Genomic DNA, 72,089 nt, shown 5'->3' with positions numbered 1-72,089 from the left:
CAAAGGGGAGGTAATCAAAACAAGAGGCCCACAGGCCTTATCGGTCACCTGAATACTAGTGAAAAAGTATCACTACTTCCATTGGCTATGAAATCTAGAAAAAAATTCCTGTTCTGAATATCTAAGCTAAATTCTAATATTCACCAACACTATAAAACAAGATGAGTTCTTAAAACTTCACTGCCCTCAAAAGTGCATACACTGATGAAAGGCTTTAAATAATAGGTGTATTAACATTAAAACATCAAAACATATGACTAATTTAGATTCATCCTAAGTCATAACCCTGGGTTTTGATTGAAATTCACCATTTTTTGTACATCCTTTTCTGCTATTCCTAAGTATGTATTTAGATTTTTATACAGTATCAGCAAACTTACACATACATACTATATACTAAGTTTGGCCTTACTCTGGGGATCATCAACTCTAGAATATTTGTAAAAGACTACCTGCTCTATCCATTTAGTTTCAAGTTAGTATCAACAACACTAAAGATGTTATTGAAGTGTTTACACATAAACACTATATAACAAGTTTGGCCCCGCCCTGGGGTCAGAACCTCTACCCCGGGGATCATGAAATTTACAATTTTGGTAGAGCCCTTCCTGCTCTCCATCACCATGCATTTAGTTTTTCTTACACGTGTGCGGTTCTGGAGAAGAAGATTTTTGAAAATTGGTCAATTTTAGACAGTTTTTGCCCCACCCTAAGGCCCCAGGAGTGCTGGAGACCTGAAATTAACAATTTATGCCCCCCGTGTCCCAAAGATACTTCATACCAAATTTGAAAAGAATTAGACCGGTAGTTATCAAGAAGTTAAAAATGTTCAATTGTTAACGCACGACGACGGACGACAACCGATTGCAATAGGTCACCTGAGTTTACTTAAAGGCAAAGATAGAAAGGGGTTAAACCACTGTGCCAGAAGAGTTTGAATTTACTTAAAAGCTTTATAACATAAAGGTTAAAGTTTTTTCTTGTCATGGCACTTGTGGGTAGGATGTCAGTTTTACAACCGCATAAATAGGAACACACTTCTCAAGAACAACAGGGTCGTGATTAGTCACTTCGAATGTTCTATTAAAGAGTACTCGAACCTAAAGCGATATAATTGCCTGTGGTCATATGAACTTGCAATCATCCCCAAATTAATTAAAATAATTTTTTTTGATTTTGAAGAGTAGCAATGCTACACAAATCATATCGAAATACAATTATTCCCAAGTTGTGCGGATGCAATTTTCTGTCCCTGCGACTATAGTTCGGGGAAATTGTTTCTGTCTGTCCCAAACTTTAACACTGCTCGTAACTTTTGAATGGTGAGTGATAGTGATTCTTGTGACAAGACCTTTAGACGGCGCCAAAAACTTGTTTACCACTGTAACTTTGACCTTAGAGTTTGACCAACTTTTATGAAAACTCAACCTATTCAAATTGTAATGGTAGCCATTTCCTCATGAATGTGAACAGTGCGCGTAAGAATCCTGACAATTAGTGTATGTCTATTTTAACTGCTGGGAATTCCAACAGAAAAGAAAACAATGTAAATATAAGAAATGCGGGGGGGGGGGGGGGGGGGGGGGGGTATGAAATGCGACTGAACTCCGGTCTACTTTTCACGAAGCGCCGCAGTTCATACACTGAAGTATTTTCAAAAATGAACATAAACGAGTGAAAGAAATTAAGAAAACAAAGCATAATATTGCTATTATTTCATAATTTTTAATACCTTTAAAACGTTTATATCAGCAACTAGAGGTACTGCACAGAAAGGCATAAATTCTTCCATACATGCTAGTCTTGGTGATCAGAGAATTGAAAACTCGTGCTGGTCGATGATAAAGAATTTGGACATACAACGTGGGACGACCAATGATTACAATACAAACTGACAAAGATTTGATAGCCAAAAGGCTAGAATTAGAATATATAATTTAGGTACCCACTACCCAGTAAGGTAGGACCGCAGAGAGGGGTGTTTGTGATTGCACATCTACAGGCATTCATATATTAAAGAGTGCAAATTCGAACCCAAGCTATATATAATCGTCCGTGTGCTTCACCACTCTTTACACTACTAGTATCAAGCGGCATTGCCTTTTCTCAAATACAGCTATTTTTGTAAATATATGAAGATTTAATATTTTGACAAGAGTAAGACAGGATATAATTTTCAAAAGAATGAAATATTTTGATAACTGATAAATAATGCAAATCAGTATTGCACAATACATGCATACTAAAGTTCTATCTCATTTTTATAAAGTGCAAAGATCAAAGAATTTAATACTCATCTCTCCATGAAATTTCATTTTTGAAAAGAAAACTGCTGAAAATGCAGGATATAGATACTTTCTGTGTTCCCGATCTAAGGAGAATTTTTTTTAACATTTTAACAAAATAAACGATCAGCACCACATGCACTTCTATTTTTTTTTTTCAGTTATGAAAGATGTAGTCATAAAGCACTTTTACATTTCTTGTTACACGTACCATTCGATGCTAAATTAGGGTCTGGGGAAACTCGAATTATATAGGACTACATTTTCGATTAAATCAACGCATTATTACAAAACATTGCTTTATTCCATCGACTGAAAAAATTATAAGTATGGACTTGTCATCAGTAGATCAAATCAAAGCAAAAAAAAATCAAAAAATGTGGAGTGTGTGTATTGCAATTTATGAATAAAATTGTAATATATCACTAGAAGATATGTTACGAATGCCTGCTCTGATTGAATTTCAAAGTCCTCTAGACTGATTCTCTGAATTTCTCAATCTGTATTCCTTACCGACAAGGGAATCGTAAACATGTTTGTAATTGCTGACTTCAATGAGAAAGGTTAACTAAAAACTGAAATTTCCATTTAAACTCCATTTGAAATGAAATGATGAATACTCTTGAGTACAATTAATACTTCATGCATCGTAGAAACACTTGTTTGAAATAATAATGATTTTATACAGAGTGCATATCATGTAGTTACTATAATTCTTTCTGTGAAAACGTCACTAGAAATAATACGCATCTCTTCTTGCAAAGTACTGCAAATGACTTAAACTACGTATAGGTCTTTCTTTACCTCCTCTAGACGTAAGATACGTTCTGAAGTGTTGAAAAATATTATACTGGTACATGTATATGTCCTATAAGAAATTATTTATTTGGATTGTGATGTATGAAAAGATGTTCAAGTTTCATCCAGCGTCTACATTACAAATACAGCTGCTTTGGTGACATAAACCATGTTTTGTAAAGATTCTGCAATATTTCATTGTCCATCTATAGCTAGAAGAGGAATTGGTCGTTATAATGATCTAGTTTGTGAATACAACCTATCATTGGGTCAAATAATGCTATCTGACGTATTTAATACCGATTGTTACGCCGTTCTTGGCACAATAATTTTGACTACGGATTACTCCGTTGACCTGATCAAGACATAGGGCTCACGGCGGGTGTGACCGGTTGACAGGGAATGCTTACTCCTCCTAGGCACCTGATATCACGTCTGGTATCTCCAGGGGTCTGTGGTTGCCCAACTCTTTATTTTGTATTCCTTATAGGATTTATGAGATTGATCACTGTTCGTTATCTTCGCCTTTTATTTAGCCCATCTTCTGGTATGATATGTTATAACTTTCAATATCCGACCTGTATTTTAGATTCTTTGAACAGATTTTCATTTTGATGATTTCCAACAATAAAATCCTTTTGTTTTCCTTTACCGATCGGTGATTTAGATCAAAATTTTTGCATGCATTTACATCAACATTTTAGAAAGGATCTCCAAATTGATACCAACCGCAGACTTACATAGCCTCATTAGAATACTTTTACTGTAACATGAACACGAAACACCCCTCTGTTGCAAACAAATAATGCTCAATTCGGTACTTTCATTGAACCCAAGCCGTTTGATAAGGTTACACTTTTATTTACGTTAACGAAGATAAACCGGAAATGACTATGTCTAAAAACATTGACGCAATAGTGACTGAATTACAGATTGATTGAATATTGTTTAACATCCCTCTCCATAATTTTTCACTCATATGGAGACGTCACCATTGCCAGTGAATAGACTGCAAAATTTAGGCCTATATGCTCGGTGCATACGGCCTTTGAGCAAGGAGGAATCTTTATCGTGCTACACCTGCTGTGACACTGGGCCTCGGTTTTTTATGTGTCATCCAAAGGGCAACCCCATTTAGTAGCCTCTTACGACAAGCAAGGGGTACTGAGAACCTATTTAAATCTGGATCACCACGGAGAAATAAACATGGAAATCCACTATTGCAATTTATTATATAGCTAATAGATAGTCTATTATAAAATCTGCGTAAAATCTAGAGAATGTTAGCGTTCAATATCCTGAGAATTTATTGAACGCTAACTTTGCATTGCGTAAATTGTATGCGCCCGAAACATTCCGAGTATGAGCGTTCAATATTGACGTTACCGTAACGACGTAAACAAGTCAAAAATGGCAGACGACGGTCCTCCGAATCTGACAGAGCCGGTATTTGATATTTACTCAAGCCAAATGTTTTACTGTACATAAATTATGATGTCCCCATTTACAAAATCAGTTTGTTTCATGCATTAATGACGGGTTAAATATTGAACAGTTAAGAAATGCATGCTGTTATTGCACACCTTCACCTTAGATGCCAATATTGATGAATTCTCGTCTGTTTTGGAGTAGTTTGAGTGAAAAGGGATATAATTTAACAACTAAATACTTTAGCTATATAATAAAAGGGTTATTGAATTTATATAGATGAATATTGGCACTCGTTGGCTGTCAAAATGAACTCGCAAGCTCGTGCATTTTTACAGCCAACGAGTGCCAATATTCACCAATATAAGTTCAATAACCCTATAATATTGACCTTACCGTAACGACGTAAACAAGCCAAAATGGCAGACGAATATTGAACAGTTAAGAAATGCATGCTGACATTGCACACTTTCACCTTAGATGCCAATATTGATGAATTCTCGTCTATTTTGAAGTATTTTGAGTGAAAAGGGCTATAATTTAACAACTAAATACTTTAGCTATATAATACAAGAGGCCCATGGGTCTAGAATCGCTCTTCTGATACATTGTAGAACAGGCAAAAATTCTCACTAACCAAGATTCATCAATTAACAAAGTTTGATGATGTTAAGTCAAATAGTACCTGAAAATTTAAATGTAACTGTCCAAAAGTAGGTCACGGTGACCTACTTTTGGTCGACACACTGAAGACTCAAGATGCATCAACTGACAAGTCAAATAGTATTCAAATATTGCCGTCAAATTCCAAAAGAAGGCCACAGTGACCTACTTTTTGGTCGACACACTCCAAAGACTCAAGATGCATCAACTGACAAAGTTTGATGATTGTAAGTCAAATAGTATCTGAAATATTCAAATGTAGCCGTCAAATTCCTAAAGTAGGTCACGGTGACCTACTTTTGGTCAACAAACTATGAAGACTCAAGATGCATCAACTGACAAAGTTTGATGATCCTAGCTTTCATAGTGTCCAAAATATGCATCTAAATTTGAAAATGTGAAATTTGAATGTCTGCAAAATTCAAAAAGTAGGTCACTGTGACTTATTTTTTAATTAATAAATATGTTTCGAGGCCTCTAGACGCATTAACTTACAAGGTTTGATGATTCTAAACCTCTCGGTATCTGAAATAACAACCTAAAATGTATTCATAAATGATTAGCCATAAAATTCACAAAGTAGGTTATGGTGACATACTTTTCACATGACGCACTTCAAGGTCCCATGATCCATCAACTGACAACTTTTGATGATCATAGGCTCAAAAGTGTCCAAGATATGCATCAAAATCCATTTAATAATAATTACCTGCAAAATTCAAAAAGTAGGTCACCATGACCTACTTTTGAGATAACATGATATTAGGTCCTAAGATGCATCAACTGACAAAATTTGATGATCCTAATCCTTATACTAAGCAAAATATCACAGTTTTAACAACAACAAAATTTAAGGTCAACTTTGAAGTGACCTTGAGAGCACACCTTTTGCCCCAGGATGATGCCTTGAACAAGTTTTTATCTACAACCTATCTTCATCTTTATGCATAAGTTTGGTGATAATTTGTCCAGTGGTTCTTGAGCAGAAGATTTTTAGCAACCACTACTTTTGTTTGCATTTTCCTAATTATCTCCCCTTGTTAAAGGGTCACAACCCTAGTTTTAGTACAAATAAAAGCCTTTGGGCCAAGGATACCCTGTGACAAATTTGACAAAAATTGGCCAAGGGTTTCTTGAGATATAGCCCTTTTTCCAAAAGGTTGACGCACACCGCACGACAGACATGGCCATATGATTAGCTCTTTGAGCCTTCGGCTCAGAAGAGCTAAGAAAGGGTTATTGAACTTATATTGGGTGAATATTGGCACTCGCAAGCTCGTGCATTTTGACAGCCAACTTGTGCCAATAAGCCCTTTGGGGTAATGATTTTTTTCTTCTGTTGAATTTTGAAGTAAACTTTTGTGAATAATGAAAAAAATAAATGTGGTTTCATAGGGGAAAAGTTTGTGGTAATATAGTTTTTAGCATTATTATAACATTAAACTTAACATTATTGGGATTTATCCTATGACCTTAAGGTCATATTTGAAAGACCCGTGGCTGTCACTTCTAAATGTCGAGCGTTTGATGAAGGAAAAATCACTACGTAACTGTTTACGTCTTCTGTTAGACGCGACAATGACGCTAGCGGAGCTGAAACTCATGACCTTCCGGTCATGAATCGGACCTATACCACTAAACTACCGCGTCCGGTACTTATTCTCATCCAGCCGAAATTTATTTGGAGTATGAAATTAACTACCTGATCTACATGTATACTTATATCACGGTAGAGAAATAGATAATCAGAATTATAATACGATCAATAATCAGAATTATTTAAGAAATAAGGTATCATGTTAAAATCTTTATGGGGATATAAATACGGTTTGGTCACGTGATCAAATTTGATCATGTACCAACCCGTATTTATATCCCGATAAATATTTCAAAAATGATACCTTATTACTTGTATTTACATTTTTGAACGGTAACATTGCTGAATTGTGTTAACAACACGTTTCCATACGTTTCAAATTGTTGACGTCCACAACGAAGCGTCATGGTCTCATAGATGTTCAAAATGACGACAACACAAAACAAAGTTCCATCAAATGAAGAACTGTTTTAATTATTAAGACGCTAGAAAGCAAGTATATCAACATATACTTATACATTAACTCGGGAGTATATAATGGAAAACTCTTCTATATGTCTGATTTTAGGGGGTGAGGGGAATTATGATTTAAACGGGGATGCGCAAGGTTACACTTGCAGTTGTGATGCGCTTTCACTTTTGAAAAGTGAAGACGTTGAAGACCGACTTTGAAAGATATTCAGTGGATATTACGGAGTTAACAGAAGACTGAGGTGTAGGAACATGAAGAACAGGGCGTCAGGTGTAGGCAAATCATTTATAGACAGGACAGAGGACGCAGCTAAGATGAATCTCCGGAATGAACTGAACATCGCAGAGAATATGGAACTGCACGAAGGTAAGGGACGGTTTGGATTTGGATATGTAATTGTTGACAAACATGAGCTCACTGAACGCTTCTTTTGACTCGATAAATTTCTGTAATATGTTTTTAACGACGCCTCTTTTCGATGTCCCGAAACAAACTTGGAAACCGACATCAATCACCTATGGATGCTGTGGCACGGAGGCAGTGGTGGTGTAGGTCTTCATGCACTTTGACGACTTATCGGCCATACATCCTGTGAATGACCATTTTGCTAAAGCCTAATGTCATCGTCTAGCAGTAGGTACAATTCCGCATCACCGATGACCAGGCTGAAGTTGTGGCAGACAAAATTCAGAAATGCTTTTATCAAATATGGATGAAAGTCCACTGTTTGGAATACAAATAAAACCATAAATACATTTTGTGATGTTGATTTCATCTATTGATAGACTTCTGTAGTAAGTGAGAACGATTGCTAGATGTGTATTGCCTTAGTAAAAGTACCTGTTACCTACTTTTAACAAATGTTCATACGCACAGCCCCGTAGTGGATTTATGCAGTGATAAATACGTATTGCTCGTAATAGTGTTATGTAGGAGAATACCGTTGAAAATGTAAATATAATTAGATGAATAATGATATAAGTTGACATGTATGTTTAGTTTCTTATTTGTGAAATAAATGTCGACACAAAAGTTCTACCTCTCTCTCTTTTTCATTTTCTCATCGATAGATTAATTGTATCTTGTTTAATCATGTCTCTCTCGAGAATTTTTCACTCATGTGGAGACGTCACCAAGACCGGTGAAGGGCTTCAAATTTAGGCCTATATGCTCGGCGCTTACGGCCATTGAGCAGTGAGGGTTCTTTAGCGTGCCACACCTACTGTGACATGGGACATCTGTATTTATGGTCATCTCAGAGGACCCGCGTGACATTCACACCTGATGCCGAGCGTTTGGCGATGGAACTGTCACTACCTGATTTAACGACCTAGGTTTGTCGCGGCCGGGATTCGAACCCGGCCTTCCGTATGCGGGGCAAATGCTCTAACCTCTTGACCACTGCGGCGGTTCGTCGTTAGATAAACCAATCCTTTCATTTAGGAGTTCCAAACTTCTCATTCAGGAGTTCCAAATGACTCTGAAAAAGCAAAGACTGGACGAAAGCTCACAGTTAGCAAGCATTTTTCACTTTCTGAACGGTGAACACTTGTAAGCAGTTAGTGAACGGTGAGCGAACGGAAAATTTGGGAGAGTAGAACGTTTCAGAGACTGTAACACATGCAGCTTGTTTTGTATTATAACGACAGAGACTACATGTGGTACATGTATAAAGATCGAGTGTACTGCATGGGATCATTGGAACATTACGACTACATGTAGATACGTGCATTATGCGAATTTGTATAAACGTGTTTCATAAACACAGACGCAATACATAAATTTTTATCATCACACTGGTGTCGTGCCATTGCATTTTTAACTGTCAAGTTGACTTTAACTTAATGTTGATCCACTTGAAGTGGGTACAATATATAACCAATATTAGTATATTATATCGGACTCCTGTGGACTACGGAAAATGAACGGAAACAACAAAGTTATTTCATTATTCAGTATTAATGTTGATGGTGACCAAAATTATCAAAAGTATGCATCTCGTCGTAAGTCGTCTGTTGTGCGGGAAATATTTGATAGAATACACTCTGTACTAAATCGAGGAGAGGAGGAAATTGACGAGTCAATAGATGGACAGTTTCGTCTCAGGGAACAAATTAACATCGGAGATATTGTCGCCAGCAACGGTCAGCAGCTGTCCGTGGAAGCAAATCATTATCAAAGAAGAGGGAGTTCTTTGACAAACAGGTAAGATAAACACACACACCCACACAAATATATATATATATATAAATCATTTTATATTATATGGATACCCACTCCCGCCCCTCTACCTGGGGTTGAACTCACGACCCGCGGAACTAAATCTCCTAGCAGCATGTAACTACACCGCGCTAGACCACTCCACACCGATCGGTCTGAAACGTGCAGTTCAAACTCTTATATATTTCGAAAATGAAATTCTTTTGTTGTATGTCTTTGATGCAATTGGAATGCAGAGATCTCATTCTTACATACATGTACCGGTATATTTGACCATTTTTCATCCACTGTGCAGTTGACATACATGCACACCTGTAGATATACATGCATGCAGGTTTGTAAATTACCTTTACATGCACCTTATCAAGAGAACCACATCTTTCAAAACCACTAAGAATTAAGATTTAATTCTGTATCAATTATCATTATAAGTATTATCACTGTATCATCTAAGCACAATGTTATTTTCGTTTTTTTTAATTATTATTAAAGCGTCAAATTACCGGAGGAAAGCAGGAAACCTCCGGTAGAAATCAGGAAATGGTTTGTGTTGGTCAGCAGTTTCGTTAACATGGTCATTATTGGCGGGTTTCCGTTCAATATGTCCGTCCTGTTTGTGGAGTTTTTACGAGCTTTTGGGAGAAGCAAAGCAGAAACGTCATTGGTACAGTCTGTATGTACAGGATGCATTTTAATTGGAGGTAAAAACGCTAGCAAAATAACAGAAATTGTAAGTTGGATAATATTATATATATTATTTGTTTATTTTACGTCCGGTCGAGAAATTTTCACTCCTATTGAGATGTGAACAGCTATTTGTGATGTACCACAAAGGATGAGATGAAATAGCTATTAGAGTCGGCCCTTTTTTCCGTGGTCAATAAAAGCAATTCTATTATACTAAAGTTAGAATTTTAAACATAGACGTCACCGGCGATGGTTTCTGATTAGTTTTAATAGCTCCCTTTGTTTTTTGTCATGAGGAATGTCGAAATATCAATTGATTTTAAAACCCTATAACAAGCAGCTTTCGTCATGGTTTGTAATCTTTCACTCCTTCATGAATAATGATAAACAAGGTGGGTGGGTCTAGACACAAAGGACAACATTCAGTTAAGGAATACGAATATACCTTGTGTTTTTCCCGTTTACAAATCGCTTGACATTATTAACTCGGTCATTGTAAACTGTATTAGAGTCATTATGTGGGTTTTTTTTATGAAATGGAAGCTATACATGGTTTTCACGTAATAGAAATGCTGCATATTTGACTGATTTTTTTAATGCATGTTATTTATTTATTCATCATGATACTGCTAATACCAGAACACGTTAAAAACTTTAAAGCATGAAAAACACATTCGATCATAGATACCGGTGCTGAAAAAAAAAAATGAAATTAGAAATCAGAGTATGTAAGTGTTATCTTTTATTGAAAAGTTATTTTCAACTTTTAGTTTAGATGGAAAAATTGTTAACCGTCAACATAAGTTTCCTTCAAACCCTAATTTGTTCTGATGTACTAAATATATGACATAAGTGCTAACAAAAAATAAAGACCCCCCTCTTCTTTTCTCGAGCTTGGGATTGACACTTCGGGCAGGAATTTGCCTTGAAGAAAATTATTTAAAATATTTGGGCTCGATATATTGAAAATTATTGATGAAAAGACATTATTGATATTTTTTTCATTTTTGAAAAGCACGTGCGATGTTGTGAAAATACACGGATAGCTTAGGATACGCGTACATGCAAGTCTTTCTTATATTACAGATAGAATGATGAAATGTAAAGTAGAATGTTATTAAGATTTTATATACTGCTCATTTCCACGATACATATTACGATGTACCGGTTTAAAACAATCACCCTTATACATACAACACAAAACATACGAAATAAAGTTAATGTACATGTAGTACATGTGATAATAAAAAATTCTTTGAATGTACTCTCCCTTATATTCCTCTTTTAGGATTTTCCTTGGGGGTAAATAAAATTTCATGTTGCATACGCAGGGTACATACATGTAGGCATAAAGATAAAACAAAATCTGAGTATCTGCACAAAGTGAAACTGCATGAACTTTACAAAGATTCTGTACAGCTACTATCACTGGATAAACATTTATCATTGGTATCGCTTGACATGTTGTAATCAAATTCATTTTCTGGCATTAACTGAGGGTTAAGTGGCGTGCTGCTGTGTCGCCGAATACCTATTTACCGAAGTAGGATGGCTACATGTGCACACCCTCCTACTAGGCGAGCCCCCGACTTACACTAGCAATACCAGTACTTCACAGGATCAGCTTCGTCCTCAGCATCAAACTGCAACCAGTGAAAATACGACTTTGATGACACATGTCTAGACTGTATTTTACCCTGAATTATGTTTGGCATAATTTTTCCTAAAACAATAGTCAATACATCCGAATCAAGTGATATCGTCTTTTGTACAGAGCGAGCTACTCCGGGTAGGTTATCGATTTCAAACAGGTTTCCATCTAGTAAAACTTTTGTTAATCTTTTTTTTTTAAATATCGACGATATGGGCTACGTTTATCGACATACGAAATTAAAAAAGTTTTTAATAATATGCAACCATAGCATTCGGCAAACTCCGGCAGATTCCGGTACCCTACATCTAGATGGAATCAATCGAGGTGATCCGAGTGACAACCATAGTCTAATGATTTAACTGTGCCAAATATCGTCCATATAAAAGTATGGGCGGGGCAAAATCCCTATGGGAATTTCAGCTAATGAGGAATCCCCAAGCTTAAACTCAGAGATATATACCGTTTGTGGCGAATTTATGCGCCGTGTAACATTTAAATCATAAAAGTATAATGTTAATAAGGTGAATCATGTAAATTTTAACATGAAACAAAAAATTTATTTTTATAAATATATAGAGGGGCATTTCATATAGTCATTTCACTTCATCCTTTAGACCTACAATGTATGCTTACTGCTCAGGACCGTAACAGTGAGGGTTCTTTAGCGTGCAACACGGGACCTCCGTTTTTAAGGTCATATCCGAAAGACCCGATTCTCACTTCTAAATGTTAAACGTTTGGCGAAGGAGCAATTACTGACTATATGTATGTTAACTTCTTAGGTTTGACGCGGTCAGGGAACGAGCGGGGCTCGAACTTACGACCTCCCGGTGGGATTTATGAAATTGATCACTGTTCGTCATCTTCACATTTTTCATTGAATATATTTCATCTTGGACTTTGGTTAACACGTCTAATACGTCATAAGTGTAAATATCATAAGATTCACTCATTTGCTTTAAGGCAGGTAACAGCAAGAGTGTGTTCCCGAGGGCATTTCAAGATGGCGAACGATTTTCCATTTTGGTGTGGCATTATTGAAAACTTATGAATTGTGAAGAAGAATACGAAGTGGAGCAGTTTAAAACTAGGAGGAATTGTTTTAGCACATTAAAACTGATGTCTCTTCTTCCAATTTTCGTTTAGGGATCATCTTTAAAGTGGAAAATTAAGAGTTACGGTACATAACAGTCACCTAAAGGTATATGTGCTTCAACCAAGGAACAGTGTTATGAACAAATCAGATGTCAAAGGCTTAAGTCAAAAGACGAAAAAGTTATGGTCCGGACAATAAATGCCCCACAAATTCTCTCATTTGACCTTCTTATAAAAGAACAGTGTCAAAGGTCATCAAAAATTGCACGCGACATATGTGTGTTATCATGATATACCAACATACCAAATGTCTATGCCAAACGACAAAAAAGTTATGGTTCAAACAAAAAAAATATCATTTGAGCTTTACATACATAGTCAAGGTAAAAGGTAATCAAAAATGGCACTCGACGCACTGTATTATCATGGTTTACCCACATACCAAATATCAAAGGCCTATGTCAAAAGACAAAAAAAAAAGGTATGACCCGGAAAAACTTTGTATGAGAAGCGGAAGAAGAATTCACACAAAAACAATGTCCCCTCCCCCTTCCGAAAAGGGGAGACATAATCCCCTATGATGGAAGTCATATTTCGTCATAAATCAAATCTGGTGTCACCCCGCAGTTTTTCGTTCCTATTTCCGGATCATCACGGAGATGTTTGAAGAGCTATTGACCATTTTCCAGGGACATACTAGACATCTCTGACATTCAATCACAGCTGGGGCAGTGCTCTCCACAACTCTCCAATTTTGTTATATGGCCAATAAGGAAACGATGAGAGAAATACGGCATTACTTTGGAATTGGCACATCAACTGTACATGTAGTGCATATATATATATATATATATATATATATATATATATATATTGGATCAGCTCTTTGGACGAACAAGGCATGCCCTAATTCGCTCCGCTTTTAACATTGATTGGCAAGCCTAAAAACCAAAAACATGTAGTTGTAAATACGTTTGTAAATTAGTGTAGTTGTAGTGCTAGCTGTATTTATATGTAGTTTTGGTATTATTTTCGGTTAATATTCGCCACATTATGTAACTCTTTTCGTTTGTCCCGAAAATTTGACAATCTGGTTCGTGTCGTTGGTCATTTTAGTGCTTTGTATGATATATATATATATATATATATATATATATATATATATATATATATATATATATATAACTGCAAAGTAGTCTTCCAGATGTCCCATTGTCTTCCTGTATTGGAGGAAACCCTGATTATGTGAACAGGAACCATTTCTCCCAATTCTAATACATGTAAAATAGCAAACTTATCTTCAAGATTTATATGTATATAAATACATAATGATAATGAAAGGTGAAGATAGCGAACAGTGATCAATCTCTCAACTCCTATAAGCAATACAAAATAGAATTTAGCAAACACGGACCCCTGGATCAGGTGCTCGGGAGATGTAAGCATCCCCTGTCGACCGATCACACCCGCTGTGAGCCTTATATCTTGATCAGGTATATGGAGTAGTCCGTAGTCAAAATCAGTGAGCGACGAATAATCAGTTTAAAACACGTCAGACAGAAGTTGACCCAATGATAGGTTGTATTGGCAAAGTAAATCATTATAACGACCATAGAATTTGCAAATTGCCGACTTTAAACGAGACTGTTGAAACCCCTGTAACATCAACTTCTTTGTTAATAGCCTGCCTCGATTTAAAAACTGTCCATACGCATAACAAGCTCTTGCGTATCGAATTAGTAGAGATCTAAACATCGTATGCAGGCGATAATGGGATATTGCTACATAAATATGGGAAGCTGACGATGGATAAGCCGAAATCATCCCGTTTGTCATAAAGTTGTTAGTTTGCCCTTAATATTTATTTTCGATAAAATGTGGAGGGTTCTGGTGTCTTTTATTTGGAGTTGCATACCTCTTGAACGATGGTTGCTATCACCATTCAAAGACAATCGTCATTTCACTAAACAACAGAGAAGATTTAACCTAGTGCACTCTTTAGCACGCCATAGGTCACCTTATACAACATCTTCATCGTTTACAAGAAACAACAATTCATAATTAACCCAAACCAAATTGTTAAAACAATTGTTTGCATTCATATTCTTCACAACCTCAGTAAACCGCATGATAATTGTTTCGGAGATTTTCCATTTATTTATGAAAACTCAACCTACCTGCATATCACATTTAAAAAACCTTTCAATAAATGTACATGTAAATATATCTATTAAAGATATATGTGTCGTATTAAATTGTTTGTTTGATGTTAAAAAGCAGACTGTGTATTTTGTCAGTATGATCAACTAAACAAAAATTGATTTGACAATGAAAATCATGATAGTGGAGACATAGTGACAAAAACAATCTGGGACAATAAACAAGTGTAAACATAGGCATGTTTCATGAGAAGAAAAAGTTAATAATGATAATCAAGACCCATATAAGCGATCAGGTTTCAATCTGTTTGAATAGTATCAATGATTCAAGTCTTCTGGTGAGTCTTTTTCTTCAGTTTTATCTTTGCCTATTGCTATTGCGCATACAGAAATGTTAATTCCCCTGACCACTCCATCTTGTCGATGAGGGTCAGGATTCCAGCAAAAATTTACCATCATACAAACAATCCAACCCTAAGTACCCCTTTTCGTAGACAATGAAAAGATCGCGGACTCTGGGCACTGCATTTCCATATGGGTACAATGATAGTGTATATGATGTAGGAAATTCGACAAGTCCACAAAGAAATAACGTGAATGTGATGGGACTCTTTCCAAATACCCAGTCATCAACATCGGTCATATAAAATACCAAGTATATATGATGTCACGTTTAATTCAGTTTTACCTTACATCAACAGAAACTTAGATCCACATCATATTCGAATAAAACTGTACTCTGTTCCATCGAGAGTTTTACTTAAAGAAGCAAAAGCTATTTATGTTCCTTAGTTAATATGACTTGCAAAGTAGCCTTTGCTTGTTACTTGATAAAGGCAGTGAAAACAGGACAGTGATGCGAATTAAAAAAATCAATATATGCACCCAGGGGTGCATGAGCCGAGTTGCATGGAATACATTGTAAAGTCAGGAATGATGTGGCGTATTTATAATTGTGAAGAACTAATTTCAGTTTTAAACTTTTCGAGTTACTGTCCAGAAACCATATTTGTCTGAAGTTTTCAATCTATTTTCGGTCACTGTGACCTTGACCTTTGACTTTTTTTCTCCAAAATCAATAGGGGCCTTGCTTTGCTGGTATCCAACAATATATCCAAGTTTCTTTTGATTCAAATTAAAAATCTTCAAGTTATCCTCCGGAAACCAAAATGTTTTGGAATTTTAAATCTATTTTCGGTCACTGTGACCTTGACCTTTGACCATTTTTCTCCAAAATCAATAGGGGTCTTCCTTACCTGGTACCCAACAATTCATTTGATTAGGTTGTAAACTTTTCGAGTTATCATTCGGAAACCAATTGTTGACGCCCAACCGCCCGCATCAGCAAACCAATAGCCGAGTTCAACTTCTTTGCAACTCGGCTAAAAATGTCATTTATTTTGAAAATGACGAAGTTATATAACAGAATAGCTAGTGGGGGGTCAGAATAAGTCGAAATCGAGAGTTTTACTTGAAGAAGCAAAAGCTATTCTATAGTTGGATTTTTCCACACCAGAATATACAACTCCATGATTATGGATGTTTCCAATCACAAGCTATTTAAACCACCGCGAGTCATGGATGATATTCCTTCCGAATACCGCCAGTTCCTTCAATTCAAAAGGAATAGATGCCGTCAACATAAACAACAGTCTTCGTCATAAAATAATTCAATCTTGTATTCCAACACATTTCAAGTTCAAGTCTACACCCTGTATTGCCTACAAATATACTTCAACTATTGCATTATATACAAACATTGCAGTGTCTAGATATAGAGCATCTTATACTTAATCCACCTACGTGTTTTTGTTCTTCGTCTTCTTCCAACTATAGTCTAGTTGAACATGTTATTACCGGTGATGTTGATATAGTTCAAAATGAGAACCTCAGATCACTTATTAGTCCCCTACCGACGAAGTCTGTCAGTCTTTCTGTCAGCCCAGTTTTCCGTACTTTCTCTCTCTGTTTTTGCAGATAATTATTTTATATTTGGTACGTTGCTTTGCCATAACAAGTTACAAATCAAGTTAAAATTTCATCCCGGTCCGTTGATTTTTCACGTAGTCATGGCCCTTAGACTTAGATAAGAGTACTGTACTCATCAAAACTTCTAGCATAGTAATACAACAATATAGATAAATTATTCATGATCAACTATCTGTCACAATTTAATGACTTGGTTAAAGACCTAAACTTGATTATAAATTTGTCTTTGTTCCTGGTCTAGTCTCTACTCGAATAGTAGTTGATTTCCAATCCTATCCTGGTTCCCCAATTTTTCCTTTTACCACAACCTACATAATAACTTTGAATATTGTTGTGGTACAGTAATTTTTGCAACCGGTAGGGGACTATGTATTGCCATGCAATACTCTCAAAATGCTTGTTGTAAAAGGTCCTACATACAGAGAACCTCGGTCTTTCAATTGGCGATAGAACTTTATATCATGAATTCTGTCGATGGGCTAAATATCAAAAAGAAGAACTTGATACATTGTCAGAATGGATTACAAGTATAAGAGGAATATTAAAATCCCACATTAGACACATCAAAACGAAAGTATATACCATCTATCCTTCTGTGTTTAGTAATCCAGAAGTGATAAAAGAATTAGATAGGTTAAACGAAGAATATGTCTTGGTTTCAGCTGACAAAGCGTGCAACAACTTTGTCTTTGTAAGATTCATTATTACAACTGTATTTTAAACAAACTTGGCTTTAATTTCACATTTGGTAATCGTAAATACACTCAAACTGCCCTTTCAAAAGATGAAATTCTTCAAAACCATGCTTCAGTTTTAGACACATTTAATATCCCAATTATTTGGTCGGATGAACATGAGTTATCGTACCTATACTGGATTCCTAAACTTGATTAAAACCTTTCTTAAAAAAGATTCATTGCTGGATTTGTAAATGTTCTACCAAGCCCCTATCTTTGCTCTTCACGAATATATTAACAGTATGGGGGATTGATTGATTGATTGAATATTATTTAACGTCCCTCTCGAGAATATTTCACTCATATGGAGACGTCCCCACTGCCGGTGAAGGTCTGCAAAATTTCGGCCTATGCTCGGCGCTTATGGCTTTTGAAGATGGAGGGATCTTTATCGTGCCACACCTGCTGTGAAACTGGACCTCGGTTTCTGCGGTTTCATCCGAAGAGCCGCCCCTTTTAGTCGCCTCTTCCGACAAGCAAGGGGGTACTGAGGGCCTATTCTAACCCGGATCCCCACAGGAGAGAGAAACTAACGTACCGTGCCACTACATATGCAAGAAGTGATGTGATCAAATGTAGATTTTGAAAAATTCTAAAGAATTTTTAGTAAACTTGAAATCGTAAAACTTCTCAAATCAACAACATCAAAACGCATGACTTTCAACACTTTACACGACCATTCTTCACGATAAATTAAAGACTAGACTTTTTGACATCATAGATATTTGCTTATTCAACGGAAATATTCATATCTTCTGATCAGTCATACAAAAAAAAATTCTTTGTTCAACACCAATCTGATTCCACGCACAAGTACACTGCAGTTGAAATAAAAATATACTGGAGTACCTCGAAAATATCTTCGTAGTCTATGGTGATCAGGTCTTCCAACAGTCTGTTGGAATTCCAATGTGCACGAATTGTGCTCCTTTGTTACCTGACCTGTTTTTATATTGTTATAAAGCAGAATTCATTCAAAACTTCTACGTAAGAACAAATCTCCTGTTATGGCCTTCAATACGATATTGAGATATATCGATGACGTTTCATCTATTAACAAGAGGTACTGTGAGCAATGCTCACTAAGAATACCCCCCGCTTACCCCAATCTCCCAAAGGGTGTTGGTAATAGGTACAATCTAATTAAAATTAGATCTTTGATCCGCTCATGCAATCGCTACACAAAGTTTAGCGATTGCATGAGCGGATCAAAGATCTAATTTTAATTAGATTGGTAATAGGTATAAACTACCTCTTTTCTGAGTGTAAAAAAGAAATGGCATGACAAACCGAACCATATTGCTATTTCGATGTCCAGTGCCCGTGACCTTTGGACCCCAAAATTGATAGGGAACATCTTCATCCCATGGGTAGTCCATATGTATGATATGGTGACTGTAGGTGTAAAGGATAATGCTTTAGAGCCCGGAAACCATATTGCTACTTCAATGTCCAGTGCACTTGACCTTTGACCTTTTGACCCCAAAATCGATAGGGAACATCTTCATCCCATGGGTAGTCCATATGCATGATATGGTGACTGTAGGTGTAAAGGATAACACTTTAGAGCCCGGAAACCATATTGCTACTTCGATGTCCAGTGCGCTTGACCTTTTGACCCCAAAATTGATAGGGAACATCTTCATCCCATGGGTAGTCCATATATATGATATGGTGACTGTAGGTGGAAAGGATAACGCTTTAGAGCCCGGAAACCATATTGCTACTTCGATGTCCAGTGTGCTTTACCTGTGACCTTTTGACACCAAAATCGATAGGGAACATCTTCATCCCATGGGTAGTCCATATGTATGATATGGTGACTGTAGGTGGAAAGGATAACGCTTTAGAGCCCGGAAACCATATTGCTACTTCGATGTCCAGTGCGGTTGACCTTTGACCTTTTGACACCAAAATCGATAGGGAACATCTTCATCCCATGGGTAGTCCATATGTATGATATGGTGACTGTAGGTGGAAAGGATAACGCTTTAGAGCCCGGAAACCATATTGCTACTTCGATGTCCAGTGCGGTTGACCTTTGACCTTTTGACCCCAAAATCGATAGGGAACATCTTCATCCCATGGGTAGTCCATATGTATGATATGGAGACTGTAGGTGGAAAGGATAACGCTTTAGAGCCCGAAAACCATATTGCTACTTCGATGTCCAGTGCGCTTGACCTTTGAACCCCCAAATCGATAGGGAACATCTTCATCCCATGGGTAGTACATATATATGATATGGTGACGGTAGGTGGAAAGGATAATGCTTTAGAGTCCGGAAACCATTGCGTCTACAGACGGACGGACAACCCGATTCCAGTATACCCCCCACAACTTGTTGCGGGGGGGGGGGGGTATAACAATGATAATTTTCATTCATATGTTCATTCGATATACCCCGGTGAACTTGAAATAAAAGACACCACAAAGTCGTCCACTTCTGTTTTATACTTAAATATTTCATTGAAAATAGATATTAACGGCAAACTAATAACTCGGCTTTACTTTATGATTGGATGAGGTTTAACGCCGTTTTGAAAATATTTCAGCCATTTTACGGCGGTAGTTTAATGATAATCGGAATGATTTTCGCTTCTCCATCGTCAACTGCCAATATTTATGTAGCAATATACCATTATCAACTGAAATGGTGTTTATATCTCTCATCCGATTCGAAACGCAAGAGCTTGTTCCACGTATTACCATTTTCTAAATCAAGGCAGGCTACTGACAAACAAGTTGATGGTGCAGGGGTTTCAACAGTCTCGCTTAAAGTTAGCATTTGGCAAATTCTATATGGTCCTTATAACGATCTAGTTTGCCAATACAACCTATCATTAGGTCAAATGATGTCTGGCGTGTTTCATACCAAGTGTTAGGTCGTTCTTGGCACACTGATTTTGACTACAGATAACTCCGATAATCTGATCAAAATATAGGGCTCACTGCGGGTTTGACCAGTTGAAAGGGGATTCTTACTCCTCCTAGGCACCTGATCCCATCTCTGGTGTATTCCGGGATTCCGTGTTTGCCCAATTCTTTTTTTTTATATTGCTTTTAAGAATTATGAGATCGATCACTGTTCGTTATCTTCATCTTTCATTTAGGAGTCGATCAAACTTCCTCATTTTTTTTTTTATCTTCCTTGTCTCTCCATTTGGTTCCGTATTTATTTGTTCATTGATTCTAATTTCCAAAACAAAGATGACAGACTTTTAGATGATCTCTTTTTGAGTAGGACAAACAATCGATATCAAAAATGTCAAACAGCATTTCACCCAATGATAGGTTTTATTGGCAAACTTTATATCATTATAACGACCATAGAATTTGCGAATTAGTTACTTTAAACGAGACTGCTAAATCCCTGTAACATCCTCTCGTTTATCGATTCAAAAATTGATCATACGGAGAATAAGCTCTAACATATCGAATCAATTGAGATATATAAACACCATATGCAGGTGATAATGGTATATTGCAATAGAAATATGGACAGCTGACTATGGCGAAGCTGCAATCATCCCATTTGTAATAAAGTTGAGTTGTTAGTTTGCCATTATTATTCATTTTCAATAAAATATCTATGTACGAAGCAGATGTGGAGGACTCTGTGGAGTCGATATATCTAATCACCACAAGAGATTTTTTCTTCTCATGTACACGTTGAAGTTTTTCAATAAACTCATAAGAATTTAAAACATGTCAACTAACAAAGGAGCACAATTCGTGCGCATGGGAATTCCAACAGACTGTTGGAAAACCTGATCATCAAAGACTACGAAAATATTGTCAATAAGGAACTCCAGCATAATTTTTATTTCAACTTCAGAGTACACGTACTGTACTTATGTGTAGAATCAGAGTGGTGTTTAACAAAGTAATTTTCGAATGACTGATTACTAGATACGAATATTTCCGTTTTCCATTTTGGTTTAAGAAGCAACTGTCTATGATGTCATCACGAGGAATAGCCGTATAAAATGTTGAAAAGTTATTCATTTTGAAGTTGTTGATTTGAGAAAAGTTTTCCGATTTCAAATTTTAAAAAACGTTCTTAAGAATTTACATTTGATTTACACCACTCTTATTCTGTCCCGTGGGGATCTGAGTTAGAATAGGTCCTCAATACCCCTTTGCTTGTTGTAAGAGGCGACTAAATGGGGCGGTCCTTCGGATGAAACCGCAAAAACCGAGGCCCCGTGTCAAAGCAGGTGTGGCACGATCCCATCCTGCTCAATGGCCATAAGCGCCGAGCATAGGCCGAAATTTTGCAGCCCTTCACCGGCAGTGGTGACGTCACCACATGAGTGAAATATTCTCGAGAGGGACGTTAAACAATATACAATCAATAAATTTTCTGGCATATGTTGTGGCATAGTACGTCTGAAGTTTCTTCTTCACAACTGTTCATATTATCGTGAGGAGTAAAGAATCTCTTATGAATCTTATGAATGTCAAACAACTAAGAATCTCTTAGGAATGTTAAACAAGTTCTCATCTTCGTATAACTTTTTTACAGGCATTGTGACTGGTACCTTTGTTTTAAAATTTGGAACAAGGATATGCGGGTGCTGTGGTGCTCTCCTATCGGCTATTGGAATTGGTGTTTGTTTCCTAGCGACAGGTCTAGAGTTCCTGATTATTTTCATAGGGGTCATGGCAGGTTAGAAATACTGATTTTCACTAACTTTGTGGAGGACTTTTCCTATAAAGTGAATTACAATTAAACCATTCAATTCAATATGATATAGAATGGATAATTTCTTACCCCCTTTTTCTGCAAGCCAGAACTGGGTTTGAATAAATTTATTGCTGTTATACCGTATTATTTATTTTCATCCATAGGCGTTGGATTCTCTCTTAATATCATTTGTGCATCGACGAGTATATCCCAAAACTTCTCCGGAAAGGACAAATTCATCATTTTATCAATTGTTTCCACTGGCTCGGGTATCGGGGGACTTATTTCTCCATTGATGCTTCAGTATTTCACGGACATGTACGGTTGGAGAGGTTGTATTCTGATCATTTCTGGAGTAGTGTTTAACCAATTTGCTGGTGGACTAATGTCTGGACCAAGCCGCAATATTCCCACTTCAAAGAGCTCAATTCCCAAAAAGGATCACGAAGACATTGATGAAAACAACGAACCCAAACATGGTTGCTTTTCTAGGTTTCAAACTTTATTAAAAAACAAAGTGTTTTTACTTTACTGTTTTGCTTTAGCGTTTGCGTTGGCGCCATTCAATACCTTTTTAGTTTTCTTCATTGACTACTTTGAAGAGAAAGGTTTCGATAGATCTTCTGTAGTGTGGTTATATTCTGGAATGAATATTCTAACCACACTATTTCGACTTATTCCTGGTTTTATGGCACAGAGTCCAAAAATTCCAAAACTAGCAATACCAGCTATATATTCAGTGATCGGATTTTGCAGTCTTGCCCTTCTTCCCTTCGTAACTTCCTATGTACTTAACGCTATCGTGATTGGATGTTTTGGTGTAGGATTTGGTGGGGTGGTCACAAGTATGTCCATTACCACTATGGAGCTGGTAGGGGATGGAAATTATCCTACTGCTTATGGAATGGGTTTAGCCACTCTCGGGATAGTAAACACAGCCGGAGCTCCCATCTCAGGTAAAATAAGGTTTGCAATATACACGTGTGCATGAAAATACTAGTAAATTAACTCAAAGGAAAGGAAGTAAAAAAGAGCTCTTTAACTTTGAATATATGAATGATAAGTCATCAGATAAAAGGATTACAAGTAATGTATATAGGAATCAATGTGTTCTAGGACACAAGTTAATTCGTGTTTAATTACATATCCAGCTTCGGATTGAAACTCAAACGTGTGAATGAATGTACAGTGTTATTTTCAAATATCCAAAACCCAAATCTTATGTATTACATCGCGATTGATTCGGATTTGCAGATTTGTCGTATAATGGGACACGTTTGTCGATGTGTTTTATTTTAAGGAAATTAATTCTAAGAGAGATAATTTTGTATGAATCCAAGATTAGTGATGTTGAGGGGGGATATCACTCATTTTGGACACATGCAGTATTATCCCAAGTTGGTAGAAGATTTGTGGATTCAAAATTCCAGATTCAGTTTTAAAAATCAAGCATTTCATAATTGGCAACTGGTTTGGAATCAGTTTATAGAATAAAGAATAAGTGACGTCTTTTGCACAGGTTACATTAGAGACATCTCTGGATCTTACAAGTACAGCGTACTATCGGCCGCCGGAAGCGAACTTCTAGCGAGTGCAGTATTCATCATAATTGCCATATATCATACACGGAATAGTAAAGACCCACTGTCCAGATTCAACAGAGAAATAGAAATCCAAGCAAGGCGGAAATCCAGAAGACGATCCAGTATTCTACCGTGGAGGCGGAGCGTTGACCTGGGATTTTCCTTGTGATCTCGGACAACGCTTCGATGTCAAACAGATTAGTTAGAGAGTGTGGAAATGTAAAATTTCGGCATAGCTTCCTAATTCTATATTTTCTCCCTTTATATCCGATTTAAAGTGATCTGTTTATGTGACATATGATGAACAATGTTAGAACAAAATATGTTGTATGATTCCCCGGTGCAAATTTTAATTACTTTACGAATTGCGCATGCTTGATTGATATCGATATTTCTTTAATATACTTTTACCTTATGTAATTCAATAAATGACATATTCGACAAAACTGTATTACAGTGTTGGGTTATTTTTCACTTTTTGGACTGATTCTTCTCATAGGAGGCATAAATATACTTGTGGTCAACTTTTGAATAATCGTCGTTTTAACTACAATTATTTCGAACATACAATGTAACTTTCTAGAATAACCTTCTAAAAATTGTGTACTTGTGTCTAGCAATTCATAGACTTTCATTAGAACAGAAAGTTAACGAAATTTGTAGGTGAAATGAAGTAACATGATAAAAATATGAATGATGATAAAAAAGGTCAGATGGTAACAAATTGCGCAGAATTTATAAAATGTATTCTAAAAATATCGTAACCAAAAGTATTACTTTTCGACAAGGTTTTTTATGACATGTGTACATGTCGTAGGAAAAGGTTTTTTATTGATCAATTAAATCAGCAATAGTTTCTTATACACGATGTCATATGTAAAAACTGGGCGCCACCAGATAACTGAAAAATTGTTGAGTGTGTCGGAAAACATCAATCAATCAATATATGTAATTATACCGTGATTATGCTGTTTATTCTGTACATATAACAAGTTATTAATATACAGTGTATTTACACTACATCTATTGTACATATTATATATACCGCACACTGAATTTCGAATCAACCGCAATAAGAGGCCCACAGGCCTTATCGGTCACCTGAGTACTAGTGAAAAAATATCACTACTTCCAAAGGTTATGAAATCTAGAAATAATTTCCTGTTCTGAATATCTAAGCTAAATTCTAATGTTCAGCAACAGTATAAAACAAGATGTGTTCTTAAAACTCCACTGCCCTCAAAAGCACATACACTGATGAAAGGCTTTACATAATATAATAGGTGTATTGACATTAAAACATTAAAAGATATAGCTAATTTGGACACATCGTAGAGTCAAAACCTTGGTTGTGAAATTGACAATGTTTCGTACATACTTATCTGATATTCCTAAGTATGCATTTAGATTTTATACAGTATCAGCAAACTTACACATAAATACTATATACTAAGTTTGGCCTCAATGCGGGGTCAGAATCCCTACCCCGCGGATCATCAAATTTACAATTTTTGTAAAAGACTACCTGTTCTTTTTAAATATCTAAGTATCAATAACACTAAAGAGGATGTTATTTAAGTGTTTTACACATAGACACTATATACAAAGTTTGGCCCCATCCTGGGGTCAGAACCCCTACCCCGGGGATCATGAAATTTACAATTTTGATAGAAGCCTTCCTGCTCTACGACACTATGCATTTAATTTTTCTTACATATGTGCGGTTCTAGAGATGAAGATTTTTGAAAATTGGTCAATTTTGAACAGTTTTTGCCCCGCCCCTAAGGTCCCAGGAATCATGAAATTTACAATTTGTCCCCATTCTTCCACAGGTGCTTCATACCAAATTTGAAAGGAATTGGAATGTTAGTCAAGAAGAGGTTACAAATGTCTATTGTTCACACATTTAATAACTGACCATTTTGGCCCCACTGATACCAAAATCCCTACCCCCGGAGATCATGAAATTTACAATTTTGGTAGAGGCCTTTCTGCTCTACACCACTATGCATTTAGATTTTCTTGCACGTGTGCAGTTTTGGAGAAAACGATGTTTGAAAATTGAACAATGTTGGGCAGTTTTTGCCCCGCCCCTTGGGCTCCAGGGGTATTGAGTCCTGAAATTTACATCTTTATGCCCCTCCATGTCCCAAATATGCTTCATACCACATTTGAAAAGAATTGGACTGGTAGTTATCAAGATCGTCTACACGAAGTTAAAAATGTTCAATTAAGGCCAGATGATATAAACAATTTTTTCTACATTTAGCACTGAAGAGTTCCCATGGTAAAAAAAATAGTTTGGTTGGTTTTGGTTTTCTCATTTATAGTTGTTTGGAACTCTTCTGTGTTTTAAGAGCAGGAAGGGGGGTCAGTAAACAATTATGGTGCCAAAATCATTCAGGAGGAAATAATCAGGAAACATTATTGGTAAAAAACGCCATCAAAGGTTACAGAATGCTACGAAAGGTTATGCATTATCCCTTGGACGTAAGCTAGTGAATGTTGATGTGATCGAGGAGAAGTTGACTGAATCAAGAAAAAATTGTTCCTCTGGTGATAATTCACAAGAATGCCTAGGAAATGAAGACACATATCCATCTGATGCATCAGAGAGTGAAGAATCGGAAGAAGAGCATGAGGAGATGATTTGATGGAGAAGTGGGAGACGAGTTGTGGAACTTGGAATTCTAGTGGACAATTTGGAAAAAGGTTGTGCTGCGTGTGGTAGACCACTAGATTTAACAACGCATAAGACATTGTGAGGACGAAACACGGTATGGACTTGGATCATTGCTATATATATATGAGATGTCAGCAGGAAGCATGCAGCCATCTTTCTCCTGTTTCTACTGGGAAACGTCATAATGCAGAAACTAACGTAAAATGGCACATCAAAGAGATCCTTTATTAGGCATTTCTTTATTTTTTCCCGAGATGAATATAGCAAAGTAAAATCAAGATTGACAAAACAAAAACATAAAAAACCTGTAAAATCATAAATGCTATTGTAAATTATTTTCAGAAGTTGTAAAATTTTACTCTTATATTATGGGAGATAACTCTTCTTTGTCTTTAGAAAATCAGCCAATGTGATTTTTACAATTTTGCTTCTACTCAGAAAAGTCACCCCGTATGGTATATGATTTTTAAGTTGATATTACACTTTAAACATTAAGTCAACATATTATGAAGTTTATTTTAATTTGTAAACCTTAACTGATGGTGCAATGTCCATATATGTAATTTTATTGAAGCAGCAATTTATATTTTCCAAGTGTAAAATTTGTAATGCATTAATATTTTACACGTTATGTTGTAAATCTAATATCAGTACACTCTGTTCTCCCTGACAACCATCTTTTTAGGTATAGAAAAGGTAAACAAATGAAGAATAAACTAATTTACCATGCTAAGTATTGTTTTGTACTTTTTTGGAAATACGGAAAATATTTCACTCTCCAAGTCAAAGGGGAAAAGAATTCAAGGAATTATCCACTTTTATAAAAGAATAACATCATATAAAGTCTCTTCGAAAGAAACAAAATTGTTTGTATCATCTGCCCTTAATTAAAGAATCCGCCTGATAGATAAAAACCAAAAAACTGGCTGTAATAACAGTCCATGACTCATTGCAGTGAAACAGACACAAGCAACGTTTACCAATTTATTCATATAACAGCAATGCCACATTCGGGATGTACTGAAATGGACAATATTGGTCGCATGTGAAAATGTTGTGGGGTAACTGGGGAGTCGCCCAGTGAGCCAGTTTAACTTAACTTGTAAGGGGTACACTAGGGGGCCCGAGTAAAACATTCAGTGACCAAACCTGAACGGACGCCAGCGTTCTAAGGAGGTAAGCGAGATCCGCCCTTCTCACCCTGTATCCTGCAGTGCTACCTGGTATGTACATATCATGCTGGACATAAGCCCCTAACATGCATCAGACTGTAGCATCCCTTCACTGATGTGAGGTGGATGTGGCCCCAACCGTCCCCGGTGGTGGCCCCACTATTAGTTTACTTGTTTTAACTTGTACGACTTTTAGTACTGTAAATTGCCCCCTGCATTAGAAGCAGGTGGGGGGGGGGGGGGGGGGGGGGAAACAACCAGGTTTTGGAGCAGAAACAGTCATCACATACCATTACCGACTCCCCAGTTCGGCCACAGACATTGGAACAATGTCCCCCACAAAAAACTTGTAGGATTAAAAAACTGAGTGAAACTCAAAATACAATAAAGAGTTACATGGATAAGAATAAGTCTATTGACCAAACCACAGTACTTAAACCTAGAGTTGCACAAAAATTACAGTAAACACACAATTGACAAACAGCAGCAAGCACGAAATGTTAAATTACTTGTGCCGCGGGTAAGAAAAACCTTGACGCTTGAAAAAAAATATTCCAAGGCCGCTTGAATATTGTTGAGAAATAATTGATTTCCCAGGACCGACATATAGATGAGTGACATCTGTTCGGAACAACTCAATCTCAGTAGCCTTGATGACATGGTCGTGTCTAATGTACAAACCTCTTACCTGGTTAGCCATGAATTTTTATCATGCAACTAGGCCTATATTTTGGGACCAGCATCAAGAGGGCAAAATGCCATTATATCTAGGTACTGAAAACGTGTCGTAGGAGTGCCACCCGCATGAAACGAGCAATATATTAGTATAGGGGGGGGGGGGGGAGCTATAAATATGCCTTAAGGGCAGATGATACAAACATTTTTTTCTTTCGAAGTGGCTTTATATGAAGTCAGTCTTTTATAAAAGTGGACAATTCCTTGAATTCTTTTTCCCTTTGACTTGGAGTGAAATATTTTCTGTATTTCCAAAAAAGTACAAAACAATACTTAGCATGGTAAATTAGTTTATTCTTCATTTGTTTACCTTTTTTATTCCTCAAAAAATGACTTTCAAGGAGAGCAGAGTGTACTGATATTAGATTTACAACATAACATGTAAACTATTATTTACACTCGGAAAATATTAGTTGCTGCTTCAATAAAATTACATATATGGACATTGCACCCTCAGTAAAGGTTTACAAATTAAAATAAACTTCATAATATGTTGACTTAATGTTTAAAGTGTAATATAAACTTAAAGAACATATACCATACGGGGTGAATTTTCTGAGGAGAATCAAAATTGTAATAATGACATTAGCTGATTTTCTCAAGACAAAAAGAGTTATCTCACATAATATAAGAGTAAAATTTACAATTTCTGAAAATAATTTACAATGGCAGTTATGATTTTACTGTTTTTGTCACTCTTGGTTTTCCTTTGCCATTTATCTCTGAAAATAATAAAGATATGCCTCATACAGGATCTCTTTGATGTGCCATTTTACGTTAGTTTCTGCATTACGACGTTTCCTAGTAGAAACAGGAGAAAGACGACTGCATGCTTCCTGTTGACATCTTATATGATATAGCAATGATCCAAGTCCATACCATTTTTCGTCCTCGCAATGTCTTAAATCTAGTGGTCTACCACACGCAGCACAACCTTTCCCCAAATTGTCCACTAGAATTCCAAGTTCCACAACTCATCTCCCACTTCTCCAACAAATCACCTCCTCGTGCTCTTCTTCCGATTCCTCACTCTCTGATGCATCAGATGGATACGTGTCTTCATTTCCTAGGCATTCCTGTGAATTATCACCAGACGAACAATTTTTCTTGATTCATCCAACTTCTCCTCGATCACCACGTTGTTATTGGCATCAACAGTCACTATCTTACGTCCAAGGGATAATGCATAACCTTTCTTAGCATTCTGTAACCTTTGATGACGTTTTTTACTAATAAATCTTCTTGATTTTTTCCTCCTGAATGATTCTGGTGCCATAATTGTTTACATTGTTTACTGACCCCTTTCCTGCTCTTAAAACACAGAAGAGTTCCCAACAACTATAAATGAGAAAACCAAAACCAACCAAAATATTTTTTTTACCATGGGAACTCTTCAGTGCTAAAGGTAGAAAATTTTGTTTATATCATCTGGCCTTAATTGGTAGTGTTGGACAGATAATTTGACAAACTAGGGGTTTGCCGATTTGGTTTGTCTTGGACCCATGTGAAAATACTGACACTTGACCTAGCTGGTTTTGAGAAACTTGTGAAAGCAGCAATGACAAACATTTCCCTGACTGAGCAAACCGTAAAAATGCCAATGAAAAGGCTGCTGAAAAAAGAAGACATGATTCAAAAAGGCGAGCGACATACTGATGTTAAAGCATGAATGATTTTAACAAATAATTGGTACGATATAGAAAGTCTGATATATTTGTTGACGCCTATAGACCGCTTGACACCTTCTAGGGATGAGAAATTTGATTGGTTGTTTATGTACATCAACCATAATTCGCTGTGAATCTTCCCCCCCCCCCACCCCCCAAGACATAGCAGGGCTGGAGGCCTTACGGAGTCGGAATTGCTCGTCATACTTTTGTCAATTTTGTTAACGATTAGCTGCAAACCTTATATTTCGCATGTACTTAAGCATTTCTTGGGCCGTTTGACTATGTTGAAGTACGATGCTCATGTAAATCATGAAGGCTGATGTCCACTGTTCTATGCTCAAAAAGGAGTTAAGTTGGCGCTTGACTACGCATAGCTTGCCATTGACAAGTTGTAAATCCCCGTGGGACTCAAATTGCTCCAATTCCGTAGCGCGTAGCCGATTTGAGTAGGACAGACAGATCAATAAATCCCCCCTTCCATATTTTTTGCTTGAGTTTAAGCGGGACATGACTGCCGATATCATCGCATGTAGATGTAATTTGACAAAGTAAGGGTAAATAGGCCGCTTGGCCCAACAAAAAATTGCAAGACTCACCCGGGTTATCCGGTGTAGTATCGAGTGGGAATCGATGGACCTCTTCAGGGGGTTGTGGCTGCCCCTCTGCAGGGGCTAGTCGATCCGTCCAAGGTGTGGCCGTGTGATTTGGACTTCGTTCCCGGGGTTGAGCTGTTGTCCGACGATTACGTTTCATCCCGACCCCCCTGGCCGGGGATCTCTGGGTCGCCGCTCGTTTTTAGGTGGCATTCCTAATGCAGGAAAAATTGTCAAGAAGCTATGTGTAGGGAATAAATCCAATTTTAAAGGGGAGAAAAAACTTCGGCCACGTGCTTGGTTTCCGCCTCAAATACAAGAACCACGTTGCTGCTTCGGTTGGAAAAAGTGTAATGAATGGGTTCGATCCTGGGAGTACCGAGTGTGACGTAGTGCATACAAATTAACTTGTACCATCTAGCCGCTAAAGTCATGTAGACCCGACCTACAGGGTGTATCAAAATTAATACGGACTATTTGATATAAACTCAAACAATCTCGATTGTTAACGCACAACGACGGACGACAACCAATTGCAATAGGTCCTAAAATATTAGAAATAGTTCCATACTTTAAATAAAAAAGCAATTGAATACATTTCTTGATATAAAAAGTAATTTGTTTAGAAGTTTAAATTTAACATCCAAGCACTTAAACAAAATACCATTGTCACATTATATTTGCTCGCATATAAAGAAGATTTTAGGAGTAACACTTTGACTCTAAAGTCGATGTTCAGATTTTAGGAGTAACACTTTGACTCTAAAGTCGATGTTCGGATTTTAGGAGTAACACTTTGACTCTAAAGTCGATGTTCAGATTTTAGGAGTAACACTTTGACTCTAAAGTCGATGTTCGGATTTTAGGAGTAACACTTTGACTCTAAAGTCGATGATCAGATTTTAGGAGTAACACTTTGACTCTAAAGTCGATGATCAGATTTTAGGAGTAACACTTTGACTCTAAAGTCGATGATCAGATTTTAGGAGTAACACTTTGACTCTAAAGTCGATGTTCGACTTCTAGCTGCATACTATTGCTAAAACATTTCTCTAGCCGCCCACTCGCGACATTTGACAGTATTTTCAATAATTAATGTTGGTTTAATCAGTAACAAAGCAACAAGAGAGAAGCTATATATAGGAAAAACTGCAATAACGAATACTTACCACTAATATATCATTAATGGAAATATATTATGCTTATAAAAGTCAACGTACATGTATAGCATTTACGATACGAACATTTCACAAACATGGTAATGTGCATCGGTAGTCTGCATTTTCTGAACGTACGACAACAATGCAGTATATATTATCTACTTATCAAAACAGTACTGGAAGTCTGTAGTGTGGATATCTTTGTTGTTTTGCATTTACTTGTAATATCCAGAAAAACGAAACAACATTGTCCGTAGCACGATCATTACCTGGTCAAACATTGAACGCGCAGGAACATAGACCTGCTTCCCCATATTCATTATACATATATATGTAATTAAACAATGATAATGCATTGATCATACCATTATTGGATTTGAATAAATACTTAGCCTACGTATAAAATAATAAGTTTAGTAAAACCATTCTCTTACTTTACATATTATGTAAAGATGACGTTATCGATAAAAAGATGGAGATCGACTTACATCTAGGATCAGGAAATTTACAATAATCGTAAAGGACTACCAAGTACGCCTTCTAAACATCTATTTAGTTGCAATTTAGTATCAATAGCATTTATTAATAAAGGTCTTATTTAACTGTTTGACAGTTACACACTATGTATACCAAGTTTTGCCACGCCTCTACCCCGGGAACCATGAAGTTTGCATTTTTTTGTAGAGGTCTTCCTGATCTACATCACTATGGATTTGCTTAGTTTTCATACAGGTGTGTTCCTGATCTACATCACTATGGATTTGCTTAGTTTTCATACAGGTGTGTTCCTGATCTACATCACTATGGATTTGCTTAGTTTTCATACAGGTGTGCAATTGTAGAGATTTTTAATATTGGTCAATGAATGGCAGCTAAGCCATCCTAAAAAGGGGGCGGGGGGCGGGGGGGTGTGTGTGTGTGCAGAAGCCCAGTAATTTACAACTTATGTCACCCTTGTTCCAAAGATGATTCATACCAAAGGACTTAGTGGGTTTGGGGCCAAATTTGGCCCCGTGTTCAAATTAAAAGATATCCCTCAAAGTTCTTTAATAAGGTATATGTTTTTATAAAATTATTATCATATGTCCGTAAGAAGCTTTATTTTCATATAATACATACGTAAATACAGTATAGTTTACGATAATTTTGTGCCATTTTGACGTTACTTTATGCGACGTCATGAACAAGAAGGCTGTATATCATATACCTAGTAGTGTATCAGCCCTGATACACCTATCTTGGCTAGGGTGAGACAGCTGCAAGTAGGTAGGGCTGTCTCGCCCTAAGGGCCGAGATATCTCTGTCTCGGCCCGTTGTCAAGGGGCTGTCTCGCCCTCAAATTTCAAATGGCTATTTCTTCTTTAATCTTTTGAAATCTAACATAACTACATGAAAAAATGATGTTCGACACAATTTTTTTCATATATAATACTTTCTTCCACGACAAAATTTAATTTAAGCAGAAAAATTAAATAAAAACGTTTTTGAAAACAGCGCTAAATTGTAGCGAGTATCTAAGCAAAGGGGGGTAACCCAAGTAACAATTGTTTATTTAGAACAATAACACGTTTAACTTCATTTCAAAACAATCAACGTTCTAGGTGACAGAAAACAGTAGGAGGATTATGGAGGGTGATACTGAAGCATTTTCAGAAATCCCCGGTCCTAATGGAGATAAAATGTTAATTTACAGCAATTTTGATGTAGAAAACTGTTTTAAAACGATTTCTGAAATCTAAAATCCCGAGGACTTGGCAATAAAACGAGAAAAGTAGAACCATTATCTTCCGACGTATTTCAACGACTTATAGATGCTAAACAGATGGGAAACGGTAAAAAAAACTTACTTCAGTATAAGGTAACATTCCTTAAGCAAAGAAATAGCAGCATCAGATCTGTAAACATTCCCGTTCATACGCCACGTAAACAAAGTTCTACAACTCTTACAAATTATATGAAATATTGAAAACGGGCGAGTTTGGTAAATCCGAAAAAATAAATAAAAATCAGCAATGGAATAAAGCTACAAAACCCAGACTTTAGCATGTTTCACAATGTCAATAGTACTGGAAACGTAACCATTAAAGTAAACTCTCTGAAGGAATGAAATAGTCAAATATCGTTGTACAGTATACCATGTATTTATGTTTGGGTCAATGACCCCCCCCCCCCCCCCAATTTAAAAAAAAATGTTTATCAACTTGTTGTGTTTTAGGTATATGATATAAACAATATCACACTCTAATGTTGATCTCGGACCTGGGATTGGCCCCTCGAGTGATCTCGGCCCTCGCCTTACGGGCTCGGGCCGAGATCAACTCTCGGGGCCAATCCCAGGTCCGAGATCAACATTAGAGTGTGATATTCTATATGTCTTATTATTATTTTTTGGCAAAAATAAAAGTGAATTGATACGTCACGGTATATAATAACGAGAGGGTATGTTATATACAGTGGCAGAAATGGCGAAGGTATGCACAGTGTAACGATACCTTTTGGTACATATCGTCGTCATTCGCGCAACGCTTTGCAACCACGTGTGGGGACTGCACCTTTTTAGGCTGATTCCGGGACCGTTTCGTTGTTGCATAGAGTGTCGTATCAGTGTACTGTGATTATTATTTGAAAAGTTTAATTGACTCACTCCGATTGATTGATTGAATATTGTTTAACGTCCCTCTCGAGAATATTTCACTCATATGGAGACGTCACCACTGTCGGTGAAGGGCTGCAAAATTTAGGCCTATGCTCGGCGCTTATGGCCATTGAGCAGGGAGGGATCTTTATCGTGCTACACCTGCTGTGACACGGGACCTCGGATTTTGCGGTCTCATCCGAAGGACCGTCTCATTTAGTCGCCTCTTACGACAAGTAAGGGGTACTGAGGACCTATTCTAACTCGGATCCCCACGGGATGACTCACTCCGAAAGTTTTCATGAATTCATGATTTGTAAATGATTCAAATGTGGCGTATGCTACGATTTGAATGACGAATTTGTGTAACGGTATTTAGTAATTGTATAGTAACTCATATTCAATTAATTTTTTATCATTCAGCACATGTTTGTGTCTTTACATTTGGATATTGTTTAAATATGAATTAAATGAATATCAGTTGTATGTATGGTGAGTGGGTACATGAAACTATACTTATGTGTATATATACACCATGTTCAAATTCCCCCAAGAACACTAAAGGTGTATTCAGCGAAGACACTAAACAATGCTACATTGGATATAGTGAAAATAACATGAAATTCATTCAAAGTAATGTGAGAAGAAATATTAAAATGTCTTGAAAAAAACCCAAAAAACATTACATTGGGATTAAGAATGTACTGCACACGTATTCAACACTATCACAATGAAAAGAATAACTAAAAATAATCTTGCGGGATTTTAAGATTCAAGATTTTAGCAAATGCATGTGTATCTATTTAAAAATATATGATAAATACTTCTTTATATACAACACATCTTTCAATGCATTGGTATTTACGCAATTGTAACAGTTTGAATTATAAATCAGTATTATCGTCTCAAACCGCGTCCGATGTCCGCATGGGAGAGGATAGTACCCCCCCCCCCCCCCACACACACACACACAAACACACCGCTTGCTACATGCCTGATTTAGTCCTTTTCGGTCAGTTTCTAATAATGAATGAAGTAGTGACAGTTTAAATTGTACAAAAGTAAATTGTTTTTTATGACAATTCACTGCCGTATATAATACAGTCAGTCAAAGGTTTGTATTATCCAGCAGTTTGTTGTCATTAACTAGTGAAAGGTTTAAATTATAATCTAAACTTTTAATCCTACATGTAGAGTATTGTTTATGGTTTTACATCGTATTGGTATTATTTCAGCCATTTTACGGCAGTATATTATATATATAATAAAAAATGACTATAAAGAAAATTAATCACCGGTAATAATGTAAATTGAAAATGGAAGAAGGATATTAAACAATGTTCCAGTTTCATGATATCAATAATGTGATCTAGTTCTGTCCTTATTGCTTAGCGCACATGTAATAACTTCTATTCCAGGCCGGGGTGGTGTTCCGGTGACCCCACTTTAGATCCGCGCATGATTTAGATATGCGATGTATTTTGCACACGCCAATATAAATGTTACGTCAACGGCGGATGGATGTAACGGTCTCCCTGTGCGTGAAAATCGTGCTCTACTACTTGAGCAACAATTTATCCGTGTATAACACAAAACGATGTATGATACAGGCACATAAAATAGGGCCTGGGGGTGCTTTCTTAACAACGTATATTTTTGTAGTAAAGATATATTTGGTGACTTCCCTATGCCACTTTTTAAAAAGTAATAGTGAATGGTAAGGTAAGAATGCAGTTTCGAAGTAGTACTAATAGAAGTTATGAAATGGATTCATGTATAGAAGGGAGCAACCCCCACCCCCACCCCCGGAATGAAGAACTAGAAGTTAGGGAAAACGTAAACTTTAATCAATATTATATTTAATGAAAATATATTTGATGTATGTCAACCCTAACCCTCCCCCACCCCACAAATTAGGATTTTGAAGAACATGTTGGCTTTTTGTTTCACTGAATTTTACAAGTATTATTTTTAGACATAGTGAAGTCAACTTCTCCGGCTCCCCGCCTCCCCTTGAAAAAACGTTCCTACATGTCTGTAATAAAATAGGTACTATACTAATATTCACGAAAGGGTAACACGTTACGAATCCTGGGGTAATTAAAAAATTATAACAATACAAATGCTGCAGATATAGGCCTAGGCCTAAATATAGTCGTCTAGCACTACGACATATGCACTGTAAAATTAAATAAAAAGTAGATAAGAATTACATTGAAATAGCTCTACTTTAAATAAAAAATAAATTTAAATATTTGTTGTTTCCACTAGTACACTCTACCGGCTGAGGTAACGTAGTATGTAAGTATGTAAGTTGACAAAATGATCTATCAACCCATTATGACATCACTTTTGAAAAGTGACGTATATATACCGAAATACATGTATAAATCGGCCTCATGCTTACACATAAATGTTTCATGTGTGAAAATTTTAAAGTGGTGATATTATGCGGACCTATTCAAATATCTTCAAAAGTGGTTAAATTTTATGAAATTTTCCGGAAATTTGTGTTCCGTACGTATTTCGACCACGTCAATGTAGTAGAAATGTGACACATTTTCAAAGTTTCGGTTTTATTTTTGAGACAAGTGTATCTCCGTCAGTATTTTGCAATGTAGAAGTTTGATTCAACATGTACTTCGTTTTTGAATAATTCAGGGGGCCAAATATGATACCAAACGAACTTAGTTCTTTGAAAACGAAATGGAATGGTAGCTATCAAGAAGTTTAAAATGTTCAATTGTTAACGCATTTAATCACTGGCCATTTTGGTCCCCTTGAACTCACGAAATTTACAATATTGGTGAAGGACTGCAGTACCTATGCTTTCAAAATTTTCCATTTAGCTTCAAATTAGTATCAATAGCACTAAAGAAGATGTTATCTAAGTGTTTTACACATAAACACTATAAACTAAGTTTGGCCCCACCCTGGGGTCAAAACCCCTACCCCGTGGATCATGAAATTTACAATTTTTAAGGGCCTTTGATACTCTGCATCACTATGCATTTAGTTTTCCTTAGACGTGCAGTTGTAGAAAAAAATAATTTTGAAAGTTATCACTTTTTGGCAGTTTTTGTCCCGCTCCTACGGCTCCACATCTTCACAAGTCAAGAGTTGTTGATTCGTTACCTCGCACTAACCCTTGACATCAGTCGCTATATAAAGTTTGGGCTCGTTCTGATTGTTTCCACAAAAGAGTGGGAACCAATGGGAATGCGGTTCTATTCATAGCAACACGGTGCAAGAAATGCAAATAAAAACACGTGTATTGATACCTACAGTTATGGTTATTCTAATCGTTTATATTAAGCAATATTGTCTTAAGCAAAACGGTTTCCAAACTTGATCTACTATCAATAAACGTATTTAGTGGTGTAAATATTACAATTGCGCGTGTTTGTCAATACAGCAGTCATTTGTACCCATGTACACCATATCAAGATGCAATGATTTCATTGGATCTTTTATTTATCGTGGATTGCGTAATGGTCTAATGAGCCCAACTTTTATATAGCAACTGATGGCAAGGGTTAGTGCGAGGTAACGAATCAATAACCCTTGACTTGCGAAGATGAATGCTACAATGGTGCAGGAGTCCTGAAATTTACAATTCATATCCCCCTTGTCCCAAAGAAGTTTCATACCAAATTTGAAAAGAATTGGAATAGTAGAAACGAAACGGAATCTATGGCAGTTACATGAACAAGAAGTTAAAATTGTTGAATTGTTAATCGCACAACGATGGACGCTGGCTGATTGCAGCTAAAAAGCTGAAAATCATCAATATTTTGTCACCAAAAGAATATTGTTGTGGAGAAAATGAATTCATGAACTGTACACAAAATCAAAGCCAGTTATGAATGCATGGAGTTTATTTGTGTCTTGCCATGACCGTCGTTGTACTGTTCTAACCCCACAACTTTTGGATTATAGCGACTGTGGTATAAAGCTCTAGTATACTGAGCGAGATCATTGGAAAACTACGATTAGATACGTATGTTATTCATATTTGAATAAACGTGTTTCATAAAGACAAACGCAATTTATACATCCTTTTATTATCCCAAAGGTTCAAGGATGTCGTGCTTTTGCATTTATTATTATTCATTGATCTTCACTTGTCAACTCTAACTCTATGTTAACCCATCTGAAGTGGGTATTATATCACACACTAGTATATTAGTGCACTGGACTCCTTTAGCCAAAAGAAAATGAATGGAAACAACAAAGTTGTTCCATTATTCAGTATTAATGTTGATAGTGACCAAAATTATCAAAGATATGCATCTCGTCGTAAGTCGTCTGTTGTGCGGGAAATATCCGATAGAATACACTCTGTACTAAACCGAGAAGAGGACGAAATTGACGCGTCATTAGATGGAAAATTTCGTCTCAAAGAACAGATTAACGTCAGAGATGTCATTGCAAGCAACGGTCATCCGACCTTGGAAGCAAATCATTATCAAAGAAGAGGGAGTTCCTTGGCAGAAAGGTAAAACTTGAGAGAGATAATGGAATAGTGTTATTCATTATTTCCTTCTTTCAATAAACAAATATCTGTATTATATATATATATATATATATATAAAAAGTCTAATATCTATTCTATTAATCATAAACGTCACTGTACTTCCCGGAGAGGCAATATGTGGAATGGAAGGCAAGAGGGATGCGTCAAAAATGTGGTTTTGGTCCCTAATACCAGATATGCTTACAGTTTCTGAAACGTTCTACTTTACCAATTTTCCGTTCGTTCACCGTTCGCTCATCATGTGTTCTCCATGCGTTCACCGTGCGCTCTCCGTTGACAGTTTTGCGTTCACTGTGTGCTCACTGTTCATTCTTTGCATTGTCATTCGGAACACCAAAGTGAAAGGATCAATTTTCATAGCAAGGCGAAAATGAAAAAGGAAAGTGTGCGTAAGAGTAGAAGGAAACTTTCTTATCATATCAGAAATTTAATTTTAAAAGTACAAAACTTCTGGAATATCAACTGAAAATTCAAGGAAATCTGCATATCACCCTACAGATCAAAGATTAGAATAAATCAATTTCATTGTTACAGAACATTACTATTGTTAATAACATTTACGATCATTTCATGAGAAATATACATTCAGTACAAAAATGCAATTAGCATATGCTTTGGTTAGACTGAATATAGTAAAACAGGGAGTCCCAGAATCGGTTTTGTTTCATTATTTATTCATTTATATATATTTCCTACCTGATTATAAAATAAGTACAATCCAAGGGAAAAATCCAAAGCATTCTTAATAATTGAAAAGTGATAACGCCTGACCACTGTTTAAGATAATTATTACTGCATCCGATGCGGTGAGTTTCTACTAAGTTATTCTTCCCTTGTAAGATATGGTACACAATAGGTGTAAATTTTATGCGAATATGATAGTTTGAAATTCAAAAATACTCGCAAAGAAAGTGAAAATTGGATTATCCCGGGAAAACCCCCGCAATAATATGTAAAATGTCACTTCTGTGTGTTTGCTGAAAGTACTATCTCGTAATATTCCGTCTCATGAAAATTGAATTAAACACTTAAAAAAAACATTTATCTAAAACATATATGTAAAAAAAAAAGTTTTAAAGGATTTATTTGAACCTATCTTTGTTTTAGATGATGTAGAACGCCTAAGGTATAATATATCCCGAGCGAATATCGAAACACCTCTACAATGTATTTGATTTGGATTGGATGAAAAATTTACTGATGTTTTAAAAACCAGCGTACATTGTGAAAAATAATCAAAATACATTTTTGTAAAGAATCATTAATATAACATTTTTGTATAATATCATCAACAAAAGTACGGCATACGGTACAACATACGCCCGTGGGACAGTGAAATTCAACCTCTGAGCATATTATGCACTCTGAATTTATATCACACACATTCTGAATTGAAAGCTACTTTTAGCCTTCAAGTACATGCAGGTCATGGTGCCCCAATCCAGCTGAAATGCAAACTAAACTTGTATTCCCCAGAGAGAAAGCTTGTTACAAAATTTCAGGGCAACATCTGTATTTGTAACAAAAATGTCCGAATACTGTTTGACTTTTAGCCGTAAAGTAGGTCACGGAGTACCAATCAAGCTGAAATTCAAACTCACTCTTATGCTTCTTGAGGAAGAAATTCTAACCAAATTTCAACGCTGTATATTCATTCGTTACGGAAAAAATCCGGAAAACATGATATTGGACTGACACTGAAATGCAAAATGAACTTTTAGTCTTCGGAGAGGAAGCTTGTGACCAAATTTCAGGTCGATATGTGTATCCGTAATGAAAAAAAAATCCGGAAAAACGTTTGACCTACTTTCAGTCCTAAAGTAGGTCACAGACGGACGGACTAATCCAGCTGAAGTCTGTCAGTATAATAATAATAATATACAAGAGCTTAAGGTATTTATTCTTTTATCATCTTAACGCAATGTTTTGTGTGTGGGTTTCATTCCCCCCCCCCTTTTTTTTTTTTATTAAAGCGTTACATTACCGGGAGAAAGCAGGAAACCTCCCGTGGAAATCAGGAAATGGTTTGTGGTGGTCAGCAGTTTCGTTAATATGGTCATTACTGGCGGTTTTCCGTTCAATATGTCCGTCCTGTTTGTGGAGTTTTTACGAGCTTTTGGGAGAAGCAAAGCAGAAACGTCATTGGTACAGTCTGTATGTACAGGATCCTTTTTCATTGGAGGTAAAACTTGAATCTGTATCAATTTCCAGAAACTTTGAATAGTAATTTGACTTAGAGCTTGGTTCAAAGAGAAGGTTCTATATTAACTTTCACTTTTTAGGTCACATGAGTCACTCATTGCAATTTTTAGGTCACCTGAGACACTATTGCAATTGGTCTGCTTCCGTCGTCGTGCGTCAACAATTGAACATTTTTAACTTCTTGATGACTAACATTCCAATTCTTTTTCAAATTTGGTATGAAGCATCATTGGGACAAGGGGAATATAAATTGTAAATTTCAGGACTCCTGCACCCACCCCTGGTACCTGAGTGGAGGGGCAAAAACTGTCAAAAATTGACCAATTTTCAAAAATGTTCTTCCATACAACTGCACATATGTAAAAACAAGATCGAGGCCCACAGGTCTTATCGTTCACCTGAGTACTACATGTAGTTAAAAATATCACTACTCCCAAGGGCTATGAAATCAAGAAAAAAATTCCTGTCCTGAATATCTGAGCTAAATTCTAATGTTCAGCAACAGTACAAAACAAGATGTGTTCTTACTTCTTCACTGCCCTCAAAAGTGCATACACTGATGAAAGGCTTTACATAATATAATATGCTCATTGACATTAAAAGATATTACTAATTTGGACCCATCCTAGAGTCAAAATTCTGGGTTGTCAAATTCATCATTTTGTGTACATCCTTTTTTGCTATTCCTAAGTATGCATTTAGATTTTATACAGTATCAGTAAACTCAAATACATGTAAGTCCTTCAAATCATTATCATAATTTTGACACTACCCTGAAACCAAAGTTAACCCTTACCCCTGTGATCATGGCATTTACAAATTAAGTAAAAGTCTACTTACTCCTTCTAAATATCCATTTTGTTTCAATAGCACTAAAGAAGATGTTATTTAAATGATTTACAAATAAACACTGCATATTAAGTTTGGCCTCACCCTGGGGTTAGAACCCCTACATCAGGGATCATCAAATTTACAATTTTGGTAGAGGTCTTCCTGCTCTACATCGATGTGCATTAGTTTTTCTTACACATGTGCGGCTGTAGAAAAGAAGGTTTTTAAAAACTGGTCAATTTTGGGCAGTATTCCCCGCCTCTATGTCCCCAGGGGTGCAGGAATCTTGAAATTTACAATGTACGTCCCCCTTGTTCAGTAGATGCTTCATACCAAATTTCAAAAGAAATTGAATTGTAGTTATCAAGAAGTTAAACATTTCTATTGTTCACACATATAATAACTGACCATTTTGGTCCCACCTTAATACCAAAACCCCTACCCCCTTTGATCATCAACTTTACAATTTTGGAAAAGGACTACCTGCTCTTTCTAAATATCCATTTAGTTTCAGTTTAGTATCAATAGCACTAAAGAAGATGTTACTTCAGGGTGGACACATAAGTGCCCCCCGTGTATAGTCTGTTTCAATAACTATCAGCCTGAATAAAATAATATCTATTCTGGCAAAACATTATTGTGTAACAATTTACATTATAAAAATAAAAGGATGTTCCATAACTAGATTATTTATCACATTTGGATTTAAGTATAATAAATATTAAATACATGTATATCACAGAAATTTCACACAGACCAGGTTTACCAAAGCTCACAAAAGTTATATCATTTACTATAAGCATAAGAAAGACAAAATGCATAATAATTTTGTATACTTTGGGAATATGCGATGCATCAAAAACAATATAAGAGATGAACAATATAAAACCACTTTATCTATATATAAACAGGCCGTCTTCCTTTAGCAGTCATTTAAAGATGTAGTTTTACCGCCATTAAAACTGTCCTTATAACAAATGACTTTGATGTTAACAGGGAGCGAGTTTCAATCTAAGATGCCCTTGTATGTAATAAAAGTTTGATATGTTATATGCCCCAACCCTAGGAACCTGAAAATTCATATTTGAAACCCACCCACCCCCACCCCATCTTCTGATGTAAAATGTTGATTTAAACATAAACAGGAGCAAGTCCTTGAAATATATTGAAAACATGATTCAGTCTAAGCTGATTTTCTCTCTCAGATACAGGTAGCATAATTAAAGAATTACAAATATTCCAAGTAATATGGTTCCTGTGTCCTGGGTTCCAGATTGAGAATAAATCTAATAGTCTCATTCTGCAAGATCTGCAGCTTTTTTTGTATGTTTGCAAAGGACCTTCAGACCAGGATGACCACCAATAATCAGAGTAACACTGGATCAATTAAAGCAGAGGCGAGGGTTGACCTCGGCCTTTTATCTAACCATCTACCTATTCTTTGCAACATATCAGCCCTTTTGTCATAATTTTATACACAATTCTAGCACTAGCATTATCTGTATAGCACTTGCTAGTTTGATAGGGTTAATAAAATCATTGGACACAATTGAAAAGAAAAAACTTATTTCAAAAATCTGTCCAAACCACAACCTGGTTTTAGGCCAGAAAAAGCCGACAGTTCGTTGATGTTTTCTCGAGATGTTAAAAGAAATTCTTGATGCAGCATCTTTCAAATAAGATATACACCAAGGACTTTATAACATTGCACAATGCAACATCCAATGCTAGAGACGTTACCTTTACTCTTTTAGTTCTAGTTTCGTACATTTACATCTTGTTACATTTTAAAGTTGTATGGTCTGAATTACGACAATTTTTTTTCTCCATCTTGTAAAAACGCTATTAAATCATCGCACGTACATGTATGTAGTTATGAGGCTGTATGACATGTCATACATTATTTCACCTGTTTTAACCAAAATTATGATTTTAAATCGGTGTTTACAAACAACCGCGTCACTCTGCCATTACAAGTGACAGTCGCGTGACCAGTTCAAACTTTCAAATCATCGGTGGTCTTATCTGTGTAAAGCTGTGTATTTTGTTACAACAGTATCGTGCCATAAGATTAATAGAAATAAAAAAAAATCAATTACCTCTTAGTAATTCGTTGTTTTACGCTCTTTCAACCTTAAAATTAGACAGTTGCGTAGTTGTAATTAAAAGATTTATATAGCGCCCTATCAACATTAGTTCGAACGAACGAAATCATCAAAAGCTGCGAGTTTTCGGGTCGTATGGGGCTTTAAGGAATATTTGGACACAAGTATAGTAGGAAAATATGTTAGGAATTTTTAAATATTAAATCTATGAGACAACAACACAAGAATAAATTGATATCAGGCCTAAACCGTGCGCAGCTTTTTGTGCGCCGTAAATCGAAGGTTTATATGAGGGGTGGATCTGTAGCTCTCTGTTCCGTCACAATATTTTTTCAGTGAGCTACAGTTCTGCAGCTACAAAATGAATAAGACAAACGCCGCAATTCATCAGATGAGTGTTGGAGGTGAAAAATCTGATTGACTATTGATGTACAAACAATATCGTTTTTCGTACAATTTTTTTTAAGGTTTTGTGACTGGTACCTTTGTTTTAAAATTTGGAACAAGGATATGCGGGTGCTGTGGTGCTCTGTTATCAGCGATCGGAATTGGTGTTTGTTTCCTAGCGACAGGTCTGGAGTTCCTGATTATTTTCATAGGGGTCATGGCAGGTTAGAAATCCTGATTTTAAATCAGCATTTAGATAAAATATTTTTATATAAAGTGAATTACAATCTATTGCTGTTATATTATCTATTTTCATCCATAGGTATTGGATTCTCTCTTAATGTCATTAGTGCATCTACGAGTATATCCCAAAACTTCTCCGGAAGGGAAAAAGTGATAATTCTGTCAATTGTTTCCACTGGCTCGGGTATCGGGGGATTGAGCTTCCCTTTGATCCTTCAGTATTTTACGGACAGGTACAGTTGGAGAGGTTGTCTTCTGATCATTGCTGGAGTGGTATTAAACCAGTTTGCTTGTGGACTCATGTCTGGACCAAGCTGCGGTGTTCTGACGTCGAAGAGCTCAATTCCTCAAAAGAATCAGGAAGACATCGATGAAAACAACGAACCCAGACATGGTTGCTTTTCTAGGTTTCAAACTTTATTGAAGAACAAGGTGTTCTTATTGTTTTGTTTTGCCATAGCATTTGCGTTGGCAGCATTCAATTCCTTTTTAATTTTCTTCATTGACTACTTTGAAGAGAAAGGTTTCGATAGATCTTCTGTGGTGTGGTTATACACTGGAATGAATATCATAAGCACAATATTCCGATTTATTCCTGGTTTTATGGCACAGAGTCCAAAAATCCCAAAGCTAGCAATACCAGCTATGTATTCAGCGTTCGGATTTTGCAGTCTTGCCCTTCTTCCCTTCGTAACTTCATATATACTTAATGCTATCGTGATTGGATGTTATGGTGTAGCGCTTGGTGGAGTGGTCACAGTTATGTCCATTACCACTATGGAGCTGGTAGGGGATGAAAATTATCCTACCGCTTATGGAATGGTTTTAGCCACTGTCGGGATAGTAAATACTGCTGGTGCTCCCATATCAGGTAAATGTTTGGTTTTTTATCAATCGAATTAAAAATTGTTGAGTGTGGCAGAAAACATCAATCGATCAAAAAATCCTTCATTAGGCATCACGGTCTTAACTAACTTCAGAAGTATAATGATGCACCAGATGCGCATTTCGACAAACAATGTCCCTTCAGTGATGCTCAACCGAAATGTTTGAAATCCAAAATAACAATGAAGTTTTAGAGCTACTTTAGGGGGAAACAGTGTGCCAAAAAAGTGGAGTCAAATTCGTCTAAGGATAAGAGTATGCGTGAGGGAGATCATTCTTAATTTTGAAATGAATTTCAAAATTTTGTAACAGCAATTAAATATACATCCGTATTTTCAAGCAAGTAACGAGGTACTTAGGTACTGGGCTGTAGAGACCCTCGGGGACTAACAGTCTACCAGCAGAGGCCTCAACCCAGGGGTCATAATGTAAAACTTATACGATACCATAGAGAAATATAATCAGCAACTGAAAAATAAGTGTCCCTGATAATGGCGTTTAGTATTTGATATATCCTAATGATTGATGAACATGTCCTAATAACTAACTGACATGTCCTAATCAACTAACTGGTATGTTATGGTAAAATAATGTTATTTCCTGATCATTAGTCCATATGTTCTGAGAAACGAACTGCTATGTCCTTATCTCCTACTTTGGAAAACATGACTGTACTAACATGGCTTCGACTTGTAAACCTGTTTTACCTCAACTAGTTAAACAGAGGTATGGAACTAAGCTAAGATCCCATACAAACCCGAAATTTCACAGGTCATGTCATACTTCATTGAGGAACTCCGATCATGTGAAGAAGCCAGGGCAATGTGGCAACAATCACATACATATCGAAACTAATATCAGGTCATCCTCACGTTGTATTAAATCGGTTCATTAAATCCTGTCCTCAAAAAATAGATCAGATTAGAACATGTAAATACGTATACTTGGTCCATCAAGACAAAAATATAATAGATGCAATAAATAGAATAATATAATTATAGATGACGGTGTGGAACGTTGATCGATTGTATGTTGTTTAACGTTCAACTCGAGAATTTTTCACTCACGGAGACGTCACTATTGCTGGTGAAGGGCTGCAAAATTTAGGCCTATGCTCGGCGCTTACGGCCTTTGACCAGGGACGGATCTTTATCGAGCAACACCTGCTGTGACACGGGGTCTCGGTTGTTTTTTGTTGTTTGTTTTGTTTCATCCGAAGGACCGCCCCATTTAGTCGCCTCTTAGGACAAGCAAGGGGTACTGAGGACCTACTGAGTATTCTAACCCGGATCCCCACGGGATAGGATCAGGTCCATGATGTGAGTGTTGTTAACACGATTGCATATAACTCTACAATAAATCAAGTAGCGATACGCCAGTCACCATATTTTGATGCATTTTGCCGTCATTATGCCGAATTCCTAACAGCCGGCGAGGGAAAATATGATTAAGGCATCCTTAGCCAAAAGACTGGGTTTACCGGAGTACCATTCAGCCGACACAACAAGTTGATGGTTCCTCCCCTCTACATATGGTAGGTGAGACGCACATTAATATCACACATAACGATCAGAATCTCCTGTTCAAGTTTTCGAAAACTAGGGAAGTAACGTTCTTGCTGAAATACCCTTAATGGTTGTGATAAGCACTGGGTACACTTACACTTGTGGACAGAACAGTGGCAATCCTCGCGTCACTGTAGATCGTCAGATCCAGGTCCTCAGGGCTCCAATTTCGGAAACAACTACTACCTGGCCCGGTGAAGTTTTGGAGATCAAGATTCCAGAGGAGTTCTTATCATCATGCGAAGAGGTTTTCTCCTTTAAACTGATTGAGGGCAACCAAGAACAGCAATGGATAGGTCCAGCATTATCAAATAATGTAGCTGGTTGCATTCAAATTGCAAATTTAACTTCGGAACCTAAAACAACAAAGCGTAATCATGGTAATGTCCGCCTTGGAATGGATAGGGAAACCTTGGCACCGGACGTCAAAAGTGATAGTGAAGTTTTCAATCCTTGGTTTAAAGAGACCAATGAAGCGGCTGGTCCATTCAAGTTCACTGTAAACATGGGTCCAGTGTAGTCACCTCAGAGGATTCCGATAGGTTGGTTACCACAATACCCGAAGAAAAACCTCGACATGTTGCAGGACAAGATTGTTGATCTTGATGCAGTGGGTGTTTTTGTAAACCAGGGGACATAAATGTTAATGCCGAGACTTTTAACTGCCTTTACTGACGTTGGCAAATACACAAAGTTTCAACCTTCCTTAATGCTAGATTACGGAAAATCGCTCGGTTAAGGTACATTTTTATCTATGACTTCAAAAAAATATTCTATCGGATTCCATTGTTACATGACTCAGTGAAATATTGTGGGATCGTAACTCCTTAATGTGGCGTTCGCGTGTATGTTCAAACAGCAATGGGCATCCCAGGCTCGGAGATAGTCTTAGATGAACTTACCTGCCGCCCACGATGTCATACATCCTTATTTCTCAATTGGGGATCAAGGTTCCCTCACTTGTAATTGCAACAAGTCTTGTGCTAGAGGCAGATATCTAATCGTTGCATACGATGGTCCATGGAGTCCCATACTGAAATTTACCGGATCCCAACTGTGCCGTACATCATATCGGGTAAAGGGTTCTGAATTGTATAAAGTGCCTACTGTACCATATTAAATCTGACCGCTACGTAAGTCAACTTTGGAAGATGAAGCAGACGAGGAAGAACATCAGTTTACACAACATCATCAACTACCTTATCCGTGTGTTCCGCCTACTCCTCCAACAATAAATACCGCCTGTTACACAACCCTTAGAGGTGGAGGATTATACTGTTGATGGTGAACCAGATTCTCCAAATATGGACTCGTCCTACCGTTGTACCTTCCAGGCCCTCTCGGGAGCGCAAACCGCGGAAATTGTATTTTTTGTAATTTATTGTGTAAATCGGATATGCCATATATCCGGAGTTGGTTTTATCTTATTTTGCTACTCTTCCATTAATAAACTTTGCACTTGTATTGTGACTTATGCTTTCCTGTTACTGGTGATGAGATTGATCACTGTTCGTTATCTTCACCTTTTCAATTAATGGGGCATTAGCTGTGAAAGTGATGACCACCTTTTCTACTCGAAATCTTTCAATGGCATAGGAATATATATCAATGACTAATAAAAACTTTTAATCTATACAAAAACAAGAGAAACCTAATAAAACTACGTTAGATAACCGCTTTTAGTGTAAAGAAATATATAAGGAAGAATTATTGTCTTGCAAGACAATAATTATTTAAAATCCGAAATTATGTATTCATAAGCCTACTTTGAGGTTAAAAAGAGTTTGAAATAATTAAATACTGGTGTTATTACTGAAATATTTGATATAGAGCAATTTTCATTGAATTCAATTTATGGTGACAAAATGATAGCTAAGGAATGCCCCTTTAATGAATTAATTAGAGCTCAAAATATACGTGTAAAACATGACACTGTTAACAAATGTCTCCAATGGATTCTTTTTTCTATCATTATTTTTCCTACACGGTAGTGTTGGTAGACAAAGGGTTCCGATATGGAATATCGGAATCATTATCTCGTCTCCGATTCCATCGCGAATTTTATATTCAGTATGCCCTACGAGATGTCGCTTTCTGTGTTAACTTTGGCAACCCTTCCAGTAAACAAGCACAAATAATATACAATATAATGTAGAATATGGAATAATGAATAAAAGTAACGTCTTTTGCACAGGTTACATTAGAGACATCTCTGGATCTTACAAGTACAGCGTACTATCGGCCGCCGGAAGTGAACTTATTGCGAGTATAGTATTCACCATAACAGCCATATACCATAAACGGAATAGTACAGACCCATTGTCCAGATTCAACAGAGAAATAGAAATCCAAGCAAGGCGGAAATCCAAAAGACGATCCAGTATTCTACCGTGGAGGCGGAGCGTTGACCTGGGACTTGCCTTGTGATCTCGGTCAACGGCTCTCTAAATACGAAGACGGCAAACAAATTGGTTAGAGAGTATGGAAAAATAAAATTTCTACTTTTTCTGATTGATTCATACTGGTGCGTTTATGTGACATTGTTAAATAGTTGGTTTTTTTTTTTTTTATTATTTCCTAGAGCAAATTAGAATAAGTTTTACAAATTGTTGATCCGTTTACAACAATTATCATCCTGTAAACTACGATTATTACGTATACATGTGTAGCCAGGTATATTTGAAAACTCTTTTAAAACATAAATTTCGATGATTTTGTTTTGTTGAATGCTATTGCATATACACAGTAACAATTTCCACATCGCATATATACATGTACATGTACTTCCACCTGCACTCTAAATATCTTTTGGTAAAGATGAATCCTAAGAATCGAAATATTTATAACATCAGGTGCCAACTTTTCATTAAGCAAGCGTATTTTTGCACAGTATCTTTAAAAGAAAGACATTTTAATAAGCATTAAAGTGGGGGTGGTCACGTGATCAAATCCGGTTTAGAATTTTCATCATTTTTACCAAAGGTTGTTTCTTGTAGTCATTATTATGAAAGATCGTGCTGTATCAAAATGTGCATCCCGTGGGGATTCGAGTTAGAATAGAAAAGGTTCTCAATATCCCCTTGCTTATCGTAAGAGGTAACTCGATGGCTGCAAAGTTTAGGCCTTTGAACAGGGAGGAATCTTTATCGTGCCCCACCTGCTATGACACGGTGCCTCGGTTTTTGCGGTCTCATCCGGAGGATGTCGCCTCTTACGACAATTCAGGGATACTGACTACTGAGGACCCATTCTAACCCGAATCCCTCACGGGATGAGAGCGGAGTGGAAATTGCACGTTTTAGTGTGTATGTACACCACAATATGGGGAATAACTTTATATATTTCAGTGAACTATTCGATATGAACACAGCTTTGTACATGTAATGTTACGATAGCGACTGCTTTACTGATGAAAGGTGACGATAACAGTGATCAATCGCGTTACTCCTACCAGGTACAAGGAATACAAAATAGTTGGGCAAACACAGACCTCTGGATATACATGTACGAGAGGTGGAATTCAGGTGCCTAGGAGGAGTAAGATTCCCCTGTCGACCAGTCACACCCGCTGTGAGCCCTATAAATTGATCAGGTAAACGGAGTTGGTAGTCAAAATCGGTGTGCCAAGAAGGCCTAACAATCGGTATGAAACACATCAGACAGTATTTGACCCAATGATAGGATGTATTTGCAAACTAGATCATTATAACAACCATAGAATTTGCGAAATGCTGACTTTAATTCCTGTGGGGATCCGGGTTAGAATAGGTCGTCAGTACCCCTTTGCTTGTCGTAAGAGGCGACTAAATGGGGCGGTCCTTCGGATGAGACCCAAAAAACCGAGGTCCCGTGTCGCAGCAGGTGTGGTACGATAAAGATCACTCCCTGCTCAATGGCCATAAGCGCCGAGCATAGGCCTAACTTTTGCAGCCCTTCACCGGCAATGGTAACGTCTCCATACGAGTGAAATATTGTCGAGAGGGATGTAAAACAATTTTATATTCAATCAATTAAACGAGAGTGTTGAAATTTTCGTATCAACTTGTTTTTCAATAGCCTACCTCGATTTAAAAACTGATCATTTCTTTCTTTAAGTTAAGCCTAGTGACATCAGTATCAAATAAATAATGTATGTAGTTCCGGATAATATTGGAAATCGTTCGTGGATCCGTTGAAAGAATGTTGTTTACTTATACATACATGTGTAACTATGTCCGAAGACATTTGTAAGATACGTATTTTTTATCCGGATCATACTGTGCATGTTCTGATCACCTCATATACTTCCGGGTAGCACACCCATAGTAGCTGGTGCGGAAATTGGGAAAATATTTCTAGATTTTCACAAACCAAATTGGCAAAATAAGCAGAAACTAGCAATGAACAGTTGTCAAATTTCTACAATAAGTTACAAAATACCGGAGTAAACATGAAAGGTTGAAGATAACGAACAGTGATCAATCTCATAAATCCCATAAGCAGTACAAAATAGATAGTTGGGCAATCACGGACCCCTGGGCACATCAGAGGTGCCTAGGAGGAGTAAGCATCCCTTTTCGACCGGTCACACCCGTCGTGAGCCCTATATCTTGACCAGGTAAACGGAGTTATCCATAGTCAAAATCAGTCTGCCACGAACGGTCTAACAAGCGGTAACATCCCTCTTTCTCCCCAAAATCATTAACAGCGAAAAATGCCTGCAAATATGTGTACTGTCATAGGATTTAAAACAATAGTTTAGGATGTGTTCACAATTTTAAAGAGATTAGAATGTTGACACTTCATATTCAGAGAGAGGGATTCAAATAATTTCTTTCCGAAAAGGATTCGAATTGAAGTTGGATCACTTTTGATTTAAAAATATGTTTTATGTGAAAGGTGTGTGTCGTAAGAGTAGATCTACTGTAATATCACTAATACAGTCGCATGTGTTCTTACGTTAAAGAACTGTTTCAATTTATTTTGATCGGTTTATGAGGTCCATCAAAGATGAGTATTACTATCTAATCGTTCAATCAATTATTCATTCCTACGCATATTGCTGTATTCTTCCTCCGCCAATTAGGCCCCTTATTGGGTTTTTTAAGTATCCCACGGGTTACTAAATAAAAGAGATATAGAGTGAAATTATGAATTAAGACAGTTTCTATTTCTTGTTTGTCTTCGCATTAGTTGGTTAGTTGAACAGATATTCAGATCAGCGTCCTCCTACAAACCAGGAGTTATGAGATTGATCACTGTTCGTTATATTCACCTTCCATGTTTCAGTTATAGTGTCATGAGTGATAATTCAATGAAATCATACTGTTAAATTACTTCATAATTTTTTGTTGACAAACACAACCAAAAGCTAATATGTACCAGTTGCAACCTACTTTAAGAATGATGAATCGCCAACTGTAAATAAAAAGAAAAAACAAACAAACAAAAAATTAGCTTGTCAACAAAAAATGGAAATACATGTAACATGATATTCTGATTTCAACTTCACATATTTTAAAATGACAATCCAAGGAAAAATGTATGTAATTTAATGGAAAATAATTCGGCTCAGATAAAATGCATGTATTCGCTTCTGATCATTCTAACAACAAAACATCACAAACCTATCACAAACGTCATGAGGAGATTTGATAAATTTACAAGTGTGAGGTAGATCTATCTCATTGAAATTCTCGAAGATCAGTATGATATGGCAAGCAAAGTGCATTTTTGAAAATATATATTGTCTCTTACATGCTTGTATGTTACAAAATGAATCTTTCCCCGATAGATACAGGTATGTGCCTGCAGGCGATCTCAGAATACATTTACTTGTATATGTATATGTGAAATGATGTGCATTCATTTTGATTCAATTCATACGGAAATAGCAGGCCACATAAAGCACTGTCCAATAGTTGTTCTCTCTCGACAATTTCCTGGTTCGGTTCCATTACGAACACAAATCACTTCATTTCCAACGGCATAAATTGGGGCTAAAATTGTCCCACCCACAACTGCTAGTCAATTTCAACTTCTTGTTTTATCACCGTCTTGTCGTGTTACTATCTGATGACGGATTCATATATTGTTCTGATGTATGTGTTTCTGAAAGAAGAAATCAAAAGATTATATCCGTCATTAAATGAAATCACTTTTCAACTTCCTTCTACTGCGATCACTTTGCTGCTAAACATCTACCATGATTTACGAACTCATTGAAACATACATTGCTGTTAGCAAAAACGAAATATCTAGAAAAGAAAGCAAAATGTAGATATAACTTAATTTTATCTATGTAGAAATTGAAAGACATTAGCTTTCATTTAGTTAACACATCAATCACAGCGCATTCCGGATTCCAACTGCCGAATGACAAATAAACGTTCCATATTCAGGTTTCTATAAGCATTTTGGGCGTTTTCGCAACAGCAGTGGCGTTCTATAACGCATGATGTGACCGAAGACTTCCGTAATCATTGTCGATCTTCCTGCCCCATTAGATTTACAAGCAGAATATCATCGAAAAACATCGTCCCTCACACATTTGCCACTGTATGTATTCTCCAGCATTTCGTTTGTTTGAAGGAGTTTCTTTCCGAGCTCTGTACAGAATTTTAATAGTGCACGTTGTTTTGACTTTACGTCAAAATCAATAGCGGCGGCGGAATTTGGATTTCAAATACTGTACTTGCAAGAAATACCAACAATTTTCATATTTTAGCGTAAATTCCTCGATTTAGCTTGTTGAAAATACATGAGTGTTTGAAATACAACGCTTCACGCATTTCATGAAACACGAACGCACTTCATGAAATATGCCACCATGAAGCGTCCAGTTCATATACCCTCATGTATTTTCTAAAATGAAATTTGTTCCTTATATATACTTTTAATTCACGTTATTACGCCTTTGTTTCGCGTTATTACATGTACATATGTTCTGCACGTCTTTGTTTTGGGTTATTGCGCCTTTGATTTGCATTATTACGCCGTTGGTTACGTTATTATGCATTTTGCGTTTTATCGCTTTTGATTCGCTTTATTACGCCCTTAGAAATATAACATGTATTATTGACGCTTTCATATAATAGAAAATTGTAATAATGTTACTATTCCGCATAGTTTACTTTATTATATTAACTTTATTTGCTACACATATTGTACAAATTAATCTATGTAAATACGTTAAATACATGTATATGGACTTGTATGAGTCTTGGTAATAAACAATACTACGGTTATGCAATACATTAATAGTGTATATTGATTGATTGCATGAAAGGTGAAGATAACGAACAGTGATCAATCTCATAAATCCCATAAGCAATTCAAAATAGATAGTTGTATATTGTTTAACGTCTCTCTCGAGAATCTTTCACTCTTATGGAGACGTCACCACTGCCGAAGAAGGGCTGCAAAATTTAGGTCTATGCTCGGCGCTTATGCCTGATTCCCACTCGTGAGAACCATTACGAACGCCAAGATTGATGGTGCGAGTTAATCCGATCTGATACGATTTGTAGCGCTTTAATCCCGTTACATTTGTTGGTCATGATAGATAAATTTCAGTAATTACGATCTGAACACCCGTTCAGATACGATCGCGTACGTTCTGATAAGTTTGCCCCGATCAAGTTCACGATTGGACCTCAATCTTATACGATCATCACGATTCGGGTACCCGGTTTGGGACGTTCAGATACGGTCGTATACGTTACGATACGTTATCACGAACTAATCCGCTATGTTGCGATAGCATATGATTGTGATCGCGATGTCTTTCACGATCAGGATCGAAGATTATCACTGTTTGAGTTAAATTGGACCCCGACGGGTGTATATACAGCCCGATTGACCTTTGACTTCATTATTTTAACATCTAGAAAATGAACAACACAACCCACAATCCTTAGAAATGGCGGAAGTTGAGGTTAATGGCGTGACATTTGCAGCATTACTGTATGCTTATATTATAACTATCGTGGGACGGCGCAACACATTGCAACAAAGGGTGGTGTTTACCATGTAATAATATGTTCCCACTATCACGACTCGCGGTACGATTGAAATCGTGGTATAATCGTGGTGACCGTATCAAATCTTACCCAAGCTTGGCGTCAGTCAAATCGTGTTGATCGTAGAAAATATTTTGACCGTCATTTTTTTTTAAGGATTAACACGATTGATTTTCAGTCGTTATAATCGTATCAGATCATATTGCATCGTAACAAAGTGCAACATTTCGCATCTAATTATGCTCCCAAATCGTGATGATCCCGATCAATATTTTACAAGGTAAACACCACGCTTTGTTTCGATGTCCCACGATCTTTCGCGATAGTTGTAATATAAGCATACAGTAATACCGTAAATGCCACATTGTCATCAACATCAGCTTCCGCCATTTTCAATGGTTGTGGATTATATTGTTCATTTTCTTAATGTTAAATAAAATTGTAGCGTGGGAATCCGGGTTAGAATAGGTCCTCGGTACCTCCTTGCTTGTCGTAACAGGCGACTAAATGGGGCGGTCCTCCGGATGAGACCACAAAACCCGAGGCCCCGTGTCAAAGCAGGTGTGGCACGTTAAAGATCCCTCCCTGCTCAATGACCATAAGCGCCGAGCATAGGCCTAAATTTTGCAGCCCTTCACCAGCGGTGGTGACGTCTCCAAATGAGTGAAATATTCTCGAAAGGAACGTTAAACAATATCAAATCAATCAATAAACTTTAAGAAAATTAAGTCAATGGTCAGTCCGGCTGTATATAAGATTAAGTCAATGGTCAGTCCGGCTGTGTATAAGATTAAGTCAATGGTCAGTCCGTCTGTGTATAAAATTAAATCAATGGTCAGTCCGGCTGTGTATAAGATTAAGTCAATGGTCAGTCCGGCTGTGTAAATAAGTCAATTGTCTGTCCGGCTGTGTATATACCCGTCGAGGTCCAATCGTAGCTCAAACAGTGGTCATCGTCGATCTTGATCGTGAAAGACATCGCGATCACAATCGTATCCTATTGCAACATAGTGTATCGGTTCGTGATGAACTTGTCGTAACGTATACGAACGTATCACACGATCATCGTCCCAAATCGGGAACCCGGATTGTGATGATCGTATGACATCGAGGTCCAATCGTGAACTTGGTCGGGACAATCTTACCAGAACGTATGTGATCGTATCTTTACGGTGTTCAGTTTGTGTCACTTGAAATTTATCGTCACCTTTTCGTATCAAAGCGCAACAATTCGTACAAGAGCGTATTAACTCGCATCACCTCGTATCAAAACCCGAAATTAAAAAAAAAAACAACAAAAAAAAAACTTCCGAGATCAGCTAAGAATGGTCAATCGTGGCGTTCGTAACAGATAGCACGACAGTGGGAACCAGGCATAAAGGATTAAGTTGGTATCATCACGATTTTGGAGCACGACTGGATGCGACAATTATGTTGCGCTTTGTTACGATGCAATACTATCTCATGCGATTATAATGACTTAAAATTAATCGTGTTGATCGTAGAAAAATTATTGACAGTAAAATGAAATCATGCCGCGAATCGTGATAATGTGAACTTAGCATTATGGTCACTGAGCAGGAATGTGGATGTATCTTTATCGTGCCACACCTGCTGTCACACGGGACCTCGGTTTTTGCGGTCTCATCCGATACCCCATTAGTCGCCTCTTACGACAAGCAAGGGGTACTGATATTCTAACCCAGATACCCATATGGGAATTAAGAGTGCATAATGAGTGCGTTTCTGAAACAAAAAGTATATAAAATGTACATGTATAATGATTGGAGGTATAATATCTAGATTAACTAAACATTGACAATTAAACTACACCTATCATCAGCGATGGTATATTCTCATTATGAGGAGTCATGTGAAGACGTGTCACGAGAACGGATGAAATTGAGAATCATGAAAGACATGCACTTTACAATCAGCAAAATTGTAAACATCCATTTGTATATATAGTTTCTAGAACAATTATTAAAAGAAATGATCTGTTTTGCATTGGTAAATTTATGCTACAACTCCAATATACATGCTGTATGATTATTACCTGCCAAAATTATGATTGTGCAAGCTATTCCTGCCATTAACAGCATAAAGACGGCCCAGAATACAAGTTTCCCAGCACTCTGCGGAACTTTAGTTTTTTCTCCAACCAAAATGGCTTTGTACAGATTTCCTTGTCCATAGGGATGAACATACTGTCCATTTAGGGGTTGTCTCAAAACTTGATCTACGATATCAGAAAACTGGTGGTCATCTAGATACCCATCATCGGATTCAAACGCTGGATTCGTAAAATCCTGTGATGACTGTAAATCAAAGAAAAATATTGTTGTTTCTCCAAGAATACTGTGATTAAGTACAGATGCATTATGTCCTACGGTAATTCATACCAGAGTTTTAAGGACTGACACTGGAAACTGATTTTTCGATATACATGTAGTATCTGCTGTTTATCTAGGATTATCAATTTTAGATGGCGTCTCTTAACGATCTAACGTTTACAAAGGATTACATCGCTCGATCAATAGCTTCTGTAACTTATAATTAATAAATCAAGATCAATAACTTCTGTAACTTATAATTAATAAATCAAGATCAATAACTTCTGTAATTTGTAATTAATAAATTATGATGGAAAACATATCAAAGTGAGGGGAATGTAATCAATATATACTATATCTAAAATCTGTTTTTATATGTTAATACTGCCCGTTTGTCATCTTTGAGAAACACTTTCATTGATAAATCTATCGACAATCATTTAAAGTAAGTCATTGCCTATCAACACCCCCCCCCCCCCCCCCTTATCAATACGATATCAGAAATTTATATTTTTAAATCTTGATTGACATTGGAATCATTCGAGGGCTTGTCTTAATTGCTCAGTCATTGCCTTGTTATTATTATCACTATGACAAAATCCCATCAGTAGGTGACAATGTGCACTTAGCTTATACAAAGTGCATTTATTAAGTGACAATGCACATTCAAAATGCAGCCTAGTACACAGGACATTTGTCAGGTGACAATGCACAAATACAGAGTGCAATTTGTGCAGTATTCGCGTCGGTCTGTTAGGAAACTGTAGATACTAAACATTTATCTTGAATTTAGTTTGATTGCAGCTGAAAAATGAGGTCCATATCTAATGTATGCAAGGCACACTGTTTTAGAAGGAGCTCGATTCATATTTAATAAAATGAAAAAAGCAGTGTGACGTTTTGATATTTTCATAGGGTTTTCCATGGAAACATCATGTTCAAATTAGCATGATAGACAGCTCATTTTCTTAATACAGAAATTTAATTTTCAATAATGGCTTGAGTGTTAACAATCTGAATGATGCATTGTAAGTGGAAGATTCCTTTTCACTGGATTTCCGAGAGGAACAAATTCGCGTTATACCGGTGTGTGTGTGTGTGTGTGTCAGTAAACACGCTTTACAACAAAACCACCATTTTTATCACCCAGTACAACAGTATTTATATGTCTCTTGATAAAGACGCGGGTTGCGTCGAAAATTTGAGATTTAAATAACCAACAGTGTCGTGGCCTTTTCAGTGCTTTTACAATTTGTTTTACTGGCCTTGTATCTTCTCAGATCCGACACTTTAAGAAAGTAGGGTGTTGTTGGGTTTTCGTGCTTATATATGTATATATATATATATATATATATATATATATATATATATAATCTGCTCTTGTAACAGTGATACTGCAGCTGCCAACTTGAACAGACTGAAATCACGATAGAAACCTGTCCACGATAGAAACCTTCCGTATTTTCTGACGCTCAACAGTAATACACCCAAATTCGTTTTACACTCTATCTGCAATGAATTGGTACAGCATCACTGAAGACACGTATTGTTCAACGTCATGTATTACTATTCCAAAACTTTGCCCAGATTATTATGCACGTTTATCATTAATACGAATTTTAATTTTGCCATAACTATATGCAGTGTATATACTTATGTATCATATATATATGTACAATAAATATTAAATTACATTATAAAGATCTATTTTAAATACATATGTATGTATTTTCAATAATGGCTTGAGTGTTATCAATCTGAATGATGCATTGTAAGTGGAAGATTTACTTTTCACTGGATTTCCGACTGGAACAAATTCGCGTTATACAGGTGTGTGTGTGTATATATATATATATATATATATATATATATATATATATATAAAATCTGCTCTTGTAACAGTAATACTGAAGCTGCCAACTGTATGTATATATTATGTATTTTTATATGCATATGTGTAGCCACATACATGTATGCACCAAGGGCTATATAATATGAAATTTGTAATTCTACTCTGTTAGATATCAGCTCGAGTGGATGTTTGATTAACAGTCTCGATTACTTGTATATCAGTGATAAGACTGCCTTATTGGTACCGTCTGTGTGGGAAAATAATTTATACTATGAGAATACAACGCCACATAACTATTGTTGCTTCATTTAAAATTCATGTCTATCATATTAAAAACCATAGTCTCCAGCCAGCATATGACTTATGAGATACTATGTTAGACACAGATTAGAAAACCTATAATTTGTATCCCTTCATAAAAGCATTGCTTGCGTCATCTGAAAAATGCATAGTCTTTATGTATTTGTGAAATACTAATTTCCTCTCGAGAATTTTTCACTCATATGGAGACAACACCATTGCTGGTGCCTTAATAAACATGCACACAAACACACATACTATAGCGTGGAAATAGCAAACAATGAACTCTTAAATGATCATAACTGCCTAAGTGAAGAAATATTTGATATAAAGCACAGAAAATTTCATTTTACTTTATAAGGATACCCACTTCCGCCTCTATCCGGGCTTGAACTCACGACCTGCGGAACCAAATCACCTAGCAACATGTACATGTAACCAGCGCGCTCGACCATCTAGGCAAGTTTATATATATATATATATATATATATATATATATATATATATATATATATATATATAAGTTTATATATATATATATATATATATATATATATGCAAATAAAAATCTTCATATGCTCTGTAGTTTTAAGAAATGATGCAGATACCATATCTGCGCAAAAGATCTCTCTTTTCATCCGCTACACATTTAGTGTCACAATGGTCACACTGACGGTCACATATACTACGGGTAGAAAACTGAAATACATAATCAGACATTGAAAGGATATAAACCAGATAACATCCAAAATAACATCGGGATCTAATGATTTGGTCTTCTTTTATATTAAATTTCTTCATGTCAGTTTTTGTAGCTCCCCCCCCCCCCCATTTTAATAACCCACTACCGTTTAACAGCTGTTGGAAACTTTGACCTATATACATATACATGTAGAAGTGCAAGTCAGAACCCATAACCATTAATCACAATATCGCATATTCTATGATAATCTTCTAACTACACGAAATTCAGTACCACTGTTTCACAAAACAATTAGAAAATATCCGTAAAAATTAATTACACGTAGCTTACCACAATTTTAAATTTTTGATCCTGCATCCTACGAAAACAAAGTCCCGTAAACCTTTGTGTTTGAAATATCGGAAAATTTGCAATAACACCGACAACAAACTTTTCATTAGGAAAAGCAAAAGTAACATGCTGTTTGGGCCTTTTAAGCAAACTTAATGGTGTTCAGCAGCTGCAAAATATTTCAAAGGAAACAAAGACAATTAAACTGAGCCCGTTTATATTAATACATTTCGGGAAATGACAGATCTGACATCTATATGTAAATCAGGGTGTTTTCACGTGCCAACAGGGTGCAAGTCCAATAAGTGGTATACATCACGGTATAGACTAAGGTCATTTATTACGCTCAGTTGTCCAACAAGTTATATAATGCAAACAATAACAATTTGAATTTAATTGGCGGGATTGATGAGCTACATGTATGCAAATTAGCTCACGACCTGTTACCAATTGCAAGCCCCGAGAAACACAGGTATTTGACAGGCAATGTTATCATATAAAGTGAATTGTTGAAGCATGGAACGAATTGAATTTGTTGTCGAAAGTTTATACCAATCAAAAAATCGATTATTGTAATCCAAAATGTATTACTTTCTTTCATGTTTAAAGTAATGGCTGTTTTCAGTAGGGCATGACTTGGTTCTCTGTCGCTTTCCCTCTGTTTACTGTTAACTGTGACGGGATTCCTATTTCAATACGTGGACGTTGCGTGCATTTCAATTCAGCCTTTATTGTATTTATTGATTGTTTTTTAAATAAAAGAATATTAATCCAAGGATTATAACACCTATATACGCGTACGAAAATGACAATGGGCATGCAACAGATTGAGCAATCACATATGATAAATGGCAAAATCGCTATCTCTTCAGGGCGCTAACCAAACTGCACCACACAGGCTGTATGCTAAAGTACTAGTATTATTAAAAGTATATACTCCGCAAGATAAAACGAAGGTAATTATTGCGATTCTTGTAATCATTGTGATTTCCCCCCATTTTTTTCTCCATAGCAATGTCAAGGAATCGTTCCGGGGGGAAAAACTCTAGACAGCCTTGTGCGTGAGCTGAGAACTTGCATATGCATGACGATGCAAATACTGACGCTGACAGGTCTTAATCATTCTCCGAGGAGATTACTATGTTTAGTGTAAACATTATTTTATTGCAATATAATCAGGTACATGCAGTGCATTGAACAATGAGGATGATTTCAAACAGAAGTATAATAAATTACAATAGGATTCAGAAACAAGTTCTAAAACTTATATTAACCCGTTTCCTTTATGTAAATTTACAGTTGTGATGATCTGCCCAAATGGGTGGTATAAGCTAAGATATTGTTTTGTGTGTTTGATTAAGGTATATGTTCATGTCTATAAGTTCCTAGATTCATGGATAGCAGCAATTTCGGTTTATTCACTCTGATCATATAATGGTACATACCATTACAACTATACATTTGCCAGAGGTACATTTATATAAGAGATAATATATAGGCTTGAATATACAATATACAAACGCTTAACATTAAATCGTTGATCAATTTACACGATGCACATGCAATGTAGCCGAGACAGATTAGGAATTATTCACACTACTCACTTTTTTCTTGTACCTCCCATATAGTTGAATTACGGGGGACAATCGATTCGCTCCTTTCATTTTGGGGAATGTAATGCCATGTTCTGGGGTGGGTTTATCCATCTGCGCAGGGGTTACGAATATACTTGGTTCCGATATAGTATTTCGCAACTTACGTAAATTCCGGTTAACGTTTACAGAGTCTGAAAGTGGATTCACATTTTCAAGGCTGGTTGGCAGGCTGGTTTGTTTTGGTGTAGATTTCGGTCGTGTAATTTCCGGATTTCCCAGAATTACTCCGCCATCTTTCAATTTCTTCTCATGACCATTATCAGACATCGCAGCTCCATCATTTGTAGGAGTTTCGTATTGCATGGTTATTATCTACAATGTGATGCAGGAAACATTGCAAATCCAGCTGTCATCGATTCTGTAATAACAGTTTAAAACTTAGGTTTTAGTAAGTACTATTGTTAATAGATTTGAATATTTAATGAATCTTCAACACAAAATTACTTTCTCATGGGTTGACCTCACATACAGAACAGTTTCATAACTCCATCAAGCTGGTTTTTATTATTTCATTTATTTATTTCTAATTATATTTAAAAGCATGTGTTCACAATTCTATCCCTGGAATATGCATATCATTTGACTTGTTGAAAAAAGCCGCAATATATGCATAATTTGTGCATGTAATTGTATTTCCAATGTTCTGCCTTCGATATGTTTACCAATGATATTGATAAGCATTTCCTCAAGGATGCCATGTAGTTGTGAAGAATGTGCGCATGAATATTGATAAATATAGTACTTTAACGACTGGGAATTCCGACAGAAATGAAAATAGAATGTAAATATAAAAAATATATATTGCAAAATTGAAAATGCAGAAGGGGATGATTTGCAACGCTTCGCACTGGCATACTTTTCATAAAGCATTCTGACATAAGCATCGCAGTTCATACCCTCATGTATTTTCAAAAATGAAATTTACTTCTTATGCATGCCGCGCCGAATATTGATATTTGACATGAAAATGTTTAAGTAATGAGAGTGTATGTGATTTTCAATCTAGCGGAATATTCAACAATGTTCGGATATTATGTTACAGTAGCATAGGGTGAATTAATCGATTCAACTGCAGGTAAAATGCAGGTACTTTCAATTACATTCCACTGATTTGATTGTATTAGGTCGTAAAATTCTTCGATCTGCTTTTGAATTTTGTAACTGTTTGATCTTAAATTAGTTTAAGCGGAAGACGACGGATCCTGAGTACAAAATCGATGCCATTAAATATTTGAACTTGTTCTGTCTTCCTCAATATTAAAGACCTTGAGAGTGTGCTGAAATACATGAGATAGGACACAGATATCTAAACAAGTTACTGTCCATGAGCATGCATATTTGTGGTGAAGTAATGGCCATGTTGCAAATCATTTCTTATGGAAAGCTTTAAGAAAGAGAACTGACATCATTTAAAAACATCTATGGTGACACACGTGTACATGTAGATATATTTAATCGTATGACTAAACCCTATAATCTATACGTAATACGTACAGTTTTACATATAGTCTCCTACCCACGAAGTCGTAGGGGACTTTGGTTTGCACTCCGTCCGTTCGTCTGTCTGTCTGTCCAGCAAATCATCTTTCCGCACTTTTTTCTCTGTTCTTGCAGACATTTATTTCATATTCAGTGCATTACTTTGCCATAACAAGTTACAGATCAAGTTCGAATTTCTTCTCGGTCGGTTGATTTTTCACTAAGTTATGGCCCTTGGACTTAGAAAAAAACACTGAAGCGTGAATTATCAGTTTTCCGGACTTAGTTATCTGTTTTGGAAGATTTTATTTCATCTTTGGTAAATTGCTTTACCATAACAAGTTTGTTCCGTTAATTTTCACTAAATTATGGCCTTGTACTTAGATAAAAAGCATGAATGATCAGTTTTCCGGAATTTTTATTTATTATTTTTTTGTGTTTCCAGATATTTGGTATATGGCTAAGTATTCAGTAAAGAGTTGCCGGTGTGTGAACTGTCAGAAAAAAATTAATGTATCTGTAAACAAAGCCTTCATATAAAAGGAAGCAATGCATTTTTAAATGTCTTGTTACGTCCAACATGACCTCTGACCAACATGCTATTTTGCTCTAATTTTATGTTTTTCTACTAAAATAACTATCTTTATACATGTAAAATATTAATCTAGAATCATTATCCTATCAGAAAATCATATGATCATGATTTGAACAGCTATTTTCAAAATTATACATTTTGTCACACACCGGCAACTCTTTACTGAATACTTAGCCATATACCAAATATCTGGAAACACAAAAATGTATTGTCTGACGACCCCAAATCCAATTTGTTTTTGTACCTATAGGTAAAACGGTTTTAAAGGTCCAACCAAGAGAACCACGTTACGTCCGAATTTATTTTACTTCCGACATCCAAGAGTTGCATAGATTGATAAATTTCTCTCACATCTGATCAGATATTCTCTAGAATGGTTACAAAAACAAATTTGATTTGGGGTCGTCAGACCATGTCACAAAATAAGCATGCAAAGAACAGGCGATTCAACATTTCATATTAAAATATTTTATTCAATAATAAACTTTTCTCTGTGAGACCGTTTCTTTTATCTCTTCATCAAACTGTTAATTAATTAGCCACAACTCAAAATAAGTAAATTTTAGTCCAAGAAGTAGGTACAGTTTCTAAAGTCATTTGGCCCAAAATATCGATGATTTCACCTAGAGCTCAAACCCTGACATTCAAATAAGGAATGGATTAGCAAACCAAAAATCCGCTCAGTTTGATCATCAAAATGGTTTGTGTCATATGACGAGATCTAGAAGTTGGCATAAAATTGCAGAAATGCCATTTTCAATGATAATATCCACAATTTCAGGTGGTTTTCCTTTCAGAAAACATACAGCGCATGCGTCGAGCAAATTCATATTGAGGTATGTTTTTCATCTTAAAATAATACACAATATATATCATATTCATTTTGCTCGACAAATGCGCACATCTTTTCCTGAGCAATAATCTGTATGACATTTGACAGTTTTAAGGCTTATTTTGAAAAAAAAGGCGGGAAATGTCTTATTCATGATGTCATAATACTATCCAATTAGGAATATCATTCTCATTTTGTTGACATATTATACCTGGAATATATTTTACTTTCTTAAAACACTGATTAAGGTTAATTCCAGACACATTTTATGGAGAGAAAAAAATTGGGCCTTTTTAATGTATACAATCGTACCTTGTTCTTACGAAAAAAATGCATTTTGGGGGATATCCATGTTTGAGGGCGAAGAAAAAAATATTGGCATTAGTATCTAGATTCATAACTGGACAAAAATATCCCGAAATATTAGCACCTACCGTGTGAGGACAGAGCTCAATCAAAGTATTCTAACTTTAGACAGTTTTGATCCGCCTATTCATAGAACACGGGAAACTCTACGCAACTAATGTAAACAGTGCATTGTGACGTCATATTCAGCGTCGATGTTTAGCAAATACACGAACATAGGAGATATGGTACAATTGCGTTAATCGAGGAGTGATTATATATGATTAAGAAAATAAGATATACATGTTTTTACGGATTTTATGTAACGTCTCAGAACGACGTGAACCAGGGTACACGAGATTTAAAATTGAAAAATACATGTCAATGCAAAATTTTCAAGTCCCATTGGTATGGTTCAATTTTTCATTAGGCCTAGTTTCCTATATTTTCCTTTTAAACATGTATACGCGTGTTACCTATAGGGAGAGCTCCGCTCTCACGGCCCTTCACAAACACAATATATTCCAGATAATATTTATTAGGTTAAACCAATGTAAGAACACCTACGAACAACAGTTAAACTGCATTAAATTATGAAATTTACCAACGTATTCTAAAGTACTCTAGTGTACTCTGTTTAGTAGAACCGCTTCTAAATAGTGTAAAAGGTTTAATCCCACGTCACGTAGATCACTTTATTGCAAATACACGTATAGTATATCGACCTGAGGAAATCATCCCAGAAGTAATGTACGTACAAAATAAATAGTGTGACTATGAATTTAGATAGATTGATTGATTGATTGCTTATTTAACGTCCCTCTCGAGGATCTTTCACTCATATGGAGACGTCACCAATGCCGGTGAAGGGCTGCAGATTTAGGCCCATGTGCGGTGCTTACGGCCTTTGAGCAGGGAGGGATCTTTGTCGTGCCACACCTGCTGTGACATGAGGCCTCGGATTTTGCTGTCTCATCCAAAGGATCGCCCCATTTAATCGCCTATTAGAAGCGGTACTGACGACCTATTTTAACCCGAATCGCTACATGTATTTAGATAATGCAATATTTGTATATTTTTTATGCTGATGAACTGAACTATATGTATATTTCATGTAGGACAGAAATGTACGAGAAAATTTTCCATCTTTATATTAGAGAGAAACGATACAAAAGTTTCAAATTTGGGAAAGGAATAAACACATTTATTGACAATCTCTTTCATAAATATAGGCGTAAAATATAATCAGAAATATTTGTCAAATCAGTTTGACATTCGGGTAAGAACTTGCATTGAAGGGTAGCATCGGCCTTATTATAAAGTAAGAGGGGGGCTTAAGGAAAAAAAGAATTACCACTGACACACTAAAATCCATACATCTTGCAGTTTTTTGTTGTAATTTTGACTTTAGAATTTAAATTGTTTTAAAGGAAACTATAGCAGAAACATTATAGTATGTAAGTACATGTATATTCATTGCAAGGAATTTTTACATAATTTTCAGAACATTCTTTTGTCACTTTCAATTTTTTTTTTTCAATTATCAACGCATTTCAGCATTGTAATCGCGGTGTAGAATTATTAAAAGTTTTAAAACGCCCAAGTTGCTAGCTAATGACCCTTTCAGAAACAGAAACAAGATACACTGTATCTAATGTATCATATATATCACAAATATACAGCCTCACCTCTAACGGAAAAAAGCCTGAAACACATGTTGTCGACTTACCCACTACCCGTGCTCTGTGTCGGCGGATCTATTGATTTTTTAACCTGTCGTCGGCCATCAAAATTAACGTATAGTAGAATTACACACCTCAAAGCAGTGTTTCTGGTGGGTTCTTTAATCACAGTCATATGGCTAAATATTCAATCACAGGAAATCTATATTATGGAAAGTAATCCCACTTCGATATAATCATCTGGTCTAGCATTTGAATATTTTTTCACTTTGTGAAAGACATGTTTGATAATCGACTCCATATACTCACGACGCACCGTGGTTTTTAAATTGTCTTCGTCATAGTTGTCATTTGGGTTTTAATGATAATCAGAGTCGATAATTTGCCGGTGCGAAATAAGTCCCCCGTCTATTAATGATGCATACGTACTGCACCAGCGGTCTCTCAAGAGTCAATCATTTTAATGGTGTTGATCAATCAAACCATCGCAAAGGTCCAAGGATAACATGCTGAAACACCAAGGAATCCTACCATGTCCTGACAGCTGCTGGTAATAGCAAAACACTTAAAGTTCGTCAATAATAGCATCTGGTCTTCTTACGATTTTTAAGATTATTCTCATTGATTAGTTGATTTTAATGAGAGCATGCCATTATCTTCCATCGAAGGTATTATTGACGCTTCCCGGTGGCATTATAAGACAAATGCATTCACAATTTAAGGTATGTTTTTAAAAAGTGAGTCAGGTCTTACAATGGCTGTTGTGTTAAATATGACTGTACCAATTAACCCTGCTACTTGCAGTTAATTACATATAATTGTAAATCAATGATTAACACACATTAAAGATAGGTCGTAGACTATTGGAGCAAAAGTCAATTATAAATTTGCATTGTGTTTCATAGCGATTGCTAGGCCGTTTTTGGCACATGTATTTTGACTATGGATTACTCAGTGTATCTGATCAAGATAAAGGGCTCGACATCGGATAACCGGTCGACATCGGTAAGCATACCCTGCTGACGACTGATCAACAGGGAATGCCTACTCCTTCTAGGCATCTGATCCCACCTCTGGTATCTCCAGGGGTCCGTGTTTGCCTGATCCCACCTCTGGTATCTCCAGGAGTCCGTGTTTGCCTGATCCCACCTCTGGTATCTCCAGGGGTCCGTGTTTGCCTGATCCCACCTCTGGTATCTCCAGGGGTCCGTGTTTTCCTGATCCCACCTCTGGTATCTCCAGGTGTCCGTGTTTGCCTGATCCCACCTCTGGTATCTCCAGGAGTCCGTGTTTGCCTGATCCCACCTCTGGTATCTCCAGGGGTCCGTGTTTACCTGATCCCACCTCTGGTATCTCCAGGGGTCTGTGTTTGCCTGATCCCACCTCTGGTATCTCCAGGGGTCCATGTTTACCTGATCTCACCTCTGGTATCTCCAGGGGTCCGTGTTTACCTGATCCCACCTCTGGTATCTCCAGGGGTCCGTGTTTGCCTGATTCCACCTCTGGTATCTCCAGGGGTCCGTGTTTGCCTGATCCCACCTCTGGTATCTCCAGGGGTCCGTGTTTGCCTGATCCCACCTCTGGTATCTCCAGGGGTCCGTGTTTGCCTGATCCCACCTCTGGTATCTCCAGGGGTCAGTGTTTGCCTGATCTCACCTCTGGTATTTCCAGGGGTCCGTGTTTGCCTGATCTCACCTCTGGTATTTCCAGGGGTCCGTGTTTGCCTGATCTCACCTCTGGTATCTCCAGGGGTCCGTGTTTGCCTGATCCCACCTCTGGTATCTCCAGGGGTCCGTGTTTACCTGATCCCACCTCTGGTATCTCCAGGGGTCTGTGTTTACCTGATCCCACCTCTGGTATCTCCAAGGGTCCGTGTTTGCCTGATCTCACCTCTGGTATCTCTAGGGGTCTGTATTTGTCTGATCCCACTTCTGGTATCTCCAGGGGTCCGTGTTTGTCTGATCCCACCTCTGGTATCTCCAGGGGTCCGTGTTTGCCCGACTCTCTATTTGTATCCCTTATACATCACTGTTCGTTATCCAATGTATTTGTCCCCATCAAACTACATTGAAAACTTTGCGTTTTATTTCAAAATTATAGTTATATTCTCCATCTTTTTGTGTATATCAAACTGTTTCGTTGCATTGTATCCTTCAATGATGTAAACATTGACGCAAGCGTCATATTGGCCGCAAAAGGCCGATCCCGATACACATTGTTATAACGATAAAAAAAAATTCAATCACATCCTGATAATTGTTTTCAAATTCTAAAGTTGTTAATAACATAAGCTTCTTACTTTCATTATTATTTGATTGGCTAGGTAAATTACCTCAATGCTCATTTCTGCCTTGTAATTCAAATGCTAATTTCGATAAACACACCACACTTTAGATGGAGACAGCTTTGAATCTACATTGACCTAGTTCCCACTCCGTTGTGCCATGTGTTTATCAGGCGCAGTGTTGTGGATTGTTTATACAAAATTATCGTAACGTTTTAATAAACGATAAATATCTATTTAACATTACTGAGCACTACTGATGTTTGATTTGAACGTTAGTCAGATGAAACAGAAATTCCTTTCACGTAAAAAATAACATATTAACAAATCCCGCAGAAAACATTTTCATCTCGCAGAAACAGCGTAAATCTACAAGACTAACCTCATATCCAAGTGGTCTTCACATGTTTGTAAACTGTCTGGGTGCACCTCAGGAAGAAGTCTAATCAGATATACAAAAATTGAGAGTAAAGAAAAGGGGAAATCAAACAACTACGCATAAAAAAAATCATGTAGATACATGAAACTACAAATGATTAAATTAATTTTGATTGGACAATTACACGAGTGATACTTAATTCCTTATCTGTCTGGGTAACTTAATAGTATGCTCATTTAGTAGTGGTGATTTACGCCATTGCGCTTTCATGTGTTTATTACGGAGGGGTACTTCACGCTCGGCACCTACGGCCATTGAGCATGGAGAGTTCTTTATCGTGCCACACCTACTGTGACACGGGGCATCTGTTTTTAAGGTCATCCCCGTGATGCTGAGCGTTTGGCGATGAAATTGTCGCTACCTGTTTTAACGAGTTGGGTCTGTCGCAGCCGGGATTCAAACCCCGGCCTTCCACATGCGAGACGAACGCTCTAACCTCTAAACCATTGCAGTACCGTAGGGGTACTGCGAGCTAACAAATGATTTGACAACTGTTCAAATCCAGTAATCAATGCACACATACAAGTTTTTGTAACAGGGCATAACCCATAAATTATTTCTGATGGGAAGATCATCTAAAGTTTCACACGACCAACTTTATGTAAAAAGAAAACAAACAGATCAATACTCTCAAATGTATGATTTAGCTCCTTGAATAACAGTAGAAAACATACATAACAAATTATGAATGCAGAGGATTTACATATTCACAGTACCATACTGTGATGCAGGTATCATATATAATACTGTCGGGCTTAAAAGTTCATATCATATGAATAGCTTTGTTGATCATTTAGAGAAAAAATGATGGAACCAAAGTAAATTATGAGCTTGAAAGTGGTACTGAAATCCTCAATGAATACCACTTTCCCCTTGAAAGTGATTCCAAATGAATATTTGTTCTTCACTTGAATATCCACACGATATTTTTAATATAAAAATTGAGCATTCAATTTTGAGTTGAAACAGTATTGAAATCTCAAACAATTTCAACATGTCAATTTTTAGTGGTATTTGAACATTGATTCAACGTTCAATAAATGCTAATAACTGAAATAATTACAATTAACTTAATTCAGAATCATATGTGTAGTCTTTATTGCTTTAAAGTTTTGTTCAAGCAGTTTTGTTGTTGTTGTTTTTTTTTAATTATTATTATTGGTTTTTGTACACATAATATAGTACATGAATACAACAAGTCATATATAATTATCATTATGTGCATGGAGAGAGATAGTGAGAAAGAGAGAAAAAGAGAGATGCATGTTTTAAGTAAGTATTAAGTTCCATCTGTTCCATTGAGTATCAAATTTTTCCTTTTCACCATTCTTATATGCTATATATTTGTGTGTTTCATAAAATAATTTCATTTGTGATATTGCAGCGGGCAAGTTTAAAGGTTTCTTAGTGCATCTTGCAGTATAGACATAATACTTCAAAAATAAAATAATAATGTTTTGTATATCACTATTATTTTCAATACAAACTAGAATAAAGGATTTCTTTGTAATTGTAATCTGTCGCTCAGTCTTGTCTTCTAAAAATTGTTTGAATTCTACAAGAAATAATTGTAAACAATTACATTTCCATAAAATATGTTCTTTTGTTTCCTCTTCAGAGTGACAAAAGTTGCAATATTTAGAATCTATTCTTTTTATTTTGAACAATAATGAATTTGTTGCTAAAATTTTGTTTATAATTCTGTACTGAAACCAGTGGAGCTTATAGTCTTTTGTCACTCTGAAGGGTATTTTGTGGATTATTTTCCATTCCCTGTCGTCTACATCTAAAAGCTCACTC

General features: G+C 36.5%; 3 protein-coding genes across 4 annotated transcripts; 2 read left to right on the top strand and 1 right to left on the bottom strand.

Moving 5' to 3' along the window:
- Positions 1 to 9,078: 9,078 nt before the first annotated feature.
- On the top strand, positions 9,079 to 24,508 carry LOC130046802 (monocarboxylate transporter 13-like). The gene is made up of 5 exons (XM_056139761.1): positions 9,079 to 9,448; positions 9,956 to 10,164; positions 22,313 to 22,456; positions 22,639 to 23,430; positions 23,994 to 24,508. Exons 1-5 carry the CDS (start codon positions 9,165 to 9,167, stop codon positions 24,224 to 24,226), a joined length of 1,662 nt encoding a protein of 553 aa, XP_055995736.1. The 5' UTR covers positions 9,079 to 9,164; the 3' UTR covers positions 24,227 to 24,508.
- A 14,414-nt stretch (positions 24,509 to 38,922) lies between these two features.
- LOC130046803 (monocarboxylate transporter 13-like) lies at positions 38,923 to 50,293 on the top strand. The gene is made up of 5 exons (XM_056139762.1): positions 38,923 to 39,203; positions 41,216 to 41,424; positions 44,848 to 44,991; positions 45,090 to 45,881; positions 49,655 to 50,293. The coding sequence occupies exons 1-5, from the start codon at positions 38,923 to 38,925 to the stop codon at positions 49,885 to 49,887; spliced, it is 1,659 nt and encodes a 552-aa protein (XP_055995737.1). The 3' UTR covers positions 49,888 to 50,293.
- A 2,683-nt stretch (positions 50,294 to 52,976) lies between these two features.
- Positions 52,977 to 68,142, bottom strand: LOC130046808 (uncharacterized). 2 transcript variants are annotated; one of them, XM_056139776.1, is made up of 4 exons: positions 67,614 to 68,142; positions 62,583 to 62,991; positions 57,517 to 57,778; positions 52,977 to 53,550 (listed from the first exon to the last, which is right to left on the bottom strand). In XM_056139776.1, the coding sequence occupies exons 2-4, from the start codon at positions 62,934 to 62,936 to the stop codon at positions 53,489 to 53,491; spliced, it is 678 nt and encodes a 225-aa protein (XP_055995751.1). In that variant the 5' UTR covers positions 62,937 to 62,991; positions 67,614 to 68,142; the 3' UTR covers positions 52,977 to 53,488. The 2 variants fall into 2 exon arrangements, with proteins under 2 accessions (XP_055995751.1, XP_055995750.1); XM_056139775.1 differs by having other exon boundaries at positions 67,701 to 68,141.
- Between the last annotated feature and the right edge of the window lie 3,947 nt (positions 68,143 to 72,089).

The sequence above is a fragment of the Ostrea edulis genome, chromosome 6 (assembly GCF_947568905.1).
Source record: "Ostrea edulis chromosome 6, xbOstEdul1.1, whole genome shotgun sequence".
Taxonomy (NCBI): domain Eukaryota; kingdom Metazoa; phylum Mollusca; class Bivalvia; order Ostreida; family Ostreidae; genus Ostrea; species Ostrea edulis.
The sequence above is the reverse complement of the archived record's forward strand: the minus strand, read 5'-3'. Positions and strand labels throughout refer to the sequence as shown.

What these genes read in the sequence shown, in the direction of transcription:
- LOC130046802 (XM_056139761.1), top strand. Translation starts at nt 9,165, where the DNA reads ATGAACGGAAACAACAAAGTTATTTCATTATTCAGTATTAATGTTGAT. An exon ending in TTTCATAGGGGTCATGGCAG is followed by an intron (nt 22,457 to 22,638) that starts GTTAGAAATACT and finishes TTTCATCCATAG; the next exon opens with GCGTTGGATTCTCTCTTAAT. An exon ending in AGCCGGAGCTCCCATCTCAG is followed by an intron (nt 23,431 to 23,993) that starts GTAAAATAAGGT and finishes TCTTTTGCACAG; the next exon opens with GTTACATTAGAGACATCTCT.
- LOC130046808 (XM_056139776.1), bottom strand. Translation starts at nt 62,936, where the DNA reads ATGCAATACGAAACTCCTACAAATGATGGAGCTGCGATGTCTGATAAT. An exon ending in ATGGGAGGTACAAGAAAAAA is followed by an intron (nt 57,779 to 62,582) that starts GTGAGTAGTGTG and finishes TTTGATTTACAG; the next exon opens with TCATCACAGGATTTTACGAA. An exon ending in CACAATCATAATTTTGGCAG is followed by an intron (nt 53,551 to 57,516) that starts GTAATAATCATA and finishes TTCTTCTTTCAG; the next exon opens with AAACACATACATCAGAACAA.
- LOC130046803 (XM_056139762.1), top strand. Translation starts at nt 38,923, where the DNA reads ATGAATGGAAACAACAAAGTTGTTCCATTATTCAGTATTAATGTTGAT. An exon ending in GGGAGTTCCTTGGCAGAAAG is followed by an intron (nt 39,204 to 41,215) that starts GTAAAACTTGAG and finishes TTTTTATTAAAG; the next exon opens with CGTTACATTACCGGGAGAAA. An exon ending in TGCTGGTGCTCCCATATCAG is followed by an intron (nt 45,882 to 49,654) that starts GTAAATGTTTGG and finishes TCTTTTGCACAG; the next exon opens with GTTACATTAGAGACATCTCT.